Source organism: Neoarius graeffei, chromosome 2 (assembly GCF_027579695.1).
Source record: "Neoarius graeffei isolate fNeoGra1 chromosome 2, fNeoGra1.pri, whole genome shotgun sequence".
Lineage (NCBI taxonomy): Eukaryota > Metazoa > Chordata > Actinopteri > Siluriformes > Ariidae > Neoarius > Neoarius graeffei.
In genome coordinates this window covers 40,135,856-40,207,944 of record NC_083570.1, presented here as the reverse complement: position 1 = coordinate 40,207,944, position 72,089 = coordinate 40,135,856, and the positions used below count along the sequence as shown (strand labels likewise).

The 72,089-nt window shown below is 42.1% G+C and overlaps 2 protein-coding genes across 8 annotated transcripts; both read right to left on the bottom strand.

Annotated features, from left to right (window-relative positions):
* Positions 1–7,298: 7,298 nt before the first annotated feature.
* On the bottom strand, positions 7,299–30,420 carry ehd3 (EH-domain containing 3). Of its 2 annotated transcripts, none has more exons than XM_060914209.1 (7): positions 30,260–30,420; positions 29,747–30,009; positions 25,636–25,812; positions 21,760–21,857; positions 12,808–13,220; positions 9,802–9,966; positions 7,299–8,977 (listed from the first exon to the last, which is right to left on the bottom strand). In XM_060914209.1, the coding sequence occupies exons 2-7, from the start codon at positions 29,971–29,973 to the stop codon at positions 8,450–8,452; spliced, it is 1,608 nt and encodes a 535-aa protein (XP_060770192.1). In that variant the 5' UTR covers positions 29,974–30,009; positions 30,260–30,420; the 3' UTR covers positions 7,299–8,449. The 2 variants fall into 2 exon arrangements, with proteins under 2 accessions (XP_060770192.1, XP_060770194.1); XM_060914211.1 differs by having other exon boundaries at positions 29,747–29,982.
* A 5,728-nt stretch (positions 30,421–36,148) lies between these two features.
* Positions 36,149–69,810, bottom strand: angel2 (angel homolog 2 (Drosophila)). 6 transcript variants are annotated; one of them, XM_060914203.1, is made up of 9 exons: positions 69,628–69,810; positions 63,845–64,257; positions 63,559–63,767; positions 63,280–63,349; positions 62,462–62,883; positions 47,724–47,832; positions 43,959–44,004; positions 43,600–43,766; positions 36,149–37,922 (listed from the first exon to the last, which is right to left on the bottom strand). In XM_060914203.1, the coding sequence occupies exons 1-9, from the start codon at positions 69,675–69,677 to the stop codon at positions 37,771–37,773; spliced, it is 1,638 nt and encodes a 545-aa protein (XP_060770186.1). In that variant the 5' UTR covers positions 69,678–69,810; the 3' UTR covers positions 36,149–37,770. The 6 variants fall into 6 exon arrangements, with proteins under 6 accessions (XP_060770186.1, XP_060770187.1, XP_060770188.1 ...); XM_060914204.1 differs by having other exon boundaries at positions 43,959–44,001; XM_060914205.1 differs by lacking the exon at positions 69,628–69,810 and adding an exon at positions 69,528–69,618.
* Between the last annotated feature and the right edge of the window lie 2,279 nt (positions 69,811–72,089).

Genomic DNA, 72,089 nt, shown 5'->3' with positions numbered 1-72,089 from the left:
TTTCTTCTTCTGTATCGGTAAAATCAAAGCTAATTTCCTCAGCATCGCTCCTATTTTCTGGTGTGTCCGTCATTGCAACTGCACCGAGTGGTTACTGGTATGACGTCACGCAGCTGTTCCATTGACCGAGAGGGGGCGCTGTGAACGCGGAAAATTTCAAGTGATGGGCATGATCAAATAAGGACCGATTACAACCGCGGGAAGCTTTTGAAAAATCGATGGTCAATTTATTTCGAATCTCGAAAGCATTCTGGTGCAGAATAATGCGACTTTTATCGCCACTGCGTGACGCCTTTAAGATAATGCCAATAGTGTGCAAAGCGTCATCAAGGTAAAAGGTGGCTACATTGAAGAATATGAAACGTATAACGTTTAACACTTTTTTGTTTACCACACAATTCCATATATATTCCATATGTTATCTCATAGTTTTGATGTCTTCAGGATCATTCTGCAATGCAGAAAATAGTCAGTTATTCAGGAAGTAAGAGTCAACATGTGAACTAACTATAAATTTAAAAAGTTTTTTCTAAATAAAGAAGAAAAAATGACTTAAGTAATAATGTGTACTCCAAAAAAATGTGATGCTTTTCCTAACCTGTCCACAGGGAACCCTGCCTCTCATCCGAAGTCAGCTGGGATTGGGTCCAACTTCCCCTGTGACCTTGACGGATAAGCAGCATAGATAATGGATGGATGGATGGATGGATGGATGCTTTTCCTGAGCATTATGTGGGAAAGGTTTCATGCGATAGTGACTAGCCCCTTCCTTTGGTGCCCCAGTTAGGGAAGAAGAGTCAAGGACAAGGTGTTTTGTCCTGAGACATCTCTCTCTCTCTCTCTCTCTCTCTTTTCTGCCCCTGTAATCATGACAACAAGCCAAGCTTGCCAAAAGGCAAGTTACAGAAACACTAAATTTGTATTTTTGCACCGAATTTTAGAACACCTGTGTTGTTACATACACACTATGTGATGAATAAAATATGTTTTACCACAAACCACAGCAATTTCACAAAACATTTTATTTAATAACAAATGGATGAATGGTGTATTACATTCAATCACATGTAGCAGCTATAAACTGCTGTTCACTCAGGAGCCTTTCTTTCTTATTCTCTCTATTTAAGTTAATACAATTTACTGTGGAACCATACAGGGTGAAGTTCCCTGTGCTTCTTAAAGAACAGCTTTACCTTTGGTTAAATGCTGTAAAATATAAATTTTAATCATCATCTTGTGACCAATAAGAATTGAGAATTCAACAGTACTGTTGTATAAATAATTGAAACTAATTATATAATGCTCTCTCATTAATGTGGTGTCTCAACAAGAAATAGTAATGATACTGAAAGATGCAGTCTTTAAAGTTAAAAGCTGTTTTTTTTTATTCAGTACAGTATGTATGATGATGTGACATCAGCATATTATGAGTATGTACTGTAGTCTATGGACACTTTTGTGATGATTAGATATTCACTTCTGGGCTTTTCATCAGTAGCCTATAATTTTCTAGAAATTTAATTGCATTTCTAGAGAAATTCAATTATAAAACCTGTATACCAAGCAAAATCAAAGCCAAAATCAGATTTTGTCAACAGTGTATTGTTGGAGGGGGGAGTAGTCAATGTTACAAAACAAAATTTAAAACACAGTACTGCTGATACTATTTTGTCATGGTGTGTTGGAAGGACTGAAACACTGCACTTATCACATCCTTATGTCTAGTACATAAGACAGATGTGAGTGCACTGAAAGCTTGCGTGAGCAGAGGAACATTATGTTACAAACAGGAAATTGTCATGTCATGAAACCTGATAATGCAATACAAGGCAAAAAAGGGAGGGAGCAGAGGGGGTCATCACAATATTTTTTTTAACTGTAAATTAATCCATATTATGTTTATTAATTCATTTTTTTATGCTTCTTCTGGTGGGAATCATGGCAGTTCCAGATACTCCCAAGAGATAGGACCTCTCACTCTCATGCTAGACCCCATCTCTCTGACATCTTGATTTCATCTTTATATCCTTTAACAGAGCCTGACACCCAGCTTAAGCAGCTTCAACTTAGCCCCAAGGATGTGGACACAATTCACTCATAAAGAGACTGGTTTAAGGGCAGCATCATAAATATGCAGTTGAAAGACTGGTTAGCGCATTTGGGAAAGGAAGTGACTGCAGAAGTATAGTTAGACATAGATCACGAAGGGCCATTTGATGTGCGCTACGGCTACTGTTTGGGCAGCACTCAGATGTGTCACCCTGTTGACAACTTTGATACAGCCACCACCAAGGAAACCACCTTGGTGGTCTGGAATATAAGGAAGTAGACTTGACCTTTCAACAGCCTTCAACATGGTCAATCACAAGGCTCTCATGTCAATCCTGAGTCTTGGAACTTGTGGCACAGCATGGTGGTGGTTTGCTTGGAGTGGTGGTCATATCATGCAACTATGGAGGGGATCCACATCTGCTCCATGCAGACTCCCACTGGTGTCCCACAAGGCTCACTGCTGAGTCTCTTCTGCTCTCCATCTACACCTGCTCTCTCAATAAGGTCATATCACTGCTCTGTTGATACTCCACTCATCCTGTCTTTTTATCCCTCAGACATTCATGTTTCATTGAACTGAAGTGCATTACAAAGATCTCAGCACGTTTGTCAGAAATGTGGTCATGGATAACAGCTTGCAAGCTCAAACTAAATTCTAACAAGACTAAGCTACTGGATATCCCTTGAAGTGCATTAGGATCTTGTAATTTCCCTGGACACACCATATGATGCCACACAAGCCTTGGAGTATAGTTCTGGACTATCATTCAACTATCATTTTGCCCAACCTAACATTTTTCCTTTACATCATCAGGGGGATCCAGGCTTTCATGTCCACAGAGGACACTGGGGTGCTTGTTCAGTTCTTATCCCATGGAGACTGAACTACTGCAACCCACTGCTAGCCAATCTGATTGTGTGCATTATCCAGCCCCTACAACTGACCCAGAATGCAGAAGCAAAACTTGTTTTCAACCTCCTCAAGTTCTTCCACACTACCACTGCTCATTGCTGCATTCCCTCCACTGGCTTCCTGTAACTGCAAATTTAAAACATTGTAGATGTACAAAACTGATGCTTAATGTTCTTATAACACCTCAACCTGCATCACATTGTCTTTGAGACTCTAGCTCAGCTTGACTAGACCCACCATTCCTGAAGAATGGTTAAGAGGGTTTTCTTAGATCTTCATTATTTTAGGTCTGTGCATGCGAAAGATATTGTGTGTGTTTGTTTTCAAGGCCTCAGAGACCCACAGTAACATGGTTATCTTTGTATATAAAACTAGGTTTAAATGTTTTTTGTTTGGTTGTTGGGAGAAGCTGGGAGAAGCCTAGGAGCAGTGAGAGTGAGCTGGCACTCAGAGAGGACAACACCTGTGTATGACCATGAAGCTTCAATAAAACCTTCTCTCCTCCAAGTTTGTGCCTGTTTGCATCTTTATTAAAGGGGAAAACAGAAAATTTAATTCACATTCTAACCACTGGTATAGGCGGCAAGATATGCCTGAAATCCAGTGAGTGTTTTTCAACAGGAAACAACAAAGTGTGCACATCATGTTGGTAAGCCATCAATCCTCGTTATTTCCTGCTGTGGAACATTTAATGCCTCAGACCATATCAAAAGTAACCTGGGAAGTGGAGTAAAGCAAGTTTTGAGTGGATGTTATACTGCATGCAAAGTGGAAAATCTTAAGCTTAAGTGGGAATGCTTCCTGGTGAAGATTCTGTGTGACCCTGGAGTTGGCAGTGTTGAATTTGGATGCTTGAAGGCTGAAGTGTTTGCAAGCAACACTGCAAAAGGCATATATTGGACTTAATTCTATCCACATTCACTGGACATGAGCAATCATATGCTCGGATTGGCTACTCTACGACTAGGCTATCAGCTCATATACCATGAGTAGAGAAAAGCAAAACGGCGGAGCGTGTTGCTGAACCAACCAAGGACAAAATAAAAACCCTACTCAAAAACAAACCCCCCAAAATACAAAAAAGCAACAAAATATGGAATCAAAGTATTTGGTGGGAAGAATGTATCTTTTTATTTTTCAAGAATTGTTATAGAATTTTTAACAAATCGCTACTGTCATTTCACCGGTTTGTTTACATTCTAAGCTTTTGTTGCATATTTCATATAAAGTTTTTATTTATCAAATTTGCAAAAAATAAAAATGCTCGGTTTCTCAAAATCCAGTGAATGTGGATAGGATAAAAGGATTATTCCACTCAATCTCGCTGTATATGGCTTATAGCCCACTCGATGCTATGCATCTCGTCAGCTATCAGCTCATGTACGACTCGATTTCGTGGAATAACTGTTAAATGCATGTACACGAGTAGTCGTGTACTGCTCTGAAGGAAGCTGGTGTGTGAAGAGCTCTGAAGCACAGAGAAAGCCTTAACATGAATTCCTGCAGAAATATTTGTGTCAACACGTTTTTGTCTAGTTTACATCCTGTTCTGTTTTAAGTTTCCGGTGTGAGTGAAGCTGTCTAAAGTGTTTTATGAATTTGTGAATTGATTAAAAGAGCCATGGTGGAAGACAGAGTTACTGTTGCACCTAACAGCACAATCAGCAAGGCTGATATGGCACATGAACTCTGACATTACTGACAAAACCACAAAGTTAATGCAAGTGGAAGAGGAGCTAGCTCAGAAGCGCGGCATAGCTCACAAATAATTGTGGTGCATAAAATAAGTTAAAGAAGCATATGACAAAACAAAAGCAACTCATGACAAGCAGAAACAGCTTAAGCTTACTTTGGTGACTGTCACATATTTGAAGGCCCAAACAGGTTCAGATGAAATTGAAAGGTTAGAAGATTTAAAAGACTATGAGATAGAAGACTATGGTTATGAGATAAAGACTATGGTTAGAAGATTTAATGGCCTCTGCTCTGAATGCCCACCCTCACGCACTGCCCAATGCACCACCTTACTCCGAGATAAAGTCAGACCATAGTCATCCCCTAAAGGTGAAAAAGCAACCTGCAATGGAGACAAACACACACTGATGAATGAGATGAATCAGAGTGAATGCTCCAGTGATTTAGAAAGTAAAGAGATAACCCAGCTAAGACCATTAAAGACAAGAGCTGGAGTATTTATTCATCAGCATAAAAGTACCTACTCCTGCTGATCTAGATAAGTGAAGTAAAAATATGAAACATTCAGATGGGATGAAAAAGATGGGATGAAAACCTGGTCCAAACTTTGTTGCCTCAAAAGGTATTCATAATCTGTATCCATATGATGGAGTAATGATTGTGAATACCTTGCTGACTCCATGTGTGCAAGCCACACTCACAAGAGCCTTGGATGAAGCCATGATCTTTCCTCTCCTCTGAGGTGCAGCTGGAGAGCCACACTATGCATCCATAGCTCAGAACACTAGCCCTTACTTTAACACAAAACTTGCTTTACAATCAAACAGAGTCAAGAAGGATCTGGGAACAAACAACGGTAAAGGAATCCGATTTTCCTGTCGATTCACAAACCGAACACAGAATGACACCGCAGTTTACATCATGCGTTAGTGTGCTACAGGGCCATTTCTATTCTAGCTATTGAACAGATCTGGGGCTGGCTGGCTATTAGAGGTGGTTTGTGCCTAACTTTTCAGACAGACATCACCAGCGCACTGACTGATCTCACTAAAAAGGGGGTACCAGATCCGGTCCAGTGGATGGAGATGTGCAAATAGGCTTTTGTGCAGGATAAAGCAATTTTGCATGGGGGCCTGCTGTTGCATTCTCCTGACTTTTCTCTCCCTTTTGTTTCACAGACCCACATGTTGGATGGAGGGCTGAGGGCAGTTTTGAGGGGGAGAAGCACCAGGTGCTGTACATCAGCCACAAGCTGTTGATGCAAGAGTCAAAGTACAGTACCATTGAGGAGTGTTTGGCCATCAAGTGGGCATTCTTCACTCTCCAGTACTACCTGCTACGATACCCTTTCACCCTCTGTTCAGACTACACCCTGCTCCAGTGGCTCCACCGCATGAAGAATGCCAACATGCACTCATTGGTATCTGGCCCTTAAGCCCTTTAAGTTTGAAGTAGTCCACAGGCCGGGGGTGCAGATGGTGGTGGCGGATTACCTCTCCTAGCAAGGGGGGTCAGCTGCAGGCCAGACTGCTCCCCAGCTCGAGTCGGGCGGTGGGGGTATGTGGGACAAGGGTGTGGTCAAACGTTGGTTAAACCAGCAGGTAACATGAGTTACACCTGTGTCTAAATAATGACTGTCTATTAATGTGCATTTCTGTGGGTCTTGCAGATAACCAGTAATGAAAGGAGAGCTACGTTCTCAAATGCCTGTGTGTATTTAAAAAAAAAAAAACCACACACTTATTTCTGTTTTGATTATTAATTACTTTTTAATCAAAAAGGGGAGAGTGAAGAATGCTTAAGAGGGCTTTCTTAGATCATTATTTTAGGTCTCTGCTTGTGAAAGATAGTGTATGTTTAAGGCCTCAGAAGCCCACAGTAACATATTCAGCTTTATTATGACTTGGTGTGTGAAACCAAGGTTTAAAATGTTGAGAAACTCTTCTTGGGAGAAGCTTGGAAGCAGCAAGAGTGAGCTAGCACTCGGCCAGAACACCACCTGTGTACGAACATAAAGCTTCAATAAAACCACCTTCTCTCCAAGTTTGTGCCTGCTTGCATCTTTAATAAAGGGAAAACAAAACTCACTTCACAATCCAGCAATTCCTGAAGATACATGGAAGACATGCATCCACCATTCCTGTACCAAGATGGTGGAATGATGCCACCAGTTACTGGTGATTTTCAAATGAACTACCACTTCACCAATTTTTAAAAAAAATGCCTGCCTCGTATTTTGTTCTAGCCTCTTCGATGGTAAGCTCCATCCTTAACCTCACGAAGTAGCTGGAGGATGTTTGATAGACACGGGGGGGGGGACGGGACGATTCTGTACACTTCTGCATGGGGACTTCTACTGATGAATGCTGTAAATGTTAATATACATGTAGCATGGAATACTGTAACATAACTGTGGTTCTAGCACTGAGTGGAGGATAGCCAGACACCAGGACCATTTTTTGCATCACTAAAATGGTGACAATTTCACTATTGGTACTTGGCAAGGAAATAAGCAAACCTTAATATTTTATAGGTTCTGAAGGAAACTGCCCTGGTGGTCCTTCACGTCCTTTGTTCTGTTTTCTTTCACAACTTTGCCTGTTTGATAGTCAGAAAATATCACACTACAACATCAGTGTGCATTGATACACAGTTTATTCACTCTGATGACAAAAGGTTGTCAAGCACACCAGCATATATCAAATACAGGAAACTGAAACAGGGTGCAATTTATTTTTTGATTATTTGACCCTAAATTATAGGCCTGTGGTAGTAATCATTGTCAAGCATTATGCTTACCTTTATTTAAAAACTTTTCTGACTTGTCTGAGCAGATGAGGCTCAGTGGTTAACAAGTGCGCCACTGACTAAATACATCAGTTCCATTTCAGTGCTCAGTTAGCTCACAGTAAACTATTACACGCCGATAACTTTCAAGGATGCACAGACAAACGCTCATGAACTGTTGCAGTATGATGAGTACTGACAAAATAGTGATATGAATGCACAACCTTCCAGTTAAATGGAAAAAAATGTTAAAGCAGTCAAATATAAATGTTAGTGCTGCCTCACTTATTTTTAAATCTATTTTTAAAACAGGAATCAAGTAAGTATTTTAAATACATCAAGTTAACATTAACAGGGATTAACATGTACAGTACACTATTGGACAAGGTTGCCATCACTACAGGTCCATCCATACACGAGTCGAATAATCAACGTTCATATAATCGCCACAACACACATTGTTAACAGTCACTTGGTCAGGCTAGAAAGGGCTTGCATTTATTATGATGCCACCTTCACAAGAAGTACATATACTTAGAAAAAGAATGATTAATATTTGCCGTTATATTTAGGATAACTACTGTGAAAGTAATTAAGACTAAGGATGTTAATCTCTTTTGTTGTTAAGACATGATTTCTCTAATACTGATATACTGCACAATGGCTTGAAATTAAAATGGGGGGGGGGGGGGGGGGAAGAGACCACACATGCGTACTGATTAACATGAGAAATGTTGGAAATCTGTAGTAATTATCATTTCAGTGTAAAGCTGGGTCTCAGTGTAACTGTGGATGTGTAGGTCATTCTGGAAAATTGTGTACTTCTCATTTCTTTAAAAACCATGCACATATCCAACAAACTTCAAATCCACATATCTAGGGAAAAAGTCAGAGCAGTCAGTTACTTGCATTTTATTTATATAATCATGTTCATTGTTAATTGTCCATACAGTGTCCATGAAATGAAGTCCTAATAGCCACTTTTCCTAAATATAACTCAAATTACTCCGGTATTTTTCTCTTTGAAGGAGGTACTAGATGGGATGGAAGCTCACTAGGAAGCTCATGCCCTTCGAGTTTGACCTTGATGAGGTGGTTGGCCAGGGCAAACTCTTCATCGTCCAGCATGCCGTCCTTGTCAATGTCAGCCAGCTTCCATATCTTGCCTAGCACAGTGTTGGGCAGCTTTGACTTGACCATCTCTTTCTTGGCATTTGCACCAGTCACTTTCCCGTTGACAGGTGAAAGTGTGTAAAAGATCTCGTCGTACATAGGTTTATCACGTGCAACCACCCACTCAAGCTCATCAATACCTTCACCAGCACCTTCGCCATATCCGTGGCCAAATGGCCCATTCATGGTGCCCTCAAACGCACCGCCCTTTACCACCTGGCCAGGTTTCTGTGTTTCCTCTTGGCGCACCAGTACCATCAGTTGGGCAATATCATGAGCCAGCATGTCGTCCACCGTGTCAAGAAGCTTTGGCTTTAGTGGCTGAAACTTGTTCAGGTCATGGGCTTGCAGCTGTTCCTGTTCAGAGAAACTTTAGGTTTCTACATAGCTCATGCCTCACAACTGTTTTGCAAAATCAATACAGAGACCCTGTAGCAGGATACGTCACCACAGAGGTGCAATATTTTATACCACTGTATATCTGCATATGGTTTAAGAATCATGCATTGCTTTGGGGTCTTTTTAAACAGCCTGTGGTTTTGAGGTCTCTAACAAGGTCAGTGCATACAGACCCAAAATAATTGGAAACATTTCCCCTCCCGGACACCCCAAATGAACTGAAAACAAACAATCTGCATCCAATTAATCCCAGCAGGCCAAAATGACCATACGTTTGGAATAAATGCTAGGACAGCATGCACAAAACAGTGGACCATGTTCTGGAGGCCTGGGAAACCCCTTCATGTGGTGAAATTAACATTTACTACATATTCTGAAAAAGTATGTTTCCCCCAGTGAAAAGTGAGAAAATGACATTTTAAAATCCCATTCAGATTTCACTGAAAGGGAGAAAAAAAAAAAAATGTGATTGGTTAAAATAAAGACCCATTTATTAATTTGCATTTAGTTTAATGGAATTTTGACTGCCGATGTTTTTTTCCAGGTTTACACACAGTTAAGAAAAGGTGCTAAAACATCTGCACAAATTCACACTAAACCTTCTATACGTTTATAGTGCATGTGGTAACTAGGATTAGTGCTACATTTAATAAAATTTCTATTTAATGACCGGTATATCATAGTTAAACTGTTCCTTGCTCTGTAATAAGGGCTACAGCAGTGTTTCTTGTAAATTTGTGCAAAAAGCAGATTTAAAAATAAAATAATAATAAATAAATTACCTGCATTCTTTTTAAATTGGGGAAATCTCCAGGAGAAATCTGATGCTCTCTCTCAATCCGACTGTAGATCTCTCCCAAGCTGTTGATCAGTTCCTTCTTTTTGTTATCTTTCCCAAAGACTGAGGGCATTTCTTTCTTCAAAGAACTGATGATGTAGGCATGGACCTGCAAAAATCATAAGGTTTCCACCAAGAAGGGTCTGACCTTAAATGAGTGGTTACATTGGATAAGTCAGATATAATTAGAACTATGCTGCAATGAAATAAGCAATATTGCTTGTTAATTGGTTTTCCAGAAAATAATATTTTAGCCACTACAAGACCCAGCGTGTCCACTACAATGTGGTGAAGAGGAAGGAAACAAAACAGTGGTTGAACACGGATACCGAATATAGCCTCCACAGGTTACAATATTAACACCGAGGAGACGCTGGACACAGGCCAAAAGATACAGGACCTCATTTTGATGACAGCAGGGGAAGAGTGTTCTCGTATGTTGCATGCGAAACTGAAGGTTAACTTTGAGGTTCACTTTCAAGAGAACCAGTCTCATGCCTGTCACCAAGATATAATAATCAGTACAGTTCTTTACAAGCACCAGTGACCTAACCAAAGCTTTCATACATAGAGGCACTCTAGTCATCTTTGAAATAGCATGTTACCCAGACTCTCCTGTATTACATTTTTGACTGAGGAACTTGTTACTGTTTTGCCAATTTAATGGAAAAATAAAAATTTGCCACTCAGTACCCTGAAACTACTTGTCCCAATAATAAAAGTACATAATGTAAAGATTCATTGTGGGGCTAAGCATTTGTCTACTTCTATCTTTGGTGCAATAAAGAAATAAAAATCACTGTAGATAAGCTTTAGCATAAGGTCCATAGAATGGCTAGCCATCAACAGACAGATGCAGTCATACTATATTATGAAAGAGAGAAAAAAAAAATCAATGGTTCTCTGTTCACCTTTCACCACATTAATAATGTGGAGTGTACGAGGGATCAAATGACAAGAAACCTTTAGCTAGCTGTGAGAGTCACAACAAACCAAGCTATACTAAAGAATACAGAGTGCTCCAGAGAACATACTATACAGTATAAAACATGCAGATTCACTACCAAGCTACTGCACTGAGTAAATTACACAAGCAAGGTTCATTTAACTGCAGATATAAGAAAAGGTTATGTCAGTAGACTAGGATTCATTAATAGTGCCTTCCATGATTAATGGCATCCACTGGAAATATTAACAAGGGTTAGAAAAAAAAAAATCCACCTTTTGGGGCTGAAACTTCATTTCACATTGAACAAATGAGAAAGCCAACCTTTAATTTTAATAATGTATTCAGAGAACAAATCCTTCATCAATAAAACACATACCACTATTATTGGAACACCTGCATTTAATACTTTGTACAATCTCTCTTTGCCAGTAAAATAGCACAGAGTCTTCTCCTACAACATTTTATAATGTCGGAGAATACAGAGCAGGGCATCCGAGACCATTCCTCTTTACACAATCTCTCCAAATCATCCAGGGTCCTAGGCCCTCTCTTGTGCACTCTGCTCTTCAGCTCACCCCACAGGTTCTCAGAGGGGTTCAGGTCAGGGGACTGAGATGGCCATGGCAGATCATTGACCTGCTGGAAGATCCAATGACAACCTGGCTTTAGTTTCCTGGCAGAGGCAGCCAGATTTTTATTTAAAATGTCCAGGTATTTCATGGAGTCCATTATGCCATGTACAAGGTTTCCAGGGCCTTTGGTGGGAAAAACCAGCCCCAAAACATCAAAAGCACTTCCACCACATTTTTACAGTTGGAATAGGGTTCTTTTCATTACAGCCATCTTTTAAAAAAATAAAAAGAAGTTTATTAATAAAAAAAAAAAAAAAAAAAAAAAAAAAAAAAAAACACCCCCAATAACTTGAGTATTTATTGCCAAAAAGCTCCATTTTTGTTACATCAAACCAGAGAACATGGTTCCAGTCAAAGTTGTAGTAACATTTCATAAACTTCACTTGCTTATGTTTTTGGTTAACTGACAGAAAAAGTTTTTCTGCCAAACCTTCTAAATAATCCATTGGCAAGGAGGTGGCATTGGCAATTTGGAAACCAAGATTTTACTTTTTCCTTGTAATTCACCAACAGTGATCCTTTTTTTTTTTTGCCTGACTTACCCTCTTCCACACTGTACATGGGGCAAAATAAACTGGGTCCTCTTTCAGGCAAGTTTGTAACAGTTCCAGTTGGTGTCCACCTTTTCATTATTGTCCCAATAGTAGAAATGGGCCATTTAATTTAAAAAAAAAAAAAAAAGTTAATGGAAAACATACTTCATTTACTACATTGTGTTCACTATAATTTCCAGGAGTGCCAAGAATAGTGGCACATGTGTTTTTCTTGAAGAAAATTTGATGGATTTGTTTTTCCTCTGAATAAATTAATTTAAATTAACAGTTGGGTTTTTCCCCTTCCCCCCCCAATGTCCGATGAAGCAACTTCACAAAGAGGTAGATTCCCCCCAGACTTTTTTTTTTATTAACCAATCTTTACAAGGGGTACCAATCACCATGGAGATACTGTAGATACAGACAAGGTCTTGCTGTATCACATTGTTGTACTTTGGCATTATTTAAAAATTGCTCACTTTCCCCAACAAAATGTGTACTCTGATTTTTCTCTAAAATATGAAGGCACCAAATCCTAGTGCCGCAGGACAAAAACTGATTTCAATAGCATATTCTGTAGTCCTGTCACTTCCACAGTAACCACCAGCTTTCAGTGACTCAATGCAGATTTTTTTTTTAACCCATGGCACTTTTTTTTTTAAAACACTAATGTAACTCAGGCTTGAAACAGAACTAAAATGTTAGTTCACTGAAAATTATAGTACAGAAATGTTGTCTAGGGAGGATTTTTATTGTGCAACACGAAACTACACCACATTACTCAAACTTTTAAATTAAAAAAAAAAAAAGGCACCAGTACCTTTCCTGAGTGTTACCTTAGCAAGTCTGGCCCTCTTAATGAGATCATTCAGTTTGCGGAGAGCAGCATTGCGTGGCAGCGACTGGATGTCTTTGAACAGATCTTGCTCCTCGGCTTCAAACAGCTTGCGATTGTCAGGGATGAGCAATGGGTGTGACCAGAAGGAGCCAATGTAGACCCGGATCACTTCAGGTGTGTTGACAATCTTCCCCAGTGACCACATGAGGGCACCATAGACGCGCATCAACTGCTGAGTCTCAATCTGGTCTGCCTTGTTAAGTACCACACGGATCTTGTCCTCATGGTTCTTCAGGGCCTTTATCACCTCTGAGAACTCATCAGAGATGTCAAGCTTGTGGGCATCAAATAGAAGGATGATGCGATCCACGCGCTCAGCGAACCATTCCAGCACGGCAGCAAAGTCATAGCCTGGAAGACGCAGAAGCATAGTGTGAAATCAATGGACTACAAAGTCCATAACTAGGAACCTTCTCTCCCACCCCCAAAACAAGCATGGTCTAGTGAGTCAGCTGAAAGGCAGGAAAAAGTTATGGCCTTATTAGGCACTGTACTGGTCTGAGAGAATCCCAGAAGTGCTCCAAGAGCTTTGATAACAGGGTGGATAAAAGGCATTCAGGCTGTGTGATGATATAGAGGTCTTCCAGGATGCAATCGCTTCTACAGTTTGAGCTGTAGTCTTCATCCCACTCCATATTATGATATAATAAAACTTTTTACCATGACTAGAGCACCTAGTACACCGTCCTAAAATCAAGAGCAAAAAGGTCTGCAGTGTAAAAAGGATATAACTGAGAATCTCTACTGCTAAGGTTTTATATGTATTGAGCTGAATGCTAGCTGCATGACTCAGCACCAGAGTGTCTCCTGTAAAATCCTGGCCACAGACTGCTGGAAATTACTTACACATACCCCTCGCTCTCTCTCTGATGCATATCCACCCACCAGCAATGTGACAATGCAAGCCCCCCCCCCCCCAAAAAAAAAAAAAAAAAAGAGGGGGCAATTTCCTCATGGCTGTTTGCTGAATGATTAGTGTGTTACTATTTCAAAAAACAGAGGCATGGAATATGGAAAGCACAGCCATTTTCCCCAGGGGAATCCCATGCCAGCTAGAATACTTTTTGATTGTGGGTGGTAAAAGAGAGCAACTGGACTTGCTTGAAGATTCTTGAAGACGTTTAACCTCTCATCCGAAAGGCTTCTTCAGTTCTGTCGGACTACCTTGCAACACAGGGCTCAGAACATCCCTACAACGGTAGAGGGAAAGAGAAGGAGCAGAATCACATCAAGAAAGCACTTCAGAACTGCGGGTATCCCAACTGGTCTTTCTTCAAGAGCAGAAAAAGGAACATAACGGACAAGGAGGATAACAGGAACAAACACAAGAACATTGCCATTCCCTACATTTCTGGTCTGAGAAACTCAGGAGGATCTTCTACAAAACACAACATTCCGGTACATTTCAGACCCAATAACACCCTGAAGCAGAAACTGGTCCACCCTAAGGACAGAATAGCCAGACACAAACAGGACAATGTAGTGTATGCAATTCAGTGTAGTGAGGAATGCACAGACTCATATATTGGGGAAACAAAACAACCGCTTCACAGGCGTATGGCTCAACACAGGAGAGCCAGTTCCTCAGGCCAGGACTCTGCTGTCTACCTTCATCTTAACAACAAAGGACACTCATTTCAGGATTGCAACGTATGCATTTTAGCCAGAGAGGATCGTTGGTATGAGCGAGGAGTTAAAGAAGCCATTTTGTCAACCTGGAACAGCCATCACTGAACAGAGATGGGGGTCTAAGGCATCATTAATCAGCTACCTACAATGCAGTACTTGGCACACTTCCCAGACAACTGAATGCACACCAAAACCCAGCTGTTTTCAGTCAGTGGGTTTACATGCACATAGAGAAAATCGAATTTCTGCCATAGCTCGACTGAAATCGAAGTTCTAAATGCCATGGAAACACCTTAGCTCAGCTGAAATCGAACCAAACTGGATTTCTCGTAATCGAGCTACACGACCTAGATTATGCGATTGTAGCCGAGCTACTTAGTGCATGTAAACCCTATCGAGCTACGTAGTCGAGCTACTTACTTCAGCACTACCCCTTCCGGAAGTGACGAGACCACAAGCGGGAAACAACAGTCTCGGTCGGCATGACAACAGTAGTAGAAACGTGCACTTCTGGAGCAATGAGGAGATAGAGTTCATGCTCATTCAGCTTAAGGAGTTGAAATATATACATCTCGATGTTGCTGTCCTCGTTCTTCTTGTGAACACGGAACTGATAACTTTGTTTATACTCTTGAATAGCTCTTCTTCATGACAACCGGAAGTGTACCAACACGATGGGGCGTGTAGCGCCACCTGTGGCTTGGGTGCACAATGTACCTCACACAATAGCTCGATTTCCTTGTGTGCACGTAGGATTGGATTTCTCTGGCACCCCTGCTGGGACCCTTAGCTCGATTACCGACAGTAGCTCGATTTGGATGTGCATGTAAAACACACTGAATGACTCACAGGAGGACAGAGAGAATCAGCATTCCATTGATCACCCTAACAACTCTCGAGGCCGTTCACATCCAGCCCCCAGTGACCCACACCAACAGGATGACTCAACGACACCTTAGATGAGCTTTTCATCCATGAAAGGATAAATACCTGATACTCCCTACTAGTCAGACAGAACTGAAGAAGCCTTTCGGATGAGAGGTGAAACGTCTTCAAGAATCTTCAAGCAAGTCCAGTTGCTCTCTTACCACCCACAGTTACTATGACCTGGATGACTGAGAATCTTCACAGACAAACACTTTTTGATTTAGCAGTTTCACAAGGAAATAACTCCATAATTGCCTACAGTTCTGTGTGAGACACTAATGGTGAAACAGTCAACTATCTTCAATACAGTCTTAGGCCAAGTTTACATTAGACCGTATCTGTCTCGTTTTCTTCGCGGATGCACTGTCCGTTTACATTAAAACGCCTGGAAACGCCGGGAAACGGGAATCCGCCAGGGTCCACGTATTCAATCCAGATAGTGTCTGGTCCGGTGCTGTGTAAACATTGAGAATACTTGGATACGCTGTGCTGAGCTCTAGCTGGCGTCGTCATTGGACAACGTCACTCTGACATCCACCTTCCTGATTCGCTGGCGTTGGTTATGTGACGCGACTGCTGAAAAACGGCGCGGACTTCCGCCTTGTATCACCTTTCATTAAAGAGTATAAAAGTATGAAAATACTGCAAATACTGATGCAAATACTGCCCATTGTGTAGTTAAGATTGTCTTTAGGCTTGCCATCCTTCCACTTGCAAGTGGTAAGTGACGCGCATGCCCGATATGCACCGAGATCTCACACACAGCGGCTCAATCCCGAATCACTGCTCGTGCACTTCACTCGCGCGCTCTGTGAGCTGCGCAGGGCCGGAGTGTGCACCCTCCAGAGGGCACTCGCTGTTCAGGGCAGAGTGATTTGGAGCGCAGGATGCCTGCAGAGCCGAGCGTATCTGTGTATTGGCGTTGCTGTGTGCACGCGAATCGTGTATTGGCATTGCTGTGTGCACATTAATTATTTTAAAAACGTTAATCTGATGATCCGCTGATACGGTCTAATGTAAACCCCACCTTAGTCAACACCAATGACTATGTATGGGTGGATGGCATAACATTTAAAAGAGAAGTCAAACTGTCTCTAGAGACAGTCTATAGTAGTTTCTAACCTCGCACATTCCCCAATTAGGAGCCAAATAAAAAAAAAAAAAAAAGTCACACCACCCCAAATGGTTTAAGAATGGTATTATTTTTGGCAACTTCAGTTCACTCTGATATCTCCCCCAACATTTCTTATAATAAACGCATTTTATAGAAGTTATTTGACTAACAATTGAGTCTTGAAGGCACACTCCAACACACATCTGAAGCTCTGGACAGTTCTGCTGTAAATTGTTCTCACAGACATTAAATGTGCAATTTTTCCCCCGATATGTTCCTCATTGGGCGGCACGGTGGTGTAGTGGTTAGCTCTGTCACCTCACAGCAAGAAGGTCCTGGGTTCGAGCCCCGTGGCCGGCGAGGGCCTTTCTGCGCGGAGTTTGTATGTTCTCCCCGTGTCCGCGTAGGTTTCCTCCGGGTGCTCCGGTTTCCCCCACAGTCCAAAGACATGCGCGTTAGGTTAAGTGGTGACTCTAAATTGACCGTAGGTGTGAATGTGTGTGAGAGAATGGTTGTCTATGTGTCAGCCCTGTGACGACCTGGTGACTTGTCCAGGGTGTACCCCGCCTTTCGCCCGTAGTCAGCTGGGATAGGCTCCAGCTTGCCTGTGACCCTGTAGAACAGGATAAAGCGGCTACAGATAATGAGATGAGATGTTCCTCATTTTAATGTCCAAGCTGATGCCTTTATACTGATGATATAACTAGCACACCAACATGAGTAAATAAAGTGATGGCATAAACCAAGGTAGTGAACACTAGCTAAATTTCATGATTTCCTATTGACTGTTAGCTGAGGTCATATAGGTCAGTCAGCCAGTGTAGTTTGGTAAGGTTAGATAGTCTCTCCTTTATCCCCTTTGGACACAAGGAAAAACGCTATGGAACTTCATGCGTTCAATTGTACACATGCCTGAAGGAGGAGTTTTAAACACCACTGAGAATTCTAGTCTTTCAGTGGTGCGTTTTGTTCATTCTCAGAAATATTGCCAAGACAAGAAATGTAACTACACAATGCAGAAAAATTTAGTTCATGCTTTTGTTACCTCCATGTTGGATTATTGTAATGCCTTACTATCTGGATGTTCTAATAGGTGCATAAAAAGAACCCCAGTTTGCTCAGAATGCAATAGCAAGAGTCTTGAGTAGAACCAGAATACATGGTCACATCCTTGCTTCACACTGCACTGGCTCCTGCATTTATTTTTAAAAAATACTACGATTGACCTATAAAGCACTGAATGGTCTCGGATCACAGTGCACCCAAGTGGACTTTTGGCCTTTTATGATCAATCAAAAGGTGCCAGTTCTTTGTTGGCACCTAGTGAAGGCTACAGCAGGAAACAGAGCCTTCTTTTATAAAGCCCCACAGGTATAAGGCATCGTTCCAAGTAATGTTCAGGACTCAGACACAGTCTAAGTCTAGGCTGAAAATGTAGCTGTTTAGTGAATCCTTTTGTTGTACATTTACCCAAAGTAAAGACTGTTTCAGGGTGCCCTCATATCTGTTACCTCCTGGCTCTCCCATTTAGCTATGCTGTTACAGCTAGTCTTGCTGGAGTTAATGCGATCCTTCTGCTCTTTGGATCTGCCTGATCTATACTATTGCCCCACTTCTCCTTGAAGCCTTACTCATCTGTAAAAATCACTTGGTGCTGCTGCTGAGGATGGCCAAACATGGACAGCCTAAAGATTGTCATGAGGTTACTGTGAATGGTACAACAGAGACAGCCTAAAATTCTTCCTCTGATAGCCTAAACTTCAGTTTATACCAAGTCTGATTCAGTTTGATATGAGAGACTTAAAAGTTAAAACCAATGTTGAACATACTCAAGTTCTTGTTAGCACAATTAGCACTCTGATTATCCAGCATCACCCAGATGGATGGATGATTGGTTCCTTTTTGAGTCTGGTTCATGTCATCTCAGGGCCCCCCCATCATCTCCGGCTTGCTCATTAGGGATAAATTAAAAAACATTTTATATCTGGATTTCTGTAAATCTGCTTTGTGACAACGTCCATTGTTAAAAGGTGCTACATAAAACTTAACCAAAATTATTTTTTAAAAAAGTGTACTTCTCCATTTTGTCCACTCGTATACACAATCATTGGTCAATATTCACCCACTACCTAGGTCTCATTATAAAATAGCTATTAATCAGAGAGAAAAGAAACCAATTGTTGTAGAAATGAAGATTTCTCCATCTTTACAAGACAAGACCTAAAACTAAACAAATCATGTCATCAGGCAAGACAAGAACAGAAGTGAAACTGGGAAAGGAGCTTTGCACTGAGGAAGATAGGAGATTCATGGGTTAAATTTCAAGCGCCTTTTTTTTTTTTGCCTGTCAGGAACAGCGTTGCCAGATACTGCTGACGTTTTCCAGCCAAAATATGTTCAAAACCCGCCAAAATGCACTTAAAACCGCCCAATCTGGCAACACTGGTCAGGAATGACAAGGCAGAGCATTGGTTTTTGTGGCGCAACAAGCTGAGACTGTTAGTACTCAGAATTTGCCACCATCTACAATACCTCCATATGGGAATTTATGCAGGCAGCTATAACCACACACACATCCTCTGTTGCCTCTGTCGACAGTGGGAGAGAAACAAACCAAACCGCTCAATCAGGATAAAATAGTGAAATGTATAGGAGTTCACTGAGCACCTGTGAACATTACCATGAAACGACAAAGGAGAAAGAACAAGGAGCTTGTGTCAGCTTGGCTTGTCTGTTATACATTACTAAGATTATGTAGCTTAATAAGGCAATTTGAAGCCACTATATGAAGAATCCATTCAGGATAGTGCAGCTACTGAACGAAAAGACATACTGAAATCCTAAATGTTTTGGTCGCAGGCCACCAAGTTACATTTGGGGTTTCCACCCATTTACGATAGGAAAGGCACTTACAGTGAAGGGAATAAATCTTTCCTTTACTTCTTATGTAGGAGACATTTCACAGTGAGTAGTGCCATAAATGGAAGAGCAGAGTTTGATTAGGCACTGCTAAATCCAACCCTCACACTGAGCTGTTAATGAGAAGGTCTTCACACCACACATGAAAAGCAAGAATGGCAAACTGACCACTTTTTAAAAAAATAAATAAAAAATTTTCTTCAGCTCTTCTGAAACAATTGCATACTCAGAAAAATGTTCCGTAAAGGTACAACATACAGTAGGTACGCTGCAACCCCACTATAACGAATTCCTTGGGGGACATCCAAGCAGTTCACTATACTGAAAAGCTCGTAATACTGAAATGGACCCACTTGTCACACCAAACGCTCACATTATATGCAAAATTTTAGGCACAGTCTTTTAATCATGAAGGTCTCCTTCTGAGTCACTATCGCAGTTCATTGATCGAGCTAAATTATCAAATGAAGCAATTATTTCTTTGTCTGTTATGGAAATGGAGGTTACTGGTGTATCATTGCCAGTGTCCACCCACTGACCCGCTACCTTTTTTTTTTTTTTTAATCTTCACCATTCAGTTCATATACAGTATGTGTTGCAATTCATGAATGAGGTAATTTATGTTGTGCCGCAGGGCTGGGGTCTAAAAACACCACCATACACCTTAACTAGGTATTAAGTTTAGCGGCATCAGCAGTTATTTTGTCTCTATCAATACTTTAATCATGTTCTCAATAATTCAGTTATCGGCACCTAAACCAGGCTCGTTAAGCCTTTGTATTACGGAGTTATTGCTAACTTGACTGCAGACTTGATTATTGTCTCTAGTGGGAAGAGGAGCACATGGCTCAGTGTGTCATGAGAGCAGGTGAATGACTGATGCAATTGCAGGAAGTGTGTTTATTTACAAACAGGCAGGCAAAGAGTTTAAAAAAAAAAAAAAAAAAAAGACAAAGGCAGGGTCCTGAAACAGGCAATGGTCATGCGAGGCACAAACAGAATGGTGGAGACAGAGTCCAAATACACAAAACAAAAGTCAAAACACAGATAAGGCTTGGTAATTCAAGGCAATACGTACAGCACGTATATTTTGCCAAGTCTATGTGTTTAGAGAGTCCTTATAAGCGCATGCTGTGGTTGTGCTTTAATCCAGAACAGGTGCATATTAAGTAGTCTTAATTGCACTGCATGCACATTCAAATCTGCTGCATGCTCATGGACATGACAGCAATTTTTTTTTTTTTTTGGGGGGGGTGGAGACTCCATCTCAGTCACGGGAGGCAAGGGAAACAAACTAAATTTGTTATATATGAAAGTCCATAGTAAAAAGAGTTTCTTATAGCAGGGTTGCAGTGTACCTATATAGTAGCTTACATATGGTTGGTTGCATCATATTACTGCTGTGGAAGTTTTTTATTCCGGTTATGTAGTAGCTTTTCTTGCAAAATTTAAACAATCATCTTATTCTGAAGCAGCAAGAGAAGTCTAATTTTACTACCAAATCCTCACGCCTCAGTCTAAGCCCACATATTTGCTTACAGCAGCTCCCCTTAACTATGACTTTTTTTTTTAACTCTTAGCACAGATAGATCCAGAGAAGTCGAGCCAAATGAACAGCTGTCAATAATCATAAAACCAACTGTCAGGTTTTGTGGGTTTTAATGTTAGCATGCTAGCTATCTGGTACAGAGATATAATTTTTTTTTTAAACAAGCAAGCTCAAAATATTTAGTTGGAGAACAAAATTGATTAAGAACAACGGAACACAGACTAAACAGTACATGAGGGAGCGCACGAGAGAGACGTGCTTCAAGATGGCCTACCCTCCCTCCCCATTTTCTCTCCAAGTTGTTCACCTACCAATTCCCACCCACCAAACAGGAGGGTGAAGGCTAACACATGCTTCCTATGAGATGCATCAACCCAATTTCTTCAAACTGTTGTTCATGCTGCACCACAGGGTGGTGTAATACGCTCAGAGAAAAAAAAAAAAAAAACTGCCACTATCTACCTACTTCCACATACATGAGCTCACAGATGCCCTGTTCCAAGCGACAGTAGATAAAAGTAGTATGCTATTCCAGGTTTGTTCCCGAGGCTCTCGGCCACAGATGGCTGTGGAATAATTGGGATTCCAACGCAAGATGGCCTTTATACATAATTTAACACACACCCCGACAAAAATTCAACTCGTACTGCCATCGCTAAAACCTCATTCCGAGTGCTGTCTGCTGAAAATGTAACCCTGTTAAGAAGATAAATGATACCAAGTTACTCATTTTAAATGTGAGAGTGCGTTACCTCTGCTAATTCTTTGCTTTTCTCCAGACAGGATTCCTGGAGTATCAATCACACTGATGCTCTCCAGAACAGGGTTCGGGAGCTGGGCACACACAAACCTACATGCACACACAATCAGCTGGGTCATAGGATCACAATAAGACGACATGAAGTTAAAAAACATTTCACTTTTCATGACTTGGTGGTAGAGGAGTGAGTAAATAACCTTAAAATGGCAGATGAAAAATGTAAAGTTTATGCTAGTCTTCAGTAGCCTCTCAGGGCAAGTCTAATTTAGCGCTCACATTTAAAATAAAGATTCGTTCAAATTATCCAAACCACAACTCTACCATATACCCACCACATTTGGGGGGAGGGTTTACTATATTGCATTACCATGTGAATTGCAAACCTGACTGCGTATGCAGAGAGAAGTTTTGTGAGCCCGCCATGTCTACCCGTGTCATGAAGAGTATAAACTTTACTCATGAAGTAGTCCATGTCCAATACGTTTATATTAATTTATTAAAAAAACAAAACCCCCCACACTGCTGATTGTGTGTACTCCATCACCTGCCATGTTACTTCATACAGTGTACATTATATACTATTCATGATGCTTAAGATGATCTCAAAAAAGCTCAATCCTACAGTACATATGTAATCGAGCCGGGGGGGGACCCGCTGACCAATAAGCCAAGAGTAATGTGTGTTACTCTACAATAAGATCTACACATGACCCAGCAAGTCCTTACATTGCTGTGTGTCTTCACTTAACTCAACAAGCATACATCATAGCAGCAGGATTGTTTCTATTTTCAGAGTCAGAGACAGTGCACGTCTATAAATATATTTGAAAACCAATGCAACTGCATAAATTACTCAAACACTTCATATTATAAACACTGCAGTTCAGTATGAATTTGCATGCAGTGTCTTCAAATAATTTATGATTTTTTAAACTATTCTTTGAACACAAAAAAGGTCAAAGCTTTATCATGTTTTTGACAACACATTATGAGCAAACTTCATGCTGTCAAACTGTTCTACTGGAATGTTTTTTCCCCCCGTACAATAAACTAAATACCATGCCACATTTACAACCCCATGAAAGAGCAAGCGTACAACTTGCTGAGTGACAGCACCTGCAAAAATAGTCCGCAGTCAAACATCTTCAGCGATGCTCTGGAACTAGTCAGAGCTCTTAATCACAGCATCGTCACAGACAAACTGCTCTAAACACGCTTCACTTGCCAAGATGAAGTCAGTATTTTAAGCTTTTCAGTTTCTTGTGTAGTGAACGAATGTGAGCTGCTTTACTGCTGGATAAAGCAGTAGAATGTGAGGGAGAACACGCCACGTGGAAGGTTTTATAGATGCCTAGGAAGACAACCAAGCATGGAACTTCAACCAGAGGAGGAATGCGGAGCTTAGATAGCTGACTGACTCGGAGTCAGGTGTCTGTCAACCATGAGATTACCCAGAACTAAAGAAACAGCCTGCTGCATGAACTGTAACTTTAACTCACTTGTCAAATGAACAAATGTAATTATAAAAACGGAGCCATGTTACTTGTTAGAGGTTCCCTAAAAGGTGTCAAACTCTGTATTATGAGAACTCATTTAACATTTTAATCCAGTTATAGAATATGCAATTCACAGTGGTGTAACCACATGGCATAGTGTATCATTTCATTAGGAGTAGGCGTATCAGACACTTGCTGGCTGTGCTGTGAAAATTGTGCATGCAGACGCTCATTTAAGTTTTCAAATCAGTCATTGCTTAACTCTTGAATATTATCATTAAAAAGCTTATAACCTCTGCTTTCCAAAGAAATCTCATTAAATCTGTTCAGTACTTTGGGAGTAACAGCAGGTTGAAGTCGGTAAAACAGAGTAAAAACTCTGCTTGTGTGACATCAGGAAACTGCTGGAGCTTTTTGAGTCAAGGGAAAGCAGTCAGGCTCTCCCTCTCTCCTGATCGGTTTCCGACTGGATTACTCGTGAATATCAAATCAGATAACTTTTATAGAGATGTTCTCTCACTCTCACCGTTTCTGATGAAGTATTCAGCAAAAATTTTCCGTCAACTAGTTTTAATGTTATGATTCACAGAAGACTGAATAGCTTTACCTACTTCTTTTTTCAAATCAAACTGATTCACATAAATAACTTAAAATATAACTAGTTGTTTTGATAAAATATTGAGATCTTAGTGGTTGGAATGATATTTTAAAAAGCCAGAAACATGTTACTTCAATTCAATTAATTGGAATTGTTGATTGGATGTGGATCTTACAGTTTTTTCGAGGTTTGCCTTGAAAGCAGTGAATATTAATCAAAATCATTTCTGTTCTTTCACATAAACACTAGTAGGCCCTACTTAGAAATATAAAGGCCTACAGAGTACAAAGAGTAGAAACACACTTTATTTTGATGGAGAACGGTAGATGTGAATGACAATGCTTATTTATGCATATTTTATATTGCACATTGATTTCTCCTTCTTTGTGACGTATAAATGGAGTTAAGATCAGCTTTATATTGCACAAATAAAGCCAGTTGGTGAAACTCTGAAGAGAGTATACCGATTTAATGTTTATCTAATTAGCATAATTTGCTTTTACTAATTTTTCAGACTTCATATTCAGTATACAACAATCTGTGTGCCTGCCAATTTCCATGTAAATATCGGGGGGGGGGTCTTAACATTTGATCTCATTTGTTAACGAGGTTCATTTTGGACCGTGTTATCCGAAGACATATTACAACAGTTTTCTAAAAATTAAGGGCTTTTTTCTCCCCCCAATCTTTGATTTGTAATATCTCAAGAATGGATAAGCATTTTAATTCTGTAATAAGTATGTTGTTCTGCATTCAATGAGACCAGTTTCAAGCAATTTGGATTGAATTGTCACCTGATATGCTTAATACGAAGTACTTTGAACAATACATTTAACAGACTTCATAATAAAAAGTCAGCCATCATGTATTTTAGGTCGAATTAACACTTAAACAGTGAAAAAAGTTGCTTCTTTACCTCAAATTAGACAAGGCTATGGGGTGGGGTTGGTTTTATTTATTTATGCTCCTGTCTTTAGCAGCAAGCAGGAACTGGAAGAGTTCCCCAAAAAGTCCTGAAGATGTGGCGTTCTGGAGTACAGCACTCCTGCTTCCCAATAAGTTACAACACTGATTACCAACAAGGTGTGGTCTGAACCTTTACAGTGTACCAATTACACTGCTGTTAATATAACAAACATATCTGAAATGACTAGATGAAAACAGTTAAAATTAATATACAGTAGTGTCGAATTCAGGATTCAAAAAAGGTGTTGAGGACTACAGAAAGCTGCACATCTCAGGTTCAGTTATTGTATTTTGATAAATGAAGAAATGTTTTAATCAATTGAAATTTGTAATGTAAGAAAATCACTTTACTGTATTACGAGATGCCACTGCATCACATCAAATTTTAAGTTTTGTGCATCTTTAAATACCTAGCAACTCATTATGTATTAAGGCCAGTTGTGTTAAAATGCATGAAATAAAAAGGTGCAACTATGCAAGAATTTAACAAGTGAAAATATCTGAAATACATTCAAATATATCAAGCATTTCCTATTATAAGCCTAATAAATCCATTTCAAGAATTCTTACAGGATTTTAATATAGCAATGTTTTGCGGCGAATGTTACGAGAGAGACAAAGACGTCATCCACTTAGTGTGTACCATCCAATGCCACAGAGAATAGTTTTAGTATATAAAACTGATATGCTGTAAATGTTTATTTAAAAAAAAAAAAAAAAAAAAAAAAAAAAAAGCTATCCAGTGTAAAACTACAGGTTATTATTATGTAGATACATCATTCTTGATTTATAGTAAAATCATACTGACCTGTTTAGGAATGCATTGCCAAAAGCATTCAGCTTACGAAAAGGCTTCTTTGGATCCACGACCAGAGCGTTTCCTGGGATCAAGCCTTCGATGTCGCCATGCATTACGGCAATAAACGAGTCTGTGGTTGGCTCTGGACCAATCCGCATGCCTGGGAAATCCTGTTCTAGCAGGTATCTATGGTGAGATACACAAAACCGTAAGGGCTTACAAAATATACAATACCTGTTACTCAGCGTAGTGTTAAATCATTAAAAGGATATTAACCCAGTCCATAAGTCAGGTGCAGGCAAAGGACAACCTCACAAAGCAACATTTTTCATGTGCTGAATGTCAGCAAACACTGTTGGCTAGGGACTGGTTACAATTTTGGGTATTTGTGTCACGTTTATGGGCAAGTGGGGCTGGCACTCTGACAGACTCATGTGCCATCCTACGAAAAGCTAGTGTGTCAAATGCGAGCGAACCAGCCTTCAGACAAACACTAACTGATCAAGGAGTGTGTCCAGCTGCCTACACTGAAACATTATCACAAGATGCTGCAACCATTTTTTCCATGGGTATTAAGAGTTTTAGATTAATATTGCCTGTAATAACCTACAATAACCTGCATCATGCCAATGCAGCACTGCAACAACCAAAAAGGCATCCAAAAAACACTAGTTGACTTGAATACCTAATAGCATGATATCAGCAGTTCAGAGCCCAAAAGTGAAGCAGTACTAGTCAGCAACTTCATTGCCCTTCGTTCTGCAGTAAAATCTGAGACTTTCATTCAGGTTTCCAATTTCTGGAAAAATCCACACTGTGCAAGTACTAAGGAGGACTCCGATGCAACTCTTCATGCACAACATATTCACAAACACACTCAAACAGGAATATAAGCCAGCCACAAATTAGCTAGCAGACCAATTAACATGCTTAACCTTGGCCATGGCTTCACCCTGTTAGAGAAGCAGCTTTGGGACCAAAAGGTTGCTGGTTTGATTCCCTGGATCAGCACGAATGGCTGAACTGCCCTTGAGCAAGGCACCCAACCGCTCCCCAGGCTGCTCTGGGTATGGTACATGCCACTTTGGATAAGAGCATCTGCTAAATGTAATGTATGCCCAAACGTTACTGAAAACATTTTGACAGGACTGGCTACTTAGAATATTACGACACACATCATGACAGATACTGAAAGCCTACTCATGTCCACTGTTAGCAATGCAAATCAATTTACTGAGCAGTTAACTGGCTGCCTAGCTGTGTAAAACCTATAGTACTGAAATAACAGTCATTAAAGGGGAACTGAAGGCAAATTTATCATCAAAATTCTATTTCTCATTTTATAAAATGCAGGAATGTATTTTTGATAGCTATTTTGTCACTGCTATAGCAAGTTATGAGTGTTTGAAATATGCTATGTAATATATATCAGTCCATATGGCAAAGCGATGGCCATAAACAAGACTCGCTGAGACCTGTGTGAGACTTCGTAGGACGGAAGTAAAACGTACAGTGGCAATCAAAGCGACCAACATCTGCCAACGTTGTCAAAAGACGCACGTGCCCCCTTTTGAATGCTGACGTAATCAAGCCGGAAGTTTTCCCTGTACCCAAAATCACTCCCTATATAGTGGGGATGCCATTTTTTAGTGCTGTCCAAAACTTGAGTGAGGATTACTTGCATCCTATATAGTGCACTCAAAGTATCCCACAATGAATCATGAAAAGTAGTGTACAACCGATTGTCACTAACCAAAGCAATATATCCCATCATGCAATTGTGGTCACGCTGAAAAATCAAAGTCTCAAATTTGATTTAATAACAGGCAGCAGCAAAGAAGAAAGTATTCAGCCTTGATTTAAAAAAATAAAATAAAGTTGAAAGATGCAGGTACCTTATATTGATTAATGTGGGAAATGCGCTCAGTATAATATGTATTTATTATTTTGAAAACCCACCAGCCGCCTGATCTGGCACGTTTTAATTGTGTGACAGTAATGACGTAGATACCAGCGAGACAGACTAGTGTCCGAAAGCTTTTTTTTTTCGTTTAGCCAATCGTTTGAAGTCATATGGAATAATCTCCATCACTGATGAAGCTGGCAAATCTTGAAATTAATCTAAATTGGAATGATATGGAGATCTGGCCTCTGTGTAAACAGTTTTCAAAATGGCGGTGCTGACACGTCACGTTTGAAGTCTCGCACAAGTCTCGTGAAGATTGCGTGGCTAAGCGACGCCTGCTGTGGACCATACAAACCACATTCAACATGGCTAAAAAACAAAAAGGCCGATAAGTGTAATATAATAATATGCCAATACGAGTCACAATATAAGGTTAATAAAACTGAAAACATAATTGAATAACACATTAATTAAGAAATAAAAGCAAGTTTAAAAACGACTTCAGTTCCCCTTTAAATGAAATTGTTACATGAACTCAGTCAAATTCCCTGGTTTTGGTGAAATCTTTAGACTCCGAGTTGTAACAGGGTTATATTTCATCAGAATGACCCCTTACCTAGTAATGCCAAGTGAGCCTGTGTTTGAAATCACTCTAAAGAATAGCTGTGTCCCTGCAATCTGTCCCAGCAAGGCAAGAAGCATCACTTTAAAAGCTAGACCTCATGCAACGCAAATCTATGTTTAAGTAGCACTTGGCAAGAAAACGCTTGGTTCAAGGCTAATCGATAACACAGCAGCTCTAACCAGATCAAGTTACAGAAAATCAGATGGTGTTCTGTTGGGTTGTCACTTTAGTTTCTGTACCACATATTCTGGAGCATACTAGAGACATGGAACTGTAGAAATGCCAGCATCCTGGAGAGCTTCTCCTGTAGCTTGGCAATACTTTTCACATTTGGCCATTCTGCTAAAGTCCATGGATGATCTGTGGTGTCAGGACACAAATCCATTTAACTGTAACATGGGGAATTCGCCCTCATTCTCCTCTACACATTCCTCATGCACCACTTGCGTCACTCTCAGACAGCTCTTAGCCAAACACCAAGAGACAATTAGCTATTTGTATGATTTTTTTTTTAAAACAGCAGTTACTCTTTTCCTCTTTCCAACAGCCAAGCTGTTTTTGGTGTAAACGATACCATGATGTGCAAGTTTGATTCTCAGCTGTACGTGACAGGGATGCTCCGTCTGCACCACTGCCCGATTGTTGAAGATGTACAGTATGTACTCAGGATCACTAAGGGAAGTGATTAATTACATCAGGATAAATGGGATGTAGCAGAATCTTCTTAAATGAAGCACAGACAAAGAAAGTACGATAACAGTAAAGCAGGGATGCTTACTTTATTCAGGAAAGCTCAGTGCACATTTGTAGTGCTTTGTGATAAATCACATTCCCAAGCATCTAATATGCATTACAATCCCCTAGTGTGGAATTAATTATTTTTTAAATATATTATATATGCTCATGATGTACTAGATATACAAAAGAACACGCACACACAAAAAAAGGTTCACATAGGGGATTTTCAAAATGATGCTACTTCAGTGAGTATAACTGAAACAAGTCCACTGAAATTCTTAATAGCTCTTAAATGCAACAACAACAACAAAAACGGTCATATATCTATCATTTGTAAACATAAACAGTCACCAGTAGATGTAGTAAATCATTTGTATTTGGGGCTTAGGTTTCTTATTTATTTCTAAATTATTCCTCCCCCCACAATCAGAATGATGACATGGTTTTAAAGTTCTACTTCTAAGCGCATATGGGAACAGCTCTTATTTTTCTTGTAAACTAAAAAAAAAAAAGCCAAACAAACCCTCAGCCATGTGCTAAATCTCATTTGTATGCTAGACGCAATCCAGAATTTAAAAGGCTTAAGAAAGCTTCTCATTACCAAATTATTTGTGCTGCCTCTTGAGAAAAATCCACAAATACAAATTATACCCCAGATGCATTTTATTTAAAGCTATACAGGGTTATTTGTTTGTTGTGGCCTGGCATTTGGCAGCACGTCTATAGAAGCAGGTGGGGCAGAGTATCAACATCAGGATCATGACGATTCCTCATTTCCAATCCCATGCATTTGCACTGAGATTATACAGTAATATAAGATTCTGAGTCAGAAGAAGTGTCTCCTGACCTACCGTATGAAGCTGGTCTTTCCAGTGGAGTATTGTCCCACCAGTAGGACCATGGGCTTGTTGTCAAAGTCTGCATCCTCCAGTGACGGTGAGTGGAACTCGTGGAATTTGTAGTGCTCTTCTAAAGGAAGCAGTTTGGTTTTGTACAGCTTCTTGAGTCCTTCACTGACAGTGTGGAACACCTCAGGATCTCTCTTTCTCCTGTCGTCTGTTCCCAGCCAGCTGAACATGGTGCACTCCTGCAGATAGACTCCTCAGTGTGAAACCTAAGTGAAACTCAAAGGCATTATTTTTCACTGCGTGTTTGCAGGCCAAGCTCTGTACAAAACCACACACATTTCCCTGCCAAAACAACAAACATCATCATCAATCAGTCCAATCTAACAGACAGAAAAACAGATACATTTCACTGAAGATGTTCCTCTAGTGGAAATGAACGTGGAGAAAAGGTTACACTGTAACATTAACCCCGAAATGCACTGTTTACTAACCGCTACTCTGTTTCCAGAACAATACCTGCGTTAAGACTGGACCCAAGAGGTTAGAAACCCATCAGACTACTAGAATAAAAGCTTGAGTAGATCCAGAGAAGAGTCTGGAGAAATGAACAGCACTCCTCGGCTCCTCTGAGCTGCAGGTTTAAAGCCCTCTGAGCTCAAAACAGCCAGATGACAGAAAACGCCCAGCCCAGCTCATCCCATCAGCAGGTGAACTGTCCAATCAGAGGGCTACTTACGAGTACAGCTGAGAGCCAATCAGAGCGCAGGAGGCGGGTGTTCCGAACTAGGCTACAGTGTATGAGTTCTGTACCAACATTAGGGTGCATCAGTTGCCCCCTAAAAATGAAAAGTTCCTCCGATCATGATGCATTTTTGTTTTTATGTTCCTTTTGGTAAGAAAACACACTGGGTGAAATATTTTGACACAATTCAAAAGTTTAATGGTGGCACCAGGAGCTCAAAGTTCTGGAAAAAGCTGCTATTTTATGACTTTTATGACAAAATTTCGATCACTTTTCATGAAACATTATGGCACCTTATAGAGTATACCAAATATCTTAGATATACATTTTTAGTACACTACCGTTCAAAAGTTTGGGGTCACTTTGGAATGTCCTTATTTTTGAAAGAAAAGCACTGTTCTTTTCAATGAAGATCACTTTAAACTAATCAGAAATCCACTCTATACATTGCTAATGTGGTAAATGACTATTCTAGCTGCAAATGTCTGGTTTTTGGTGCAATATCTCCATAGGTGGGCGGCACGGTGGTGTAGTGGTTAGCGCTGTCGCCTCACAGCAAGAAGGTCTGGGTTCGAGCCCCGTGGCCGGCGAGGGCCTTTCTGTGCGGAGTTTGCATGTTCTCCCCGTGTCCGTGTGGGTTTCCTCCGGGTGCTCCGGTTTCCCCCACAGTCCAAAGACATGCAGGTTAGGTTAACTGGTGACTCTAAATTGACCGTAGGTGTGAATGGTTGTCTGTGTCTATGTGTCAGCCCTGTGACGACCTGGTGACTTGTCCAGGGTGTACCCCGCCTTTCGCCCGTAGTCAGCTGGGATAGGCTCCAGCTTGCCTGCGACCCTGTAGAACAGGATAAAGCGGCTAGAGATAATGAGATGAGATGAGATCTCCATAGGTGTATAGAGGCCCATTTCCAGCAACTATCACTCCAGTGTTCTAATGGTACAATGTGTTTGCTCATTGCCTCAGAAGGCTAATGGATGATTAGAAAACCCTTGTACAATCATGTTAGCACAGCTGAAAACAGTTGAGCTCTTTAGAGAAGCTATAAAACTGACCTTCCTTTGAGCAGACTGAGTTTCTGGAGCATCACATTTGTGGGGTCGATTAAATGCTCAAAATGGCCAGAAAAATGTCTCGACTATATTTTCTATTCATTTTACAACTTATGGTGGTAAATAAAAGTGTGACTTTTCATGGAAAACACAAAATTGTCTGGGTGACCCCAAACTTTTGAACGGTAGTGTACATATTCTAAATATATTATCAAGCACAGTTTGAGTTTTAGCTCAAAATAATTGAATCATTGTTCAACTACTTTTAAACAATACGAATGTATTATGAATCACATTAATGCTTCTCAATCCCTTGCAATGGTTCTTAACATGATCTCTGGGTCACAAGAAATCAATAAATGGAGTCCAACATTGTGATTCAAACCTTACGCGAAAACATAAGCGTTTTTTTGGCAAAAAATGAACCTCATGGTGCCACCATTAGACTTTTGAATATGGTCAAAAAATTTTACAGGATGTCTTTATTGGTGAAAAGGAACACCCAAACAAAAATGCATCAGATTTTATGAAAGTGAGGGCAACTGATGCACCCTAACCAACATACCCTTAGATCTACAGCATTTATCAGACTTAAACGTGAAATTAGTGATATCACGAGGTGAACAATGTCAGGATGGAGTCAAGTTCTAAAACATATACACTATAAAGCCAAAATTACGTGCACCCCTGACTATCACATGTGGGTTTTTTCCTCAAAATGTACCACACTACACAATTGTACAGAATGCTTATCTAGCCCTTTTGCAAACCAACCTTACAATAAATAACCATAGTGAGTAAAAACAGGATAAAATAAAGTGACTTAACAACCCAAGAGGTTTTTAAGGCAAAGCAGTGGAATGTTCTACAATGGCCAAGTCAGTCACCTGACCTTCAGGTCAGGTGACTGACTTGGCCATTGTAGAACATTCCACTGCTTTGCCTTAAAACCTCCTTGTGTTGCTTTAGAAGTAAGATTCAGGTCACTGTCCATCTGCATTGTGAAGCTCCGTCCAATGAGTTTTGAAGCATTTGGCTGAATGTGAATGTTATTCCTAATGCCAAATACAACCCAATATCCAGGTAACACCATTCCTACCATCAAACATGGTGATGGTAGCATCATGCTCTAGAGTTCATTTTCAGCACTAGGAACATCGATGGAACCAAATACAAGACCATTGTTAAGAAGAACTTGTTCCAGTCAGCCAGACATCTGCATTTAAGAAGAAAATATATTTTCCAATAAAGCAATTAAGGCGCCTTGCAAAAACTATAACAGAATTGCTTTAATAATAATAATCTCATCTCATTATCTCTAGCCGCTTTATCCTTCTACAGGGTCGCAGGTAAGCTGGAGCCTATCCCAGCTGACTACGGGCGAAAGGCGGGGTACACCCTGGACAAGTCGCCAGGTCATCACAGGGCTGACACATAGACACAGACAACCATTCACACTCACATTCACACCTACAGTCAATTTAGAGTCACCAGTTAACCTAACCTGCATGTCTTTGGACTGTGGGGGAAACCGGAGCACCCGGAGGAAACCCACGCGGACACGGGGAGAACATGCAAACTCCACACAGAAAGGCCCTCGCTGGCCCCGGGGCTCGAACCCAGGACCTTCTTGCTGTGAGGCGACAGCGCTAACCACTACACCACTGTGCCGCCCTAATAATAATAATAATAATAATCTCATCATCTCTAGCCACTTTATCCTGTTCTACAGGGTCACAGGCAAGCTGGAGCCTATCCCAGCTGACCACGGGCGAAAGGCGGGGTACACCCTGGACAAGTCACCAGGTCATCACAGGGCTGACACATAGACACAGACAACCATTCACACTCACACCTACGGTCAATTTAGAGTCATTAGTTAACCTAACCTGCATGTCTTTGGACTGTGGGGGAAACCGGAGCACCCGGAGCAAACCCATGCGGACACAGGGAGAACATGCAAACTCCGCACAGAAAGGCCCTCGCTGGCCACGAGGCTTGAACCCGGACCTTCTTGCTGTGAGGCGACGGCGCTAACCACTACACCACCATGCCGCCCCCTCTTGAACATGTGTTTACAAAATATTTTTAAATAAAATATCTCGTTTAAAGGTTTTATAAATTATAATTAAAGCACTGTAGCACAATAATAGTAAGCACCATCAGCTGGTGTTAAAGAAAATCCCCCTGCTGTGATGGAAAACCATATGGTGTCAGTAATATTACTATTACAAAGGATGATTATCATTTTACATTGTGACTACATATTTTCTCACCATATACACTGAAATCTAATACATTAATCAAAGTAAAGATATTAGATCTTCAGAAACAGAAATGCACACTTTATTTTAAAGACCATCCAACTTATGATTTACTCAAATTTATGCAAAAAGATAAATGTGTATCTCCTCTACAATAAATTCTTCCATCCATTATCAATAACCGCTTATCCTGTGCAGGGTTGCAGGCAAGCTGGAGCCTATCCCAGCTGACTATGGGCGAGAGGCGGGGTACACCCTGGACAAGTCACCAAGTCATCGCAGGGCTGACACATAGCCCATGTTTACATTAGACTGTATCAGCGGATCATCAGATTAACGTTTTTAAAACGATTAGTGTGCACACAGCAACACCAATACACGATTTGCGTGCACACAGCAACACCAATACACGGATACGCTCAGCTCCGCAGGCATCCTGCGCTCCAAATCACTCCACCCTGAACAGCGAGTGCCCTCTGGAGGGTGCGCACTCCGGCCTTGCGCAGCTCACAGAGCACGCGAGTGAAGTGAACAAGCTGTGATTCGGGACTGAGCTGCTGTGTGTGTGATCCCAGCGCATATCACTTACCACTTGCAAGTGGAAGGATGGCAAGCCTAAAGACAATCATAACTACACAATGGGCAGTATTTGCATCAGTATTTGCAGTATTTTCATACTTTTATACTCTTTAATGAAAGGTGATACAAGGCGGAAGTCCGCGCCGTTTTTCAGCAGTCGCGTCACATGACCAACGCCAGCGAATCAGGAAGGTGGATGTCACAGTGACGTTGTCCAATGAGACGCCAGCTAGAGCTCAGCACAGCGTATCCACGTATTCTGAATGTTTACACAGCACCGGACCAGACATGATCTGGATTGAATACGTGGACGCTGGCGGATTCCCATTTCCCAGCATTTCCAGGCGGTTTAATGTAAACGGACAGTGCATCCGCGAAGAAAACGAGACAGATACGGTCTAATGTAAACGTAGCCATAGACACAAACAACCATTCACACCTACGGTCAATTTAGAGCCATCAATTAACCTAACCTTTGGGGGAAAACAGAATACCTGGAAGAAACCCGGGCAAAACATGTAAACTCCACACACAAAGGCCCCTATTGGCCACTTGGCTCGAACCCAGAACCTTCTTGCTGTGAGGCAATAGTGCTAACCACTCCACCACCGTGACACCCAATAAATTCTTCTTGTGACTTAATCATATTAATTGTAATGTGTTGTAAGAATAGTATTTTTTTATACTTCAGGGTGTTTAAAAAAAATTGTATTATTTGAGATGTAAATATCCCAGACACGACATAGTCTAGGCAAAAGAAACTGAACAAGCTTAATGTTGAGCAATATAAGATTTATTCCTCAAAATGTGAATGAGAAATTCAAAGGTATGTGGATTCCATGAATAATTTTACAAATTTTCAATATGGGCACCACCCAAGACACAGCACTTTAACACACAAAACGATGCCTTTTCTTTTCTAGTGAATGGCATTTCTATACCTAAAAAGATAAAAACAAACATTAAACATAAAATTTTGACCTGTTTCCATACATGCTGTTAAAATTTGAGGTCAATTAAATGAGAATTGGCAAAGTTATTAGATTATGAAATTATATCACATTTTTTGAAACACCCTGTACTATTAATTATGGGGGAGGGGGGATTTTTAGATAAATTATTTAATCAAACCACACAGATTTAATTCTTCTTACAATTTTTTCAAGAAATAACTGCTGCATAATTATCAAACCATTCAAATACACATCAGTGATTCTATCACAGAACTTTTGATGTTTGATGGTGTCTTAATGCTTTTTGAGAAAGAAGGGGGGAAAAACTACAGCAACTCTCCTTTCATTTCCATTTGAGCTAAAAAATTATTAACTTTACAACACGAACTGTGGTTAGTTCCACTCAGTGAAGCTCGTAGTAAACTATGGACAATGTTAATCATGTGATTTAATATATCACGTATAAAACAGAACAAGAACGGATTTGATGTGGCACTGGTAACGTGTTAGTGGTTGCTGTGATGATGGTATATCGAGTGAGAGGTATCAAAAAAGATGGAGAGATGCTAAGTGGATTAAAGAAAAGAGCAGATGAGAATGAAGGTTTCTCCATCAATCATTAACAAATCCCCAGATATACACCTGTAGAGAATTCACATCCTGAAGTGAGCCTTTAGTCTGAAATTCACAGCTTCACATTCAGCTTGATATCAGTGCTGACCTTAACAGAGGTCGTACAGTATGGAACACATTTCACATGCAAGACTGTAAGGGTTGGAGTGAGCTAGGTAAGGGATTGAATAAGCTTAAGTCTTGGTTCATATTTGATCCAGATGTTTATTATTATAAAATATCCAACTTCAAATGTATCAAACAAGAAAGGAAAAAAAAAAACAAGTAAAAAAAGTTCTTCTTTAAACTACAAGAGTGCACATTAAGCTCCAACTAATTAACAGTTATTCCACGAAATCAAGTCGTACATGAGCTGATAGCTGACGAGGTGCGTAGCACCGAATCGGCTATCAGCCATGCACGACGAGATTGAGTCGAATAACTGTTTTATTCTATCCACATTCACTGGATTTTTGAGAAATGGATCATTTTTATTTTTCGCAAATTCAATAAAGAAAAAAGTTTATACAAAACGTCTGACAAAATCATTTTCGCCTAGTATGTAAACAAACCATCGAAATGACAGTAGCAATTTCTGAAAAATGCTATCATAATTCTTGAAAACTAAAAAAAAATAAAATAAAAAAATACCCATCAAATACTTTTATTCCATAGTTTGTTGCTTTTTTTTGCATTTTTGGGGGGTTTTGTTTTTGAATAAAGTTTTTATTTCGTCCTTGGTTGGTTCAGTAACACACTCTGCCATTTTGTTTTTCTCTACTCACGGTATATGAGCTGATATCCTAATACTAGAGTAGCCAATCAGAGCGCGCGATTGCTCATATCCAGTGAATGTGGATAGAATATACGATATATTTAACTAATTCAATAATGAATTAGAAAACAGTAAGAATAATTCAAATTATAGACAGTTTTACTATCTTCCATAGACTTGAGGCCTGTGCCACCTCCTTAATACAGTGTGGCATTTAGAACAGATCAAATTGTGTTTGAATATGTTTTTAGAAATATAATTTGATCATCATTAATAATTTTACTGCCCTTGTATGAGGTTCTGGGGTCTGAAAGCTGGCAGACAGATGTTAGTCTTCAAAGAATGATGAAAGCTGAGACTTGAAAGAAAACGTACAGTTGAATAACACAGTGTAAACTGATTACATACACCTTTAAAGCTCTTTATTTAGAGCAAATGTGGTGAGGTCCTGTTCATACGATTCATATACTGCCAAGTTTTATTTCCAAAACATGTAAAATAAAGTCTTGAATATTTACTTTTACAGTATACTTGAATATCCAGGACACTACTCAGCAGCAACTGTTAGCTGTGGCCCTAATGTACATAAGAAACCAGCTTAGACTTCATGCTTAATAAATTAAAAGTAAACTTCAATAAAATTAGATGGCAGCCATAAAAATTCCAATAACAACCAATCTACAGTTCAAATTTGTCTTTCTAGCCCATGACTTCAGTTTAAAGTCAGAAGTCCAACTGATGTGCAAGTTTAAAAAAAAAATACATACATACATACATGATATAATGCACGTGCAATTAAGCGAATCCAGATTTGCTGGTGTAGAACCTGTTTTAAAAACTCATCATAGTTTGTCTCCTATTTGCATCACCATTGTCTCCTCCTATTTGCATCATCTAAAACGATCAAACTCACTTAAAACTGCAGGAATAAATTTGATCTCTGGAACGTTGCATCATCAAACATAAAACAATTGAACAATCACTTTTATGTTAGTGTATACACCATGAAACTCAATATACAATTATGACACAACATCAAACAGATGAGATGCTCAGGAGTGCAGACGGAATCGGGCAATGAGAGGAAGGTGGTCAGATGAGTGACACTGATTGGGCAGACCATTCACTTCTCTGAGCTCAGATTCACTGACCAGGGCCAGCCTGGAGAGCAGCTGCAGGCCTCGCTGTGGTGCTGCATTGCATTCTGGGAACAAAACACAGCTCCGTGGTTAACTGGCGTCCAGAAAAGCACCACAGTTAAAGAGTGCAGTATGATTCCTAATGTTACAGCTTCCTACACACTGCTTCTGGATGTAATGTGTTTTTAGCTAACTTAGAAAGGTAACAGAATGTAATATAATCCATTATAGCTTGTTCATCAGGGTGCATCAGTTGCCCTCACTTTCATAAAATCTGATGCATTTTTGTTTGGGTGTTCCTTTTCACCAATAAAGACATCCTGTAAAATTTTTTGACAATATTCAAAAGTCTAATGGTGGCACCATGAGGTTCATTTTTTGCCAAAAAACGCTTATTTTATGTTTTCGCGTAAGGTTTGAATCACAATGTTGGACTCCATTTACTGATTTCTTGTGACCCAGAGATCATGTTAAGAACCTTTGCAAGGGATTGAGAAGCATTAATGTGATTCATAATACATTTGTATTGTTTAAAAGTAGTTGAACAATGATTCAATGAACAGCTAAAACTCAAACTGTGCTTGATAATATATTTAGAATATGTACTAAAAATCTAAGATATTAGATATCTAAGATATTTGGTATACTCTAAAGAGTATACCAAATATCTAAGAGTATACCAAAGAGTATAAGAGTATAACAAAGAGTATACCAAATATCTAAGATATTTGGTATACTCTATAAGGTGCCATAATGTTTCATGAAAAGTGATCGAAATTTTGTCATAAAAGTCATAAAATAGCAGCTTTTTCCATAACTTTGAGCTCCTGGTGCCACCATTAAACTTTAGAATGTTGTCAAAATATTTCACCCAGTGTGTTTTCTTACCAAAAGGAACATAAAAACAAAAATGCATCATGATCGGAGGAACTTTTCATTTTTAGGGGGCAACTGATGCACCCTATTGTTCATAAAACTGGAGCAATAATAATAATTAGTCATGGACATAAGGCAAATTTTAAAATATACATTCAAGTATAAGGCGGCACAGTGGTGTAGTGGTTAGCGCTGTCGCCTCACAGCAAGAAGGTCCTGGGTTCGAGCCCCGGGGCCGGCGAGGGCCTTTCTGTGTGGAGTTTGCATGTTCTCCCCGTGTCCGCGTGGGTTTCCTCCGGGTGCTCCGGTTTCCCCCACAGTCCAAAGACATGCAGGTTAGGTTAACTGGTGACTCTAAATTGACCATAGGTGTGAATGTGAGTGTGAATGGTTGTCTGTGTCTATGTGTCAGCCCTGTGATGACCTGGCGACTTGTCCAGGGTGTACCCCGCCTTTCGCCCGTAGTCAGCTGGGATAGGCTCCAGCTTGCCTGCGACCCTGTAGAAGGATAAAGCGGCTAGAGATAATGAGATGAGATGAGACATTCAAGTATATATATTTGCTAACTGCTGAAACCTGGTGTGAAATGCATTGTGTAAACATATATATATTTTTTTTTAAAAAGCATGCAGGTGTGTCAGTTTGGCACTTTTTCTGCAATGTTAATTGGCCATGGTCTTAACAATGATCATGTGATTTACCCTCCAAATAAAAATATTTTCTTTCATATGTTCCAAATCTCAACAAAGTACAGTACAAGTACAATAACGTCTGTAGAAAAACCATGTATGCAAACGTTCTTTTCTTCATGGTCGCACCAGATGATATTTCAACAAATGAACAGCTTTGGTTTATTTTAGTTTAATGAATTATATAAAGAGCTATAAATGCACATGCTTTGCATGTTTGGTTAGTCATTTTGCAAAATAAAAATATAAAAGCATTTAGAGTAATATCAAACAAGGTGCTTTTTTTTTTAAACAGTTGCACTAATGGTAAGACAAAGTCACACCGTATGACATTTTGAAATAAAAAAAAAGACTAACACATAAAAGACTAAAAAAATTAAGTGGGTACAATTTATCTATACACTAATTTTATATAACATTATGACTACTGACAAGTGAAGTGAATAACATTGATTTTCTCATTACAATGGCATATGGCAGTGGGTGGAATATATTAAGCAGCAAATGAACATTTTGTCCTTGAAGTTGATGTGTTGGAAGCAGGAAAAATGGGCGCGTGTAAGGATCTGAGCAACTTTGACAAAGGCCAAATTGTGATGGCTAGACGACTGCGTCATAGCATCTCCAAAACTGCAGCTTTTGTGGGGTGTTCCCAGTCTGCAGTGATCAGGACCTACCAAAAATGGTCCAAGGAAGGAAAATCGATGAATCAGCAGCAGGGTCATGTGCGGCCAAAGCTCACTGATGCACGTAGGGAGCGAAGGCTAGCCCGTGTTGTCCGATCCAGTAGCTCAAATTGCTGAAAAAGTTAACGCTGTTTCTGATAGAAAGGTGTCAGAACGTACAGTGCATCACAGTTTGTTGCACATGGGGCTGCGTAGCCGCAGACCAGTCAGGGTGCCCGTGCTGACCCGTGTCCACTGCCAAAATCACCTACAATGAGCATGTGAGCATCGGAACTGAACCACGGAGCAATGGGAGAAGATGGTCTGGTCGAATGAATTATGTTTTCTTTAACATCATGTGGGTGGCCAGGTGTGTGTGTGTGTCGCTTCCCTGGGGAAGATGCAATACCCTTAAAAATAATTACATATGATCCAAAGCCAAATGATTTTAGCTAAAATGTTAAGATGATGGACTGAAAAGAGAAATGCATGAAGTTAAAACAGTAATATTGCAGTCTGGTACCCTGCATAACCTGTACACCCTGCTTTAAAGAAGTATTGCCTGGTCTTGTATAGACACTCTGTGTGTGTGTGTGTGTGTGTGTGTGTGTGTGTGTGTGTGTGTGTGTGTGTGTATCAGCCCATTATGACCACCCACCTAATATTGAGGAGGTCCCCCTTTTTCCACCAAAACAGCCCAAGACCCGTCGAGGCATGGCACCAGGACAAACTATGAGAAAAAGGCAAGCCGGTGGATGAAGTGTGATGCACTGGCCAACGTTCTACTAGGAAACCTTGAGTCCTGCCAGGAAACCTTGGGTCCTGCCATTCATGTGGATATTCCTTTGACACGTACTACCTACCTCAACATGGATGCTGACCAAGTACACCCCTTCATGAAAACGGTATTTCCTGATGGCATTCCTACGGCCTCTTTCAGCAGGATAATGAACCCTGACACACTGCAAACGGTTCAAGAATGGTTTGAGGAACACAATGAGTTTGAGGTGTTGACTTGGCTTCCAAATTCTCCAGATCTCAATCCAATCGAGCATCTGTGGGATGCGCTGGAAAAACAAGTCTGATCCATGGAGGCCCCAACTCACAACTTACAGGACTTAAAGGATTTGCTCCTGACAGCTTGGTGCCAGATACCACAGCATACCTTCAGAGGTCTAGTGGAGTCCATGCCTCGACGGGTCTTGGGCTGTTTTGGTGGAAAAAGGGGGACCTCCTCAATATTAGGTGGGTGGTCATAATGGGCTGATCAGTACACACACACACACACAGAGTGTCTATACAAGACCAGGCAATACTTCTTTAAAGCAGGGTGTACAGGTTATGCAGGGTACCAGACTGCAACATTACTGTTTTAACTTTATGAATTTCTCTTTTCAGTTCATCATCTTAACATTTTAGCTAAAATAACTTGGCTTTGGATCATATGTAATTATTTTTAAGGGTATTACTTCTTTATAATGTATAATAATATATAATAACTAACGTGAACTGTATAATAACTAAACTGTAATTATAGTGTTGTGAACTTTAACTATCCCCTTTGCACTCTAGATTTCACAGTCACTCCTGACTGCTTGATCTCAACAACACAACTGAATCATGTCTATGTTATATGCTTTTATGTTACATGTTTAGCACTCAGGTCTTCTCGGCTCCCGAGTCTGGTCATTTCATCTTCAGGTACTATTTCACCAATTTAACAGCTTCCAAGCGAGCTGCTTTACTTTTCTTGCTTGTTTTCATATTCTCTACTTTCACATACCCATAATGCTTTGGCCTTGGGGGGTAACCAGGCGACTAAGTCAGATAACCTCAGTCATTTCTTCGAATTCACACAGAGAAAAATAACAAAACAGTTTTTCTGTGCACCGACTTGTTCACATAACCGTAAAAGGAATCCTGATTTAAAAGTTTTATAGGATACCTAAAGAAGCTAAGCATCGAAAAGCGTGGTTAATCAGAATTCGCCGTCAAAATTTTACACCGACAGACAACACGCGACTGTGTTCTGCACACTTCAGTGGTGGAGTAAAGTATGATGATCCAAGTCACAAAGCCTACAACCCCTCTGTCTTTGTGTTTAGTCATAAAAAGTAGAAAACCGAAAAACAAGGACAAGTCAAAGAACTGAAAAGGACAACTTTATTGAAGGATCGACTCCCAAAACTAAGCAAAAACGATGCAGTGTAAGTAAGCTGACATGTACTTCCGCTTTTAGTGTTTATGTAGGTAGCTCGAATGCTGTATTTGACCCTGTAGTCCTAACCGCTTCCTCTAACAGCCCAAAGATTGTCATAATCAGGTAGCAAATGAGCTCAAGGAAAATCAGGAAATCAAAATCAACTTCAACAAGAAATTTGACAGTTCTGCTGTTTACGGTACTTACTTGACTGAGTGAATTCCTTGCTTGGGTTCCCATTTACGAAACGTTTTGTATTTTCTTACGGCTTTCTCGTCGTAACCAGCACCCAGCAAAAACGATTTCACTGTGGATTCGTCTATGATCAGTGTCGATCTTTCTCAGCTCTTCTGCCGATCTTTTAACTTCTGCGGGTCAGTAATTGTTGGAACACCCGTGCTGACGGATGAAGAAGGCTGCCGACTCACTGTCACCCGAAGCAGAGATGTTCAAAGCGTTTGATACGATATTTACAAGCACTTTTTTACCAATTGATTTCTCGAAGTCCACAGAAAAGGCTTTGCAGATTTCTTTCAGCTTTGGTTTAGTTAGTTTTGACATGTCTTTGAAGGTTTTAGTGAGATTTAAATATGAAAGATTACTGTCAGTGTCCGACAGCATGTTGTGACATGACAGCATGTTGTTTTAGTTTGTTTATATTTTGGTTTACCCCGCCCCCCCCAGGTGCAAAGCATTATGGGTAATGTGAAAGTAGTCAACTGAATGCTAACAGGCTCAACGGCGTGAAATGATGGCATTCAAAGAACAGCAGAGCAGTAAAGTGGTTGGACTAAAACTAATGTATTATATTTGCAACGGGCGGCACGGTGGTGTAGTGGTTAGCGCTGTCGCCTCACAGCAAGAAGGTCCGGGTTCGAGCCCCGTGGCCGGCGAGGGCCTTTCTGTGCGGAGTTTGCATGTTCTCCCCATGGGTTTCCTCCGGGTGCTCCGGTTTCCCCCACAGTCCAAAGACATGCAGGTTAGGTTAACTGGTGGCTCTAAATTGAGCGTAGGTGTGAATGTGAGTGTGAATGGTTGTCTGTGTCTATGTGTCAGCCCTGTGATGACCTGGCGACTTGTCCAGGGTGAACCCCGCCTTTCGCCCGTAGTCAGCTGGGATAGGCTCCAGCTTGCCTGCGACCCTGTAGAAGGATAAAGCGGCTAGAGATAATGAGATGAGATGAGATATTTGCAACGTTGCATCAGTTTTAAAAAAATCCTTTCTTGTACAACGTCATCCTTAAAAAAAAAAAGAAGACAAAGAGAGACAACATGTATGTGGCCTGAGCAGATAACAACACAGAGATCTGACCTGTCCAGCCTGACTCATCCCTCTGCGCTGGTGAATAGAAGATGTAATCAACAGTAATGGCTGTGCGCGAGTGGCAGGTGGTGATTTCACGATGACCGCTCTCTTTTAGGTAGTGCGAGTATACTGAGGTCAGCTTAAACCCATGTTCAATGCTAGGTTTGTTCAGGCTGGTCAAAGATAGAGAGAGAGGATCATAATTGTGTCAAGCAGTAATCTGCGAACAGGAATCATAGCATTAAGACATTCAGATGTCACAGTAAGCTGTGAAGCACTGCACTATCAGATTGGTTTTCACAATTCTTTAACAGCCAAACAATTCTATCAATGCAGGAAAGAAGCTATAATTAAACAGAACTTACCCTTTATTGGAACACTGTTGCTCTGATTCCTTTCCATCAGGTTCTGCTGTAGAGATCAGAAAATGAGTCCAGTTTAGTAAGTCAAACAGTGTTCCAGCTAGTTTATTTTAGCAGGGCGCCATACCCTGCCATCAAATACCACATACGTTTCCGCCACAGAAAGAAAGCGTGTCCTAACGAGTGTTGCCGACTTGCAATGAAAGGAACGCGTGTAGACCAATCATAACACACTATTAGACATGCTCCATCAAACATTTTGTTTTATTAAAATAACAAGTCATTGCAGCAAGGTATGTTTGAAAAGCAGCGATGCCTACAAGGGCATGAAAGAAAAAAAAAAAGAACTGGGGCTCACCGAACCGAGCATCTCTGTCTTCCAGAATGCAAATACATCTAGAAGTCATGGATTAAACAAATTCAATCAAAAGTTAGGATCAATAGATCTGGACTCTAGATACAGATCTACAGAAAAAAAAAATCTAGGTCACTAATGTTAATGGTAACGTTAATGTGTTAGACTAGATATAATCTAACATGAATATCCTGGACTAATATTAATTTAACGCTTAACGCTATTAGTATTACTACTATTATTAATATTAGACCTAATCGAGGCTAAATGCAATTGAATTGCAACCATTTAGTTTTTAATTTTAAATAGGCCTAACAGTTAGGGTTAATATTATAATACAGCAATAACTCTAAATGTTAGTTCTTTACACTAATGCCTCGGTCACAACCGGCCGTACGTGCTCCTACGGCCGGTCTACGTGCAAAAAACGCAAGAAACGCACGGAGGGCGCGCGTGTGACGTGCTGATTTTCGAGCCGTAGAGGTTCTTTGTAGCCTAGGTCACAACCAGACGTACGATTTTTTGGCCGTGCGATTTTTGGCATTTCCCAAATCGCTGCGTTTTTTTTGTTCGTGGAGAAAGACGCACGTTGGCCGTAAGTTTGTCTTGCAACCTGAAAAAAAACATAAGCACCCATAGAGTTTGTTTGATATGACACAGAACCTCTGCGGCCAGTCTGCGGCCAGTCTACGGCTCGAAAATCAGCACGTCACACGCGCGCCCTCCGTGCGTTTCTTGCGTTTTTTGCACGTAGACCGGCCGTAGGAGCACGTACGGCCGGTTGTGACCAAGGCATTTCATGTCAAACAAACTCTACGGGCGCTTACGTTTTTTTCAGGTTGCAAGACAAACTTACGGCCAACGTGCATCTTTCTCCACGAACAAAAAAAAAAAAGCAGCGATTCGGGAAATGCCAAAAGTCGCATGGCCAAAAAATTGTACGTCCGGTTGTGACCTAAGCTTTAGGTTGTATGTCAAAAGGCCAAACACTGCTGGTCTGTGTCAGTAACAGTACTGAAAACCTGAGTTCGGAGCAGCCTCCAAACATGCCCACTCCAGACTACATTTCCCATGATACACAGCACATACCCCCCCAAATCAGAGTTTTAACTATTGCTGGGTTTCAGTCACGTGACTTTTCTTAGCGGTTTTACCGGAAGTGAAATAGCTGGTGGTCTAAACGGCTGCAGTAGTGCAAACAACTAGCGAAAACGTATCAGAGTACGCTCGTAATCTAGAAGCCACTGCTCGCTTTAGATATATTCAGAAGATTGCTGTGCGCAATGGAATTGATCCTTACAGTCTGGGAAAGAAGGTTTTGTCATACGATCTCGAAAACTACCCTTCAGTCGAGTTCCCCGACATCTCGAACTATCTGGTGTTGCAGACGTCCTTCTACACCACAAAACAGATGAAAGTGTGGAAGAGTATGGAGGCTTACAACTTTTTTGTATATGTGGCTGAGTAAAGGACCTCGCTATCAAGTTGCTGCCAAATGAATCCTGTATTGTTTTTGCCCGTGTAAGTATGTTTTTTATTTGTATTTTATTTTCTCTTTTGTTTTTTGTGTACTTTGATCTTTGTTTTTGTTTGAGTGTTTTTGTCCGCTGGTTGTGGTGTAGCTCCAGACCCAGTTTTGGGCGTCAGTTCCCTCCAGGCCTTGGTTCGCCATGGGTGATGCCTGTGCTCTTAGTTATGGACTGCTGTGAGCTCGTTGCTCATTTTGACATCGTAGTTGTCCGGTGCTCTGTGCAGCAGTGCTTTGGTGCTTGACGTGGTGTTCCGAGTGATGTTGCTCGGTGGCGTTGTGGCAACTGTGCAGGCAGTTTGGGACATGCCAGCACTCGGCGTGGTGGTGTGTCTGTGCTCGCTTTGTGGCTCCATGGCATGGTGTTCCAGGAGGTGTTGCCCAGTGCCGTCGCGGCAGCTGTGCAGGAGGTGTGGGACTTGTTTTTGTGCGCCTTTTGGTGGGACTGTGACTGCTACACCATTAGAATGACATCTTAACCTTTATTTGGTGGACTTTTTTTTTTCCCCCTCCCTATAATTGTAAAGCGACCTTGGGTTTTGAGAAAGGCGCTATATAAATTGAACTTATTATTATTAAGCTTTTCGTTCACGTCTTTACAACGAAGTGCTGCAAGTTGAAGTGTAAACAATCAACAGTTGGCTTGGTTCTCACTTGTGTTGGCTCTTATCTCTCAGGTAAATCATTCACAAAGATCATCAGAAACCTCTTTAAAGACCTGGACCTTAGTTAAACAAGACGGAGAAGTGATCACGGCGCATTGTAACTGTACGGCTGGGGAAGAATTTTGTCGCGACCTTCATGCATATGGACTTCGTGAGGCGTAAACAAAGAAACAGCTGGGGACTTTAGCGCTTCGTGACTAAAAAAGTATCGTAAAATAACAACACACAGCAAGAAAAGTACTTGGAAAACACTAAGGACATACAGTAGCTGAGAGGGAGATACAAACCTTTCACCAAGTGATCACTGCAAACTCGAGTGTGCTTCGACTCGGCTCCCTTCGATTTCAGTGAAAGGTTCGAAAGCCACCTTTCTCCACGTCTTTTTGTGAAATCCTGTGTTTGTTCACCCTTTTTTATTAGTTCACGGGGAACCCTGAAGAAACTTTTATCAGTTTCATGGTTTGATCGATTCGAACAACCTAAAACAATGCAAGCGTAAGGCATTTTTCATACCAGTCAATGCGCCTTCTCCGTACAAACGCTTTGTCAACTGAGCTTTGGTAGACCACCAGCTAACGTCTTGAATAACTAATGAGGCGGATGTGACGTCACATGAAACCCAGCAATATCGCCTGTCTTCAATTATCCCACAATCACCTTCCGTATATAAGCTCATCAGCCACAAATACACCTCGTGAAGTATTGTTCTGTGTCCCGTACCTGACTTAACCAAGCTGTTTGTTTTTTGACTGACTTTCTGTTAAAGACCACTGTTTACGTTTACTTCCTACTTCACCTTGTCGTCTGCCCTGCACTGCTCTGTTTGCCGATCAATCGACCTGCACCCGTTTCCTGATTCAAGATTTGGCTTTACCTGCAGTTTGCGCTGTACCCGCTCTCCCTTGCATCCGCATCCGTCAGTGTCTGCAACCTGACAGTCTATATTTGGCCCATGAGCTTGTTTTATTGTGCTACGCTACTCACTCAATGTGAGAACTGAAAAGATCATACACACCAATAAAAACTCAGTACGTCTTATTATGATTTCCCCCCACAGGGTTTTTAAAAGTAAGCATTCGAATAAAATATTGATTGAGGACTGTTGGAGTTGTCACTTGTTTGGGTTTTAGAGTGAATTCATCAGTAAATTCTTATGAGAGAATAAAGAATAACACTGCCTCAGTAATAACCGTTTAGTAATAAAGAGGGACGGGTCACACCATTAGTTTGGCCTTCATACTGGCACAGCTGGGAGATGCCGAGGCTGGAGGGCCAAAGGGGTGAAGTGAGGATTCGCTGTCCTCGAGGGCTTTCTTCCTGTCCTGATACCTGCAACAGGAAGAGGAGAGGGAGGTAGCCAGGTGTTAGGAGAGAGAAGAGAATGGCAACTTCACCTAGCTGTCCTTGAAACTCTCCTAAGTGAGGATGGTTTATGTAACGTGGAACAATTTCAGTGCTCGAGATTAAAAGATTCTCAAGAGTTTGTTTTAATGCCAACAACTATGTTCCTTTCTTGACTGTAATAATGAATAATAATATTAAGTTAGGTGACTACACATGTGGTAGTACGCTAAGACCATAACGATTTCATTGTCTCTATGCAATATACCACGATCAGGGATGTGATTTGGGGCTGGTGAAATTATCTGAAAATTTTAGGCGGGGGTCTGGGGGCCGCAGGCCCCCAGCTGGTCCAGGGCAGCATCCCTGGTGGGGGGACAAGGGGGGAAGCCCCCCGAAGCTCCTGGGTTTTGGGGTTTTCTGACTTAAAAATTGTACTAAAATGGCAAGCAAACACACAAGAAAAAACTTGTCATGATTAACAAATTCAAGCCAATTTAATGGTCAACATGCAACTCTGACACACACACTCTCTCTCACTCGCGCGCGCACACACTCTCTCACTCGCACACACTCACTCGCGCGCACGCACTCTCACTCACGCTCAATCTCTCTCACTCGCGCTCTCTCACTCGCTCGCTCTCTCTCTCACTCGCGCTCTCTCACTTGCTCTCTCTCACTCGCGCTCTCTCTCACTTGCTCGCGTGCACTCTCTCTCGCGCGCGCACTCTCTCTCTCACTCACGCGCGCGCACTTTACGCTCGATCACGGAGGCTGCCATCTTTCAACTCTGTTTGAAGCGAGCTTACGTACAGCTATCTAACAAGCGCGTTCATTGGTTGTTACAGAGCGATGGGCCAATCACGTACCTCGTTTCATCTCAATGATGTAATTGCGTAAATGATGCAATTACGTCAATGAGATGAAACGAGGTATGTGATTGGCCCATCACTCTGTAACAACCAATGAATGCGCTCGCTTCAAACAAAGAGTTGAAAGATGGCAGCCTCCGTGATCGAGGCGTAAAGATGCAAATCCGAGGCTGCCATCTTTCAAACAAAGTCGGAACGAATAGGATACGAATGTAGATTTGAGGGAAAAATCGGAAACATTTTTTTTTCAAGTTTTGAGGTGAAAAAAGCGGAATTCCGCGAATTCGCAGAAAAATCACATCCCTGCACGATATCCAGTAATGTTTACTCTGAATATATTACACTACCAGACCTGCCAGTGTTTATGCATTTGGTGTAGGAGCTCCTTTTTATTTTATCCATTGGAGTACGCTACTACAAGTTATTGCTTAACAAGATCAACTGTGAGCTACTGCTCACTTGCGTATCGCCGCGCTCTCGCTAATATCAGAATGCAAGCAATCGAAGGAATAGGACACTTATTATGAATGGTGACTTCAGCAAATAATTAACCCTGAAACAAGTGATTAAAGAGCAGTGTCTCTCCCCAGGGATTTCAAATAGCGTCCTGCTAAACTGGCATTTTGAAATAGCGTCAAAATCCACCCCATATCATCATCATCATCATCTGTCATTCGGCGAGCCGGTGACTTGATAAGATATCCTATCCCAGACCCGCCGGTCGAGCTCTGAGTTGATCTTCCTTCAACCCCGTCTCTCGCTCGAGGACCGTTTTCAGAGTGGTACGTGGTCGACCGACTTTGCGCTTCGCCTCAGGCTCCCACAAGAGAACTTGTGCGTCAGGTTGATCGTGACGAAACACATGGCCGCACAATGCCAGACGGCGTTTGGCGATTATGGTCAAGAGGCGTGGTAGGGAACCGTACAGGCGGTCGTTTGTCCAATGGTCCTGCCAGCTGACGTTGAACACTCTGCAGAGCATGCGGGTGTACGTGCCATCCAAGGATTGCTCTTGTGCTCTCGTTAGAGACCAAGACTCGGATCCGTAGAGAAGAATGGATTCGACTGAGGCCTTGAACACTCTGACCTTTGTGTCTCTAGACAGCGGGGCAGCCCACACCTTGATTAGAGAATTTAGGGCGCCCCAGGCTTTGGCAGTGTTCATCCAACTGCCAAGGTATTTGAAGTCGTCCACCTTCTTGACAGTAGAATTGTCAAGCGTGTGGAGAGATTGGTCCGTAGAGGAATTTATATGCATCCATTTGGTTTTACATGCGTTCAACTGAAGGCCAACTGATTTAGCAGCCAGTTCTACTTGGTGGAGAAGATCCTCGCCCGAATTCACAGAGTCCTCAAGAAGAGCAATGTCATCAGCGAAGTCGAGATCGGATAGATCTTCGAGATAGGATAGACTTCACCCTATATATGTTTCGTAAACACATTCAGTCGGTAAACAGGAAGTCGACATGCAACAGACCTGAAAACGGTATACACAGTATAGAACCCCAAGCTGAAGTTTGGTACCAAGTGGCTATGATTGGTGGTTGCTGAGAAAAAGGGTGTTTCGGACGGACGGAGATATGGATGGACGGACAGCGGTAAACCAGTATTACCACACCCCACCCCGACGGAGCGGAGGTATAATAAAAATACACCAAAAGAGTGTTTTATCTTCCCAACAAGATAGAGAAGCCAAAAGGTTTGTAAAATGAAAACTGTATTATATATTTTAAGCTTTTTATCAACATGGGGGGAAAAAAAACAAACACTCTCTAAGGTCCCTTTACCACATCCAAAAAAACGTGTTCCAAATTGAGCAAAAAATACCTTTGTGCCTTACACACAACATCTCTGTCTCATCTGCACCACATGGGATTAACAGGATTCCCTTTACACTCCTTTATCAGTTATTTTACATTCCCTTTACAGCGGAGCACCCTATGCGCAAAGGGAGTGAAGCTCCATATTTAAGAGAATATGGTAATGCAGCGACCTGATTTTGATGGCTTTTGCGACCATATGACATCCATACATACGTACAAATGAATGATGTACGTGTCCACCGCAGAAGTGCAAGGCAACGTATCTCAAAAACACTTGACCACCAGGCAATTTGTATCTATTTCCATAAGATAGGTGGGTTTTTATCAGGGCAGTATGGTGGTGTAGTGGTTAGCATTGTCATCTCACGGCAAGAAGGTTCCGGGTTCGAGCCCTGTGGCTGGCGAGGGCCTTTCTGTGTGGAGTTTGCATGTTCTCCCCGTGTCTGCATGGGTTTCCTCCGGGTGCTCCGGTTTCCCCCACAGTCCAAAGACATGCAGGTTAACGGGCTACTCTAAATTGTCCATAGGTGTGAACATGTGTGTGAATGGTTGTTTCCCAAGCCTGGAAATGGAAGGGTTGTGGCGCCAATCTCCGTTTCCGTAGCCCTCGGCCTCTCGCCTATTACATAGCCAGGGTTACAGTGGTGGGCTAATCCTCTGGTAACCACGAGAGTTTGACTCCCCACTCACATCTGTATTGCAGCGTGCCTTGCCAGACGGCAGTAGGTACCATTTTTATGATGGTCTTTGGTATGACCTGACCATGAGTAGAACTCGCAATCTCCCAATCGAGAGGCAGACACGCTAACCACTAGGCCAACTCATGGTAATCCGGCATAAAACTATGCTCCAATTAATAAGACACATGGATCAATAGGGTCCACATGGCAGCAGCCCCACACAAGTAAGTGGGAGAAGCTGGAAGAAGTGGGCGAGATGGGTTTTTATCCAGTGCTCATTTTTAATTTGCTCTTTAAAAAAAACATAACGTGGGATTATTCACTAACATATTTTACGGAAAACATTCCAGTTTCATATACAACTAGTTAAAACAGCTTTATTAGTCCACTAGCTTGTTGGACCAGATATTGATGTGATGTGAAATACACTACACAATTCGATAGTTCAGATGCTATATTAGCGGAGCTCCAGCGGAGCACCATACCTAAGAAAAAATGGTAAACCCATCGAGTAGACTTTTTGTGGTTTGTCCCGTGTACCACCACTCATACACACCGCCTAGTGGCCAGTGTTAGTAATTACCAGTCATACACACCGCCTAGTGGCCAGTGATAGTAATTACCAGTCATACACACCGCCTAGTGGCCAGTGCTAGTAATTACCAGTCATACACACCGCCTAGTGGCCAGTGTTAGTAATTACCAGTCATACACACCGCCTAGTGGCCAGTGCCAGTAATTACCAGTCATACACACCGCCTAGTGGCCAGTGTTAGTAATTACCAGCCATGCACACCGCCTAGTGGCCAGTGCTAGTAATTACCAGTCATACACACCGCCTAGTGGCCAGTGTTAGTAATTACCAGTCATACACACCGCCTAGTGGCCAGTGCTAGTAATTACCAGTCATACACACCGCCTAGTGGCCAGTGTTAGTAATTACCAGTCATACACACCGCCTAGTGGCCAGTGTTAGTAATTACCAGTCATACACACCGCCTCGTGGCCAGTGTTAGTCATTACCAGTCATACACACCGCCTCGTGGCCAGTGTTAGTAATTACCAGTCATACACACCGCCTCGTGGCCAGTGTTAGTCATTACCAGTCATAGACACCGCCTCGTGGCCAGTGTTAGTAATTACCAGTCATACACACCGCCTCGTGGCCAGTGCTAGTAATTACCAGTCATACACACCGCCTAGTGGCCAGTGCTAGTAATTACCAGTCATACACACCGCCTAGTGGCCAGTACTAGTAATTACCAGTCATACACACCGCCTAGTGGCCAGTGCTAGTAATTACCAGCCATACACACCGCCTAGTGGCCAGTGCTAGTAATTACCAGTCATACACACCGCCTAGTGGCCAGTGCTAGTGATTACCAGCCATACACACCGCCTAGTGGCCACTGTTAGTGATTACCAGTCATACACACCGCCTAGTGGCCAGTGCTAGTAATTACCAGTCATACACACCGCCTAAGTGGTTAGCGCTGTCGCCTCACAGCAAGAAGGTCCTGGGTTCGAGCCCCGGGGCCGGCGAGGGCCTTTCTGTGTGGAGTTTGCATGTTCTCCCCGTGTCCGCGTGGGTTTCCTCCGGGTGCTCCGGTTTCCCCCACAGTCCAAAGACATGCAGGTTAGGTTAACTGGTGACTCTAAATTGACCGTAGGTGTGAATGTGAGTGTGAATGGTTGTCTGTGTCTATGTGTCAGCCCTGTGATGACCTGGCGACTTGTCCAGGGTGTACCCCGCCTTTCGCCCGTAGTCAGCTGGGATAGGCTCCAGCTTGCCTGCGACCCTGTAGAAGGATAAAGCGGCTAGAGATAATGAGATGAGATGAGACACACCGCCTAGTGGCCAGTGCTAGTAATTACCAGCCATACACACCGCCTAGTGGCCAGTGCTAGTAATTACCAGTCATACACACCGCCTAGTGGCCAGTGCTAGTGATTACCAGCCATACACACCGCCTAGTGGCCACTGTTAGTGATTACCAGTCATACACACCGCCTAGTGGCCAGTGCTAGTAATTACCAGTCATACACACCGCCTAGTGGCCAGTGTTAGTAATTACCAGTCATACACACCGCCTAGTGGCCAGTGTTAGTAATTACCAGTCATACACACCGCCTCGTGGCCAGTGTTAGTCATTACCAGTCATACACACCGCCTCGTGGCCAGTGTTAGTAATTACCAGTCATACACACCGCCTCGTGGCCAGTGTTAGTCATTACCAGTCATAGACACCGCCTCGTGGCCAGTGTTAGTAATTACCAGTCATACACACCGCCTCGTGGCCAGTGCTAGTAATTACCAGTCATACACACCGCCTAGTGGCCAGTGCTAGTAATTACCAGTCATACACACCGCCTAGTGGCCAGTACTAGTAATTACCAGTCATACACACCGCCTAGTGGCCAGTGCTAGTAATTACCAGCCATACACACCGCCTAGTGGCCAGTGCTAGTAATTACCAGTCATACACACCGCCTAGTGGCCAGTGCTAGTGATTACCAGCCATACACACCGCCTAGTGGCCACTGTTAGTGATTACCAGTCATACACACCGCCTAGTGGCCAGTGCTAGTAATTACCAGTCATACACACCGCCTAAGTGGTTAGCGCTGTCGCCTCACAGCAAGAAGGTCCTGGGTTCGAGCCCCGGGGCCGGCGAGGGCCTTTCTGTGTGGAGTTTGCATGTTCTCCCCGTGTCCGCGTGGGTTTCCTCCGGGTGCTCCGGTTTCCCCCACAGTCCAAAGACATGCAGGTTAGGTTAACTGGTGACTCTAAATTGACCGTAGGTGTGAATGTGAGTGTGAATGGTTGTCTGTGTCTATGTGTCAGCCCTGTGATGACCTGGCGACTTGTCCAGGGTGTACCCCGCCTTTCGCCCGTAGTCAGCTGGGATAGGCTCCAGCTTGCCTGCGACCCTGTAGAAGGATAAAGCGGCTAGAGATAATGAGATGAGATGAGACACACCGCCTAGTGGCCAGTGCTAGTAATTACCAGCCATACACACCGCCTAGTGGCCAGTGCTAGTAATTACCAGTCATACACACCGCCTAGTGGCCAGTGCTAGTGATTACCAGCCATACACACCGCCTAGTGGCCACTGTTAGTGATTACCAGTCATACACACCGCCTAGTGGCCAGTGCTAGTAATTACCAGTCATACACACCGCCTAGTGGCCAGTGTTAGTAATTACCAGTCATACACACCGCCTAGTGGCCAGTGTTAGTAATTACCAGTCATACACACCGCCTCGTGGCCAGTGTTAGTCATTACCAGTCATACACACCGCCTCGTGGCCAGTGTTAGTAATTACCAGTCATACACACCGCCTCGTGGCCAGTGTTAGTCATTACCAGTCATACACACCGCCTCGTGGCCAGTGTTAGTAATTACCAGTCATACACACCGCCTCGTGGCCAGTGCTAGTAATTACCAGTCATACACACCGCCTAGTGGCCAGTGCTAGTAATTACCAGTCATACACACCGCCTAGTGGCCAGTACTAGTAATTACCAGTCATACACACCGCCTAGTGGCCAGTGCTAGTAATTACCAGCCATACACACCGCCTAGTGGCCAGTGCTAGTAATTACCAGTCATACACACCGCCTAGTGGCCAGTGCTAGTGATTACCAGCCATACACACCGCCTAGTGGCCACTGTTAGTGATTACCAGTCATACACACCGCCTAGTGGCCAGTGCTAGTAATTACCAGTCATACACACCGCCTAAGTGGTTAGCGCTGTCGCCTCACAGCAAGAAGGTCCTGGGTTCGAGCCCCGGGGCCGGCGAGGGCCTTTCTGTGTGGAGTTTGCATGTTCTCCCCGTGTCCGCGTGGGTTTCCTCCGGGTGCTCCGGTTTCCCCCACAGTCCAAAGACATGCAGGTTAGGTTAACTGGTGACTCTAAATTGACCGTAGGTGTGAATGTGAGTGTGAATGGTTGTCTGTGTCTATGTGTCAGCCCTGTGATGACCTGGCGACTTGTCCAGGGTGTACCCCGCCTTTCGCCCGTAGTCAGCTGGGATAGGCTCCAGCTTGCCTGCGACCCTGTAGAAGGATAAAGCGGCTAGAGATAATGAGATGAGATGAGACACACCGCCTAGTGGCCAGTGCTAGTAATTACCAGCCATACACACCGCCTAGTGGCCAGTGCTAGTAATTACCAGTCATACACACCGCCTAGTGGCCAGTGCTAGTGATTACCAGCCATACACACCGCCTAGTGGCCACTGTTAGTGATTACCAGTCATACACACCGCCTAGTGGCCAGTGCTAGTAATTACCAGTCATACACACCGCCTAGTGGCCAGTGCTAGTAATTACCAGCCATACACACCGCCTAGTGGCCAGTGCTAGTAATTACCAGTCATACACACCGCCTAGTGGCCAGTGCTAGTGATTACCAGCCATACACACCGCCTAGTGGCCACTGTTAGTGATTACCAGTCATACACACCGCCTAGTGGCCAGTGCTAGTGATTACCAGCCATACACACCGCCTAGTGGCCACTGTTAGTGATTACCAGTCATACACACCGCCTAGTGGCCAGTGCTAGTGATTACCAGTCATACACACCGCCTAGTGGCCAGTGCTAGTAATTACCAGCCATACACACCGCCTAGTGGCCAGTGCTAGTAATTACCAGTCATACACACCGCCTAGTGGCCAGTACTAGTATTTACCAGTCATACACACCGCCTAGTGGCCAGTGCTAGTAATTACCAGCCATACACACCGCCTAGTGGCCAGTGCTAGTAATTACCAGTCATACACACCGCCTAGTGGCCAGTGCTAGTAATTACCAGCCATACACACCGCCTAGTGGCCAGTGCTAGTAATTACCAGTCATACACACCGCCTAGTGGCCAGTGCTAGTAATTACCAGCCATACACACCGCCTAGTGGCCAGTGCTAGTAATTACCAGCCATACACACCGCCTAGTGGCCAGTGCTAGTAATTACCAGTCATACACACCGCCTAGTGGCCAGTGCTAGTGATTACCAGCCATACACACCGCCTAGTGGCCACTGTTAGTGATTACCAGTCATACACACCGCCTAGTGGCCAGTGCTAGTAATTACCAGTCATACACACCGCCTAGTGGCCAGTGCTAGTAATTACCAGTCATACACACCGCCTAGTGGCCAGTGCTAGTAATTACCAGTCATACACACTGCCTAGTGGCCAGTGTTAGTAATTACCAGTCATACCGCCTCGTGGTCAGTGTTAGTAATTACCAGTCATACACACCGCCTAGTGGCCAGTGTTAGTAATTACCAGTCATACACACCGCCTAGTGGCCAGTGTTAGTGATTACCAGTCATACACACCGCCTAGTGGCCACTGTTAGTGATTACCAGTCATACACACCGCCTAGTGGCCAGTGCTAGTAATTACCAGTCATACACACCGCCTAGTGGCCAGTGTTAGTAATTACCAGTCATACCGCCTTGTGGCCAGTGTTAGTAATTACCAGTCATACACACCGCCTAGTGGCCAGTGCTAGTAATTACCAGTCATACACACCGCCTAGTGGCCAATGTTAGTAATTACCAGTCATACACACCGCCTTGTGGCCAGTGTTAGTAATTACCAGTCATACACACCACCTAGTGGCCAGTGTTAGTGATTACCAGTCATACACACCGCCTAGTGGTCAGTGTTAGTAATTACCAGCCATACACACCACCTAGTGACCAGTGCTAGTAATTACCAGTCATACACACTGCCTAGTGGTCAGTGTTAGTAATTACCAGTCATACACACCGCCTAGTGGCCAGTGCTAGCCAGTAAAGAAATAAAACAAAAGAGACTGGCTATGATATAAGAAAATTCTACAACCCAGAAACAGATGGGAGCACCGCTTTTAGGCAGTGCCTAAATCTATTATTATTATATTCAGGTTGATTTTGTGCCCTTGTAAATATTTTGCTCATGCACTCATCAGGAGCTCCGCAATCTATATATACATATTACTCTCTTTACATTTGCTTTTCAGTGCCTTTACATCCCCTTTTCAGTGCCAAAATCAACCCCCTTACTCTCAACCCCAGGATGAGCGTACAAACAAAAACAAATAGCTCCAGTGTTATCAGTTCATGTCTATGGAAAAGGAGCATGACATCATCAGTTACCACAATATCCTGTAACATTATTATGTGACCCGTTTTCCAGATCGTCGAACTTATATTGCTGATCAATCTGATTCATCTTTGCCTCGTGTGCACTCGGACATCCTGATCGGATGACTGTTCCACCACTGTGTTAAGTCCTTCTGCAAACTCACCCTGAGCTGACTGTACAGTTTGGAGATCTTCTTCAATAGAAACACACTGATCCAGGACAATACTCTGTCTGGTGGGAAGCCATGAGCTTAAAGGAGATGTGCAGAGCCATGGCCTCACTTTTTGTTTATAAATGCCTTGAGACCTCAAGAATGGCACAGGAATAGTTTTAAGCGTTAAAAATAAATCTAATATAGTAATTTTTACGATTAAAGTGATTCATATACAGTACCAGTCAAAAGTTTGGAAACGCCTCTAATTCAGTGGTTTTTCATTATTTTAAAATTTTCTAAATTGTAGATTAATAATAGTCATCGACATTATGAAGAATTATATATGGAATTATTTGGTAAACAAAAAAAAGTGTTAATCAAGCCAGAATATGTTTTATATTTTAGATTCTTCAGAGTAGGCACCTTTTGCTTAGATGACAGCTTTGCACATCTTGGCATTTTCTCAGTCAGCTTTACGAGGTAGTCACCTGGAATGGCTTTCAGTTTACAGCTGTGCCTTGTCAAGAGTTAATTTCTTGAATTTCTTGACCTCTTAATGTGTTTGAGACCATCAGTTGTTTTGTGAAGAGGTAGAGCTGGTATACAGTGAATGGCCCTATTTGAGTACTGTTCTAATCCATATTATGCCAAGAACTACTCAACTAAGTAAAGAAAAACGACAGTCCATCATTACTTTAAGAAATGAAGGTCAGTCAGTCCGAAAAAGTTTGGGATGAGTTGGACCACAGAGTGAAGGCAAAGCAGCCAACAAGTGCTCAGCACCTCTGGGAACTCCTTCAAGACTGTTGGAAAATCATTTCGAGTGATTACTTCATGAAGCTGATTGAGAGAATGTCAAGAGTGTGCAAAGCTGTAATCAAAGCAAAAGGTGCCTACTTTGAAGAATCTAAAATCTAAAACATATTTTGGTTTGATTAACATTTTAAAGTTTACTAAATGATTCCTTACGTGTTGCTGCATAATCTGGATGACTTCAGTATTAATTTACAATGTAGGAAAAAAATTAAAAAATCGAATTTGAAGGTGTTTCCAAACTTTTGACTGGTACTGTAGGTAGCGGTCTGAGTGAATGACCTTGACATCTGTGACGTCACTGCAGGAAGTCTATCGGTCTCATCGCCATTTCCGCTATACTAAAACACAGAGCTGACTGCAACTTCGAGCTTCCATTTTGAGCTAATTTATCACCATGCCACGTAGATGTGCTGCTGGCGGGTGCAGCAACATGACAGAAGGCGGATTTACGTTGCATTCATGGCCCAAGAATTTTCAAACTGCAAAGATTTTGACGCGTTTTGCGAGAAGTTCACGGGCGCATATGAAGTGGTCTCTCCTCTGCTCTGCACATTTTACTGAAGACTTGTACAAAACCTCTGATCTGTTGAGGAGCGTTGGCTATAAGCCCATATTGAAAGAGGTTGCAGTACCAACAATTAAAGGAAAAGAAAACTACAAGAAAAGGAAAGCAAGTTCAGTTGCACCAGTGAGCCAAGGGTTGTTGCTAAAACCCAGGACGGAATGGGACGGGACGTGACATATTATTGCTTGGGCAGTGACCTCCCTGCGGTTGTTGTTAAAACCGGTGACGTCCCGTCCCGAGTTTTAGTAATTGCCTGAGCCAAGCAGTAATAGCGGAGTACTCCGTATGGACAAAATGGAGAATGAGTGGAGCAGCCATCAGATTTCTCCGCTGGATATGCTCACCTCAGCAGCAATATCTTGCCCTTACATGGAAGAAGCAAATGAATGGAGAACTAAACGAACAACTGAAAGTCAGATTGTTTCAAAACAATTGGCCACAAGATCGGCCTTCAAGAAGTGAGAACACAGATGCGTAAGAAGCGAAGATCATCATTTGGATACAAAACAACAAAACCAGCAACACTCGTTGTTTACTTGCATTTAGATTAAGACATGTAACTTGTATTATGTGTTTAAGTTACCGGTATAAGATTATTTAATTTGCTTCAGAATGTGATTGTCTCAGTTCATCTGATTATTTAATTAGCCTTTTGCGTTTTAGCAGTGAAAACGCATGCATGTACATGTACGTTGCATAAGTTATAACACCCATCCTGTTTTAATGAGAGTCAACCCACAATCAACAAAGTCAAATCAGTCTTAGTTGAGCAAGTCGGTAACGGTATTTCTTATTTTCACCATAAATTTTTATTTATGTGACTTTGGTCTATAGCTGTAAAAGGCCTCGGCCTTAAAACCGGTTCCCGCTGTGACCTCACGTAATCAGAGCTGGCTGGCTCAGCGGGGCAGCTTGAATGCCAACTTTGCGGTCGATTTTAACTCTCAAAAATATACATTTTTTATTCCCATTTATGCAGCATGCAAGAGTCAAGGATAGAGATACTATCCACTCAGAAATGTATTTAAAAATAAAGGTTCTGCGTATCTGCTTTAAAGGTCACAGGCAATGGTCGGAGGTGAAATGTAGAATATCAACTTTATTGTCCAGAAGAACAACCCAAAAAGCGAATTCAATCTTTCTAGTGTCTAATTTGCACCCTAAAATTGAATAAAACAGTTAAAATATACTGTTTTGCCCAATTTCCAAAGGTTTGTTTGCATCTCACTTACGGGTAATTCCGCCCCAAATCACCAGACTTAGAAAAATGTTCGCCACTGACCATCTCAGATTTGCTTTATACTTTCTGAAAATATTGTCAATGTGCCCAATAAACAGCGTACAAAATGTTAGGCTTGTACTTTAATTAGTTTCTAAGATATAGGGGCTTTAAAAAAGGGGCGTGGCACCAATTTCACTGTTGAAACGCGTGCTACAGAAAACGGACCTAACTTCCATAAGTCATTGCTTTTAATCTATTCATGCAAGATGCATGAAATTTTCAAGGATTGTTCTTCAATGCCAGACGCCTTTAAATACTAAAATAGAAAGTTCACAGTTCAATATTTGCCAAGTTATGGCTTGCTGAATATCATAAAAGAAAGTCTTCTATCGTGCTTTGGAGCAACTTTGACGCCTCACATCTCCACATTAAAGCACACCAGATCTTTCAAATTTTCTTATTTATTACTCATGCTATAGTACTCTTTAGGCAACTAGGTATCTGTTCAAAAGAAATCAAACTTTCTGATTTATTAGGCTTTAAAAATAAAAAATAAAAACATTTTGTGCCTATAATTCAAATGCATATTACAAATGTAATACATTTGTAATCTACCATAAAAACAATTATAACACTGGAAAGAGCTTGTTCTGATTAGCAAATGCACAAAATATGAAGTTGGTACCCTAAACCAAACTATAAATATTAAGGTATCAAGTACCTTAAGTAGGGCGGCACGGTGGTGTAGTGGTTAGCGCTGTCGCCTCACAGCAAGAAGGTCTGGGTTCGAGCCCCGTGGCCGGCGAGGGCCTTTCTGTGTGGAGTTTGCATGTTCTCCCCGTGTCCGCGTGGGTTTCCTCCGGGTGCTCCGGTTTCCCCCACAGTCCAAAGACATGCAGGTTAGGTTAACTGGTGACTCTAAATTGACCGTAGGTGTGAATGTGAGTGTGAATGGTTGTCTGTGTCTATGCCCATGTTTACATTAGACCGTATCAGCGGATCATCAGATTAACGTTTTTAAAACGATTAGCGTGCACACAGCAACACCAATACACGATTTGCGTGCACACAGCAATACCAATACACGGATACGCTCGGCTCCGCAGGCATCCTGCGCTCCAAATCACTCCGCCCTGAACAGCGAGTGCCCTCTGGAGGGTGCGCACTCCGGCCTTGCGCAGCTCACAGAGTGCGCGAGTGAAGTGCACAACCAGTGATTCGGGACTGAGCCGCTGTGTGTGTGATCCCAGCGCATATCACTTACCACTTGCAAGTGGAAGGATGGCAAGCCTAAAGACAATCATAACTACACAATGGGCAGTATTTGCATCAGTATTTGCAGTATTTTCATACTTTTATACTCTTTAATGAAAGGTGATACAAGGCGGACGTTCGCGCCGTTTTTCAGCAGTCACGTCACATGACCAACGCCAGCGAATCAGAAAGGTGGATGTCACAGTGACGTTGTCCAATGACGACGCCAGCTAGAGCTCAGCACAGCGTATCCGCGTATTCTCAATGTTTACACAGCACCGGAGCTGACACGATCTGGATTGAATATGTGGACCCTGGCAGATTCCCGTTTCCCGGCGTTTCCAGGCGGTTTAATGTAAACAGACAGTGCATCCGCGAAGAAAACGAGACAGATACGGTCTAATGTAAACTTGGCCTATGTGTCAGCCCTGTGATGACCTGGCGACTTGTCCAGGGTGTACCCCGCCTTTCGCCCGTAGTCAGCTGGGATAGGCTCCAGCTTGCCTGCGACCCTGTAGAACAGGATAAAGCGGCTAGAGATAATGAGATAAGATGAAGTACCTTAAGTAGCTTTGGGACCAAAAGGTCACTGGTTCAATTGAGCAAGGCACTGAATCCCCAACTGCTCCCCAGGCTCATTGTATCATCTCCAAGTTCTCTAACAGGAAGTCAGAGTCAGCTGAACCAGGCTAGGGGTCTCAGCGGGCTTCTGTTTAACTGCCATTATTAAAATCAAACCTCATTTAATTAGAGCAGGCAATGCCATGCACAGTCATCGTGTACTGAAGTTATGCAAAATCATGGCGCGAAATAACAAGTACACATAACGACAAGCTCACATTATCTTATCGCTGTTATACTGTTGAAAAAAATGAATGAGGTCCGTCATGTTTCGCTCAACAAAGACCACAAAAGCAGCTCAAACGCAACATAATTAATAGTCTACATTTCATTTAATGCTTTATATCACAACTTGACAGCTATCAAGCTCACAATCCACTTAATATAATGTAGTCATGACTGAAACGTGGTAGAAACACTCGTTTTTTTTTTTTTATAAAAACAGTGTACACCTGTTGATGCCCCTCACCTTCCCAATGGGCATGCCTGCATACTCCAGCTTGCTGCCTGTAATGAAGGTGTAGAGGGGACTCGCAGGCACGGAGTTAAAGTCACCACACAGCAGTACAGGGCAGGTCGTACCATCATCCTGCTGTGCTACGCGACCGATTTCGGCCAGCAGAAGTGCCAGCTGCGCTAGCTTGATGTCGCCACGCCGTGGGTTATATAGCAGGTGAGTGTTCACCACGCAGACGTTGCATTCAGAGCCTGACGCCCCCACGGGCTTCAGAACCACGATCAGCCCAACATTATCTCGGTCCAGGACTGGGATTCCTTGGCGGAAATATTCCACAGGGTGAGAGGAGAAGAGTGTAAACCGGGACTTCTTAAAAGCTACCATGCAGCCATCGAGCTTGCGGCCAGTCCGGCGTTTGTACTCACACTGGTAGCCTGTGAAGGAGGGAAAGAATGCAAGCTCAAACATTAAACTAGGCTTTTATTTCTTTGACAATTACACTGTCGCTCAGGCTTGATTTCTGTTTGCATGCAATAAGTCCTTACTTGCACGAATAACATGGAGGATGATAATAATATTGAACATGATTAAAAGAAAAAAAACTTCTGGTCAGGAATGTTTGGATGTACCTCCCGTCTGTCATGTACTAGAATCTCTACGGGCCAGCGTAGAGCCTTAGAGGCAAAGTTTTATGAGCATGAGCGGAAATCATTCAAATTTTAATCCCATTAGAGACCTAATCTTACCTAAAGCACCTTTACATCAAGTACAAGATTAAACACCCTAACAGCATCAATTAATCCAGTGAAGTAAACGTTTAGTATTAGTACCTAGATTTTCTAGACTGGGTTTGATCTGCTTCTGATAATGATCCTCTTGCACCTCCTGAAGACACATTATCTATGGAGACAAATGTATTTAACATGTATTTCTTTCAAACCTGTAGATCTTTCATGCAAGTCTAAGTTGCACTGTGTAACAACAAAATCATATTACTGTACAGATGCCAATCCATACAAATTACATGCAGCCCACCGTGACCATGAATAAAACAATTCGTACTCATGACCAATCTATGAAAGTGTGGCTGAAATACACAACCCCCTCACATCTGCAGCGTGTCGCTCCAGCTCGGTGATGAGGTTGGCGAATCGATGGTGCCACTCCAACACACGAGGCTTACAGTGTTTGTAAAGGTAAGGGTTGCTGAGAAGTAGCTCTTGCGAGAGAATATTGTAAGACATCACTGAGAAATCGAAGGGTCCAACACTTATGCTTGCAACGCTGTCAGTAAGGTCCTCCCACTGCCTCTTTAACTCTGTAAGAGAATTTATTCATATTAACAAGAATGAATGCGATCACTACACTATAATAGATGTTTCGCCGCACCATCACCTGTTTTATTCCCTGTACTATCCAGGCTTAGGGAAAGTTTCTCAGAAGGAAGCTGTACATCAGTTATGTTGTGCAGAAATGCAAGATTAGGTGCTCGTGTCTCTCTGGAAGCTGAGCGTTTAGGGCTCGGCTGCACACTTTCACTAGAGTGCTCAGACTCCAAGCTCTTTCTCCTTTTAAGAGGAGGTTCTGGATCAGGGTGCTTCATCAGGCCAAGGGAGAGATGAAGGCGTCTTGTGTGATCAATGCTGGGAAACTCACTCCAGATGAAGGGAGAGAGGGGTCTGGGGGAAATGAAGGGTTTTCTGATGGTGATGAGTGGAACTGTGTTTCTCCAGTACAACTGTCTCCAAATCACAGCAGCAGCTGGAGCAAAGCCCACTGCACTCAGGGGTCGGGCAAACATGGGTTGACTGTTAAGACAGAAAAGAGCGACCTCAGATACAGCATTGACTTGGAGGAGAAAAAAAAAAAACACTTTCCTTGCTGCATACTTGCCAACCCTCCCAATTTTGGCGGGAGGCTCCCGATTTTAGCCTCCGTCTCCTGCCTCCCGATCGTATTTGTTAAAAACTGGATAATCTCCCGGTTTTGGGAAATCCCTACCGCCAAGTTAAAAATACTCCCGATTACGTCCAATCAGAATCGTATGAGAAACACTGCTGATGTCAACTGATTTTTAACCAATCAACGAACAGAACGACAGTCACTTCCGTAACGTAGGATTCACCCAGGCTGTCTGACATTTTTTACAAGCAGTCATTCATCATGGCCACTAAACCCAATACCATCTCATCTCATCATCTCTAGCCGCTTTATCCTGTTCTACAGGGTCGCAGGCAAGCTGGAGCCTATCCCAGCTGACTACGGGCGAAAGGCGGGGTACACCCTGGACAAGTCGCCAGGTCATCACAGGGCTGACACATAGACACAGACAACCATTCACACTCACATTCACACCTACGCTCAATTTAGAGTCATCAGTTAACCTAACCTGCATGTCTTTGGACTGTGGGGGAAACCGGAGCACCCGGAGGAAACCCACGCGGACACGGGGAGAACACACAAACTCCACACAGAAAGGCCCTCGCCAGCCACAGGGCTCGAACCCGGACCTTCTTGCTGTGAGGCGACAGCGCTAACCACTACACCACCGTGCAGCCACAAACGGCAAAAATATGAATGCAAATACCAGGTTGCATGGGAGAATTAATTTCCATGGATAAGCAAATGTTTGACCAGCCAGTTACACATTTTAAGGTAAAGATACCTTAAATCAGAATATAATGGACATTTGAGTGTGAAATTAAACTAGTCTTCCCTATCATTTCAGAAACAAACTGTACAACTTCTAAAGTGAAATTTTGTATGACAGAGAATTTGTTTTGATGAGTGTATTTGAATAGTATGGTAGTGTCTTAGTGCTATTTTTTGAATTTATGTTTGAAAGTTTTAAGTGAAAGTTTACAAGTGAATTATCTGGAAAGTGACTGATTTTGATAGAGTTTTGAGGTTTTAGGTGAAAGATTACTAGTGAGTGTATTTTGGTCGGACTAAAACTTTGCATTCGAGTGAATTTCTTTGCGGAGTATAGTTTGATAGTATTTATAGTGCCATTTTTAAATTTTGTTTGAAAACTTTCAGTCAGGGCGGCACGGTGGTGTAGTGGTTAGCGCTGTCGCCTCACAGCAAGAAGGTCCTGGGTTCGAGCCCCGTGGCCGGCGAGGGCCTTTCTGTGTGGAGTTTGCATGTTGTCCGCGTGGGTTTCCTCCGGGTGCTCCGGTTTCCCCCACAGTCCAAAGACATGCAGGTTAGGTTAACTGGTGACTCTAAATTGACCGTGAGTGTGAATGGTTGTCTGTGTCTATTGGCCCTTTTCCACTACCCTTTTTCAGCTCACTTCAGCCCGACACGGCTCGCGTTTTGACTACCAAAAACCAGCACGACTCAGCTCGTTTCAGCCCTGCTTAGCCCCTAAAACTCGCACGGTTTTGGAGTGGGGCTGAAGCGAGCCAAGCCGTGCCGAGTGAGGCTGGGGGCGTGAGCAGACACTCCCCTGTGCACTGATTGGTGAGGAGGAGTGTCCTCACATGCCCACACACGCCCCGCGAGCGCGCTGGGATCTGTAAACACCGCAAACCCGGAAGGAGAATAATTACGAATTACGAGAATTTCTGAAGCCTTATGCGCCTCGCCTCATCTATACGCTCTTGCCAGTATCTGTCCGCGTTGTCGGTGACAACAAGCCACAGCACCAAGACCAGCAACACTAACGACTCCATGTCCTCCATGTTTATTGTTTACTATTCGGGTCGTGAGACTACCGCTTAAAAGGTCACTGATGTCACTGTTTGTGCTGCTTAACGACATCACCTGACGTCCACCCACTTTCGCTAACTCCACCCAATGTGTCCACCCACTTCCAGCCAGCACGGTTCAGCGCGGTTGTAGTCGAAATGCAACTCCAACAGCCCCGCTCAGCCCGACTCAGCCCAACTCAGCACCGCCCGGCTCTGCCCAACTCAGCTGCGTTTGTAGTGGAAAAGCGGCATATGTGTCAGCCCTGTGATGACCTGGCGACTTGTCCAGGGTGTACCCCGCCTTTCGCCCGTAGTCAGCTGGGATAGGCTCCAGCTTGCCTGCGACCCTGTAGAACAGGATAAAGCGGCTAGAGATAATGAGATGAGAACTTTCAGTCAAAGTTTGCAAATGAGCAAATTCCTTTGGTGCATTCCGATAGGATTTCTAGTGCTTTTTAAAAATTCTGTTGGAAAGTGTTTAGTGAGAGAGATGCATTTTAGTCGTAGTAAGACAGTGCGGTATTTATTTAATTGAGTTGTTACGATTTCGGTCAAATTTTATTAAAATGTAATTTATATGTGATAAGGGTTGTTTTACAATCAGGGTACAAAGTTTGTGTCACAGGGGTCCAAAATTCAAATTGATTCAAACTGGTTCTTGTACCAGTTTTTAAGTGAAGGACAAGTTAAAGAACAGATAGGCGTGTGGAATAGTTTGTATTATAACAAGATTAAGTGTAGCTTTAAGCAGGGCTGGGAGAAACAAATGAAGTGATTCTCGGAGAGGACATTTTTTTGACAATTCACAATCCACTACTTCCATAGTGCTTTTAAATATAAGGCTGTAAGCTTTGTGTTAGTTGTCTCTAATATTTATGTCCCAATATCTTGACCACATTTTAGAATGAAAATAATCATTTTAGATATGTTATTTTATATTGAAAAATTAGCTGTCTCGGAGAGGACATTTTTTTTACACAATTACATACTAATTTGATCAAAATAGTCTGAAAACTGGCATTCAACATTAAAACTTAACTATGTTTCCAATGATATGGAACTAAATATTTGTTTTATGGTATAAAGAATGATTGAAGTGCATCCCTTTTGGAGCTACCTGTGGTCAAAAAAGCACTTTTTCTAAATGACACGAGTAATTTTGCTAAATATGACATATATTGCCATACATTCACCAAAAATAACGTTATCACCAATTTTTTTTTGCATGGTAAATAGAGCTATCACAGGGCTACAATAAACAACCAAGTTTATTTAGTCAAGACTTTTGATATTGAAGATAATAAGCGTTAAATGTGATTTTTAGCTTGCGTACCCTGATTGTAAAACAACCCATATTATAGTTCTCTGTAGTTTTACATAAGCTTACAGAAGGAAAACACATTTGATACAATCCAATAATACTTTCATTCACTGCGACTATTTTAAAAAATGATAAACATTCTTCTAAAGCATCACTTGTGTTATTTTCTGTGTATGTACACTACCGTTCAAAAGTTTGGGGTCACTCAGACAATTTTGTGTTTTCCATGAAAAAAGTCACACTTTTATTTACCACCATAAGTTGTAAAATGAATAGAAAATATAGTCAAGACATTTTTCTGGCCATTTTGAGCATTTAATCGACCCCGCAAATGTGATGCTCCAGAAACTCAATCTGCTCAAAGGAAGGTCAGTTTTATAGCTTCTCTAAAGAGCTAAACTGTTTTCAGCTGTGCTAACATGATTGTACAAGGGTTTTCTAATCATCCATTAGCCTTCTGAGGCTACATCCACACGACAACGGCAACGAGATTTTTTTTTTTTAAATATCGCGTCCACATGGGCAATGGATCAGTAAAATTTCAGGTACATATGGCAACGCAACGCTTGCTGAAAACGATGCAATACACATGCCACACCTCTACGTGCACTGTAAGATGGTCCCATTGGAGACACCAGAACAATAGAAGTAGATGCATGCGCATAAACCCCTTCTTCTGTAGCATCAGCCACATAAAGTTTTGATTATTAATCAGTAGCGTAAAACGAAAGACGCGGAAAGAGGAATGAATGGGGGTAGATGGAAGCCGGTACGCCAACATTCTGATATCCTCCAGAATTCTTTAATGGTCCGGAATAAATTGAATGCTACATGTTGATGGATTACTTTGTTCTTCTACGCCCTTTTTGAGGAATGTATTGTCGGACTTAAACCAACATCTGAAGAGGTGAGATCGCTCCTTTTTTTTTCTATTTTTGCTGGCGGGATTGTTTTTGGAAAGCGCACGGGCGGTGCGCGGTTTGGTACTGCTTCCGCAGTGTTTGGACTAAAGACTCTGCCCTAAGGGCTATTCTCTCTCTCTCTCTCACTTTGCACCATTACACAATAAATATTCACAGTGAAAATATTTTGTAAGCGCGTTTCATGAACCAAGTTATAGGATTTGTTGACAACTCGCATCGAGTTCGTTACACTTCTACCCGGTGTGAAGCACTGACAGTCATGTGGTTGTGACGTCATCGTAAACAAATCTGTTCTACTCATCCAGACGACTTCGCAACGGCACCGTTGCCAGATTTTTCCACTCTGGGACCCGTTCTCAAAAGATTTCGTTTTGGGGCACCCAAAACGCCGGTGCCGTGTGGACGCCAGGCCGAAACGATAAACAATTTTATCAGATTCACCTGAATCCGTTGCCGTGTGGACAGGGCCTCAGGCAAAGAGCAAACACATTGTACCATTAGAACACTGGAGTGAGAGTTGCTGGAAATGGGCCTCTATACACCTATGGAGATATTGCACCAAAAACCAGACATTTGCAGCTAGAATAGTCATTTACCACATTAGCAATGTATAGAGTGGATTTCTGATTAGTTTAAAGTGATCTTCATTGAAAAGAACACTGCTTTTCTTTCAAAAATAAGGAAACTTCAAAGTGACCCCAAACTTTTGAACGGTAGTGTATACAATATTCAGGCATGAGATTTTTCAGCTAAAAATCTGATTTAAGACTTCCCTTTCATTGTTATTATATTACAATTCAAGACAAGAGTATTATTTCAGATTTTTCACTCTGAGCTCTCTCATACCTGATGCATGAATCCCATAACCTATCAACAATTCAAAAACTCTTTAATTGTATACATTTCAAATGGTTTGCAATTAATTGGGATCCACTGTTTATCATTTCAACCACACATCAGACCCTCAGCCAGCTGAAAATATCCTTCACGCACTTTTCTCCCCCAGGAGAATTTTGAAAAGTTGGCAAGTATGTTGCTGGAGAACAATTAAGGCAGCAAACATTCGCCAAAACACACCCAAACACCACAAGGACAGGAACTGACAAACTGGCCGAAAGTAGGCAGAAGTAGTAACAGACCACAGAATAATGTAGAGAGACATGTGCAGCTCAGACACCCCAGCAACAAGCGCTGTTAGCCAGTTAGCATGGTCTTAGCTAGCTAGCTAGTATGGCTTACTTCGGGATTGTTGGTGGACCGGCATATTTTACACTCGGGTGACGATACATGCAAAAAAGTCCAGTGTATAAACTAACGATATCGTCTACAATTAAATCGTAATAAACCCAAGTTTGACATGTAACTGATACATTAGCTCATCGAACACGAAAAACAAAACATTAGCAAGTCCCTTGAAAATGACGTCACTACGGAAGCCCAAGTGTAAAACGCAAACACAGCTCTATATAAAACCTGGAGAGCTCAGAGTCTATTCCCTGCTGTAGAGACGAGTGAAGCCGTCTGGCCGCCATCTTACCACTCGCATCGTGTGTATTTGGCTTGTTTTAAACCAGGGCTTTTCAAAGTGTGGGGCGCGCCTCCCCTAGGGGGCGCCAGAGTTCTTCCGGGGGGGCGCAACGTGAGGAAAAATAAACCAGAATAAGTTACTATTGGGGCGGCACGGTGGTGTAGTGGTTAGCGCTGTCGCCTCACAGCAAGAAGGTCCTGGGTTCGAGCCCCGGGGCCGGCGAGGGCCTTTCTGTGTGGAGTTTGCATGTTGTCCGCGTGGGTTTCCTCCGGGTGCTCCGGTTTCCCCCACAGTCCAAAGACATGCAGGTTAGGTTAACTGGTGACTCTAAATTGACCGTAGGTGTGAATGGTTGTCTGTGTCTATGTGTCAGCCCTGTGATGACCTGGCGACTTGTCCAGGGTGTACCCCGCCTTTCGCCCGTAGTCAGCTGGGATAGGCTCCAGCTTGCCTGCGACCCTGTAGAAGGATAAAGCAGCTAGAGATAATGAGATGAGATGAGAAGTTACTATTGTGGACATTTAGCGAACTTCAGCTAGCCTTTACCAGAGACAAAATGGATCGATTTTTAGTACCTAAAGCTACAGTGAGTGAGGAGACAGAGTCTGGGCCAAGCAAAAAAAGAAGGAAGTATGACCACGATTATTTAAAGTTTGGATTTTCATGGACTGGATCTGAAGATGCTCCACTGCCACAGTGTGTTGTCTGCCAAGAGGTGCTAGCTAACGATGCTATGAGATGTTTAAAATGTGTAAAACAAGATGTTTAAAAAAAAAGCACAGATGTTTAAAATATGTAAAACAAGATGTTTAAAAAAAGCACAGATGTTTAAAATGTGTTAAAAAAGATGTTTTAAAAAAGCACAGATGTTTAAATTGTGTAAAACAAGATGTTTTAAAAAAGCACAGATGTTTAAATTGTGTAAAACAAGATGTTTTAAAAAAGCACAGATGTTTAAAATGTGTAAAACAAGATGTTTTAAAAAAGCACAAATGTTTAAAATGTGTAAAAAAGATGTTTTTAAAAAAGCACAGATGTTTAAAATGTGTAAAAAAATGTTTTAAAAAAGCACAGATGTTTAAAATGTGTAAAAGAAAAAAATAATGTGTACAACAACCATTTTTTTTAAATACGAATGGAACATTAAGTATAGCAACAACAAAAATTGTAAGGGGGGGGGCGCTGTTGTTTATTTGCTCTCTGAGGGGGGGCTGACTCTCCCACACTTTGAAAACCCCTGTGTTAAACCATCGTATCTGATCAAACTCGCCCCAAGAAATGTATCTCCTGACTTTTTTCCCCCCTTTCATTATCTCCTCTTATTTTCTCAACTTTATCCCCACATATCTTTATTGTGCTCCGCTTCACTGTTGTTGTTTTTTTTCCCTTTTCCAGTTCAATCTCTGATAATTTTTTGAACGGCTCTTTTACGACTGTAATTATTTCAACAGAGATTATTTCAGTTTTTCTCTTATATAGTGTATCTTTCTCTTTTGTATATTCTTCCTTTCTATCTATCTATCTATCTATCTATCTATCTATCTATCTATCTATCTATCTATCTATCTATCTATCTATCTATCTATCATTCTCACAGTCATGTCTTAACAGTATTTATTGATCATATTAGACGCAAGCTATGCTGGGGTGCTGGAGAGGAGAGTCCTGTCGATAGTCAAACCTCGGATTCAGGAGGAACAATGCGGTTTTCGTCCTGGTCGTGGAGCATGGACCAGCTCTTTACCCTTGCAAGGATACTGGAGGGTGCATGGGAGTTTGCCCAACCGGTCTATGTGTGTTTTGTGGACCTGGAGAAGGCTTACGACCGTGTCCCTCGTGGTGCCCTGTGAGGGGTGCTTCGGGAGTATGGGGTTCAGGGCCCACTACTGCAGGCCATTCGGTTCCAGGACTTTGGTTCACATTGCCGGCAGTAAGTTGGACTCATTCCTGGTGCATGTTGGACTCCGCCAGGGCTGTCCTTTGTTACCGGCTCTGTTCATAACTTTTATGGACAGAATTTCGAGGTGCAGTCAAGTGGCGGAGGGTGTCCGGTTGGGTGGCATCAGGATCACGTCTCTGCTTTTTGCGGATGATGTGGTCCTGCTGTCTTCATCAATCTGTGACTTACAGCATGCGCTGGGACGGTTTGCAGCTGAGTGCGAAGCAGCTGGGA

What these genes read in the sequence shown, in the direction of transcription:
- ehd3 (XM_060914209.1), bottom strand. Translation starts at nt 29,973, where the DNA reads ATGTTCAGCTGGCTGGGAACAGACGACAGGAGAAAGAGAGATCCTGAG. An exon ending in GGCAATGCATTCCTAAACAG is followed by an intron (nt 21,858 to 25,635) that starts GTCAGTATGATT and finishes GTGTGCATGTAG; the next exon opens with GTTTGTGTGTGCCCAGCTCC. An exon ending in AAAGCAAAGAATTAGCAGAG is followed by an intron (nt 13,221 to 21,759) that starts GTAACGCACTCT and finishes TGCGTCTTCCAG; the next exon opens with GCTATGACTTTGCTGCCGTG.
- angel2 (XM_060914203.1), bottom strand. Translation starts at nt 69,677, where the DNA reads ATGTATCGTCACCCGAGTGTAAAATATGCCGGTCCACCAACAATCCCG. An exon ending in GTATGAAGGCCAAACTAATG is followed by an intron (nt 44,005 to 47,723) that starts GTGTGACCCGTC and finishes TGATCTCTACAG; the next exon opens with CAGAACCTGATGGAAAGGAA. An exon ending in CAACAGTGTTCCAATAAAGG is followed by an intron (nt 43,767 to 43,958) that starts GTAAGTTCTGTT and finishes ATCTTTGACCAG; the next exon opens with CCTGAACAAACCTAGCATTG.